This window comes from Carex rostrata, chromosome 1 (assembly GCF_964058835.1).
Source record: "Carex rostrata chromosome 1, lpCarRost1.2, whole genome shotgun sequence".
Lineage (NCBI taxonomy): Eukaryota > Viridiplantae > Streptophyta > Magnoliopsida > Poales > Cyperaceae > Carex > Carex rostrata.
In genome coordinates, this window is record NC_135918.1 from 5,455,907 (window position 1) to 5,519,306 (window position 63,400).

At 34.4% G+C, this 63,400-nt stretch overlaps 5 protein-coding genes and 1 pseudogene across 7 annotated transcripts; 3 read left to right on the top strand and 3 right to left on the bottom strand.

Annotated features, from left to right (window-relative positions):
• Positions 1-7,165: 7,165 nt before the first annotated feature.
• LOC144553896 (leucine-rich repeat receptor-like serine/threonine/tyrosine-protein kinase SOBIR1 pseudogene) lies at positions 7,166-8,976 on the bottom strand (annotated as a pseudogene). Its single transcript, XR_013511464.1, has one exon. The product of XR_013511464.1 is annotated as a leucine-rich repeat receptor-like serine/threonine/tyrosine-protein kinase SOBIR1 pseudogene (transcript).
• A 16,085-nt stretch (positions 8,977-25,061) lies between these two features.
• On the top strand, positions 25,062-30,123 carry LOC144553905 (uncharacterized). 2 transcript variants are annotated; one of them, XM_078302088.1, is made up of 5 exons: positions 25,062-25,676; positions 27,878-27,914; positions 28,002-28,238; positions 28,333-28,380; positions 29,417-30,123. In XM_078302088.1, exons 1-5 carry the CDS (start codon positions 25,375-25,377, stop codon positions 29,891-29,893), a joined length of 1,101 nt encoding a protein of 366 aa, XP_078158214.1. In that variant the 5' UTR covers positions 25,062-25,374; the 3' UTR covers positions 29,894-30,123. The 2 variants fall into 2 exon arrangements, with proteins under 2 accessions (XP_078158214.1, XP_078158218.1); XM_078302092.1 differs by having other exon boundaries at positions 25,100-25,676; positions 29,424-30,123.
• Positions 30,124-38,784: 8,661 nt separating this feature from the next.
• LOC144553927 (Transducin/WD40 repeat-like superfamily protein) lies at positions 38,785-42,481 on the top strand. Its single transcript, XM_078302104.1, has 6 exons — positions 38,785-38,925; positions 39,026-39,158; positions 39,262-39,443; positions 39,526-39,721; positions 40,773-41,453; positions 41,992-42,481. Coding segments are annotated over exons 1-6 (1,539 nt in total). The 5' UTR covers positions 38,785-38,923; the 3' UTR covers positions 42,337-42,481.
• A 1,313-nt stretch (positions 42,482-43,794) lies between these two features.
• CEP1 (Cysteine proteinases superfamily protein) lies at positions 43,795-45,649 on the top strand. Its single transcript, XM_078302121.1, has 4 exons — positions 43,795-44,285; positions 44,528-44,760; positions 44,936-45,076; positions 45,277-45,649. The coding sequence occupies exons 1-4, from the start codon at positions 43,841-43,843 to the stop codon at positions 45,538-45,540; spliced, it is 1,083 nt and encodes a 360-aa protein (XP_078158247.1). The 5' UTR covers positions 43,795-43,840; the 3' UTR covers positions 45,541-45,649.
• Positions 45,650-48,033: 2,384 nt separating this feature from the next.
• ORP1D (OSBP(oxysterol binding protein)-related protein 1D) lies at positions 48,034-53,449 on the bottom strand. Its single transcript, XM_078302098.1, has 8 exons — positions 52,691-53,449; positions 51,705-52,061; positions 51,487-51,574; positions 50,965-51,395; positions 50,571-50,726; positions 49,850-50,158; positions 48,922-49,266; positions 48,034-48,392 (listed from the first exon to the last, which is right to left on the bottom strand). Exons 1-8 carry the CDS (start codon positions 53,174-53,176, stop codon positions 48,225-48,227), a joined length of 2,340 nt encoding a protein of 779 aa, XP_078158224.1. The 5' UTR covers positions 53,177-53,449; the 3' UTR covers positions 48,034-48,224.
• A 509-nt stretch (positions 53,450-53,958) lies between these two features.
• LOC144553936 (isocitrate dehydrogenase [NAD] regulatory subunit 1, mitochondrial-like) lies at positions 53,959-57,328 on the bottom strand. Its single transcript, XM_078302115.1, has 5 exons — positions 56,937-57,328; positions 56,256-56,513; positions 55,522-55,761; positions 54,718-54,796; positions 53,959-54,583 (listed from the first exon to the last, which is right to left on the bottom strand). Exons 1-5 carry the CDS (start codon positions 57,204-57,206, stop codon positions 54,309-54,311), a joined length of 1,122 nt encoding a protein of 373 aa, XP_078158241.1. The 5' UTR covers positions 57,207-57,328; the 3' UTR covers positions 53,959-54,308.
• Positions 57,329-63,400: the final 6,072 nt, after the last annotated feature.

The following is a 63,400-nucleotide window of genomic DNA, read 5'->3' on the forward strand; positions in this document are numbered from 1 at the left end:
TTTCCCTTAATAATTAAATGTAACGTTTTCCTCATTTGCACTAACTACTTTTGCATGAGCTAAATACTAATTAGGCAGCTCATGCAATTTAGATGACTCTAATTTATCATCATTGTGACGTGCCATAATTGATTTGGATGCTGAATTTGATTAATTTGCATTGGCACGCAAACTTCTTTCACATGATTAAAATTTAGACGTCCGGCCCATACAATTTAGATGGCTCCGATTTATCATTTATGATGTGTCATAACTGAATTCGTTGATGAAAATACACTTGAATGAACAGTTTGTTATCTATCTCTAACAAGATAATTATGGTGACCAACCATACTTGCTTAATTAGGTTAAAATGTAACGTTGTCCATGCATTTTTTTTTAAAATGTTTTCATCTTAAATGCATTAATTGTTGGAGTAAATTTTCAAAAATTCAGATAGTTAATAAATTAATCAAAATAAGTCAAATTGAAATTATATTATCTGGATCATGTGAGGCTTATTCTATTTAAGTGTATTTAGTATATATTGTGTACAACTTGAAACTGCCATCAAGATAATTTGGAATGTCACTTCTTGGAGCACGATCATAGAAGTGACTGATAGTGACTTCAAAATATCCAATTGAATTATTTATTTAATTAAATAAAAATAAATTGGAAAGATTATGTGAAGGGAATAAAGAAAAAAATATACATTTTTTTCTCGGTGGAATAAAAAAAAATATTTTTTAATTATCTTTAATCTTGTACTAGTTGTATTTTATATTGCACTAGTTGTCTTTTATTTTCTTTTAGTTTTTTTTATCGTCTTCTAGTTGTTTTTCATCTTATATTAATTTTTTCATGATCTATTAATTATCTTTCATCTACTACTGGTTGTATTTCATATTTCTCTAGTTGTTTTTCATCTTATAATAGTTGTTTTAATATTTTTTGTTGTTTTTCATCTTGTACTTGTTGTCTTTAATCTTGTACTGGTTGTTTTACATCTACTATTTGTTTTGTATCTTCTTCTAATTTTTTTTTATCTTGTATTGATTGTCTTTCATGTTCGAGTCAAGTTTCTAAGAGTGTATACTCTTTTTATTAATTTATCGGTTTGTTATTAGCCATTTAATCTCTTTTAAGGAATCTCCTATCAAATTTGCGTTAACACTGCAAGAAGACCCATTAGAGCGAAAGTCATTTCCTTGATGAAATTTATACAAGGAGTTTCTAAGTAATTTCTTGTAACTCATTTATTTGTTATTGATAATAATATTAAAAGTTTATCAATAAATTTTTGAATAATTAATCATAGTAATGCGCAACATCAAAATATTTGCAACTATTTTAATATTAATATATATTTCTCATGTTATGTGTAATATACTAATATGGGATTGATTTAATATTGCAATTAGTAATGATATCCCATATTTTTCTTATAAACATTAGATATTAAAGACAATCTTATACATCCAATTTCGTCTTTTATTAATCTATATTATAGACTCTCACATTTTTTTTTAACAACCCGTAGGCTTTACACTCTCTCACATTTTTCTACAATACATGGGATACAACGGTAGTTAGGGGTGTTCATTGGGTCCGGTTTAATCGGTTTTGAACTGAACCGAATTAATTTGGACCAAATGGTTCGGTTTTTTGGTTTAATGGTTCGGTTTGGTTTGAAAATTTTCAAAATCGAAATAACCGAACCGACTGGACATTTATATATTATGAATTTGGTCCAGACCGCCCCAATTTATTTCTCCATTAATTGTTTTAAATACTTCAGTTTATTTCTTAATATCTTTAATTATTTCTTAATACTCTGGTTTATTTCTTAATATACTTTGGTTTATTACAAATCAATTGCTTTAAATAAATAAAAAATTATTTCGGTTTGAACCAAATAAACCAAACAAACAAAAATAAAACTTTAGTTCGGTTCAGTTAGGTTGCAATACTAAATTAGTTCGGTTCGATTCTATTTTTGAAACCGAACTATAACTTTGGTTTGTCTAATTTGATTCGATATCAACCGAACCGAACCGATGAAATCGTGCATATTAATATCTCCAAATTAATACAAGTCATCATGACTAATTGGATATAATATAACAGAATCCAGTGAAAAAAAATTGAGCATAATTGTTTTCATTCAAATTTCTTTTAGTTATACCCCCACACATTTCTTGTTTTACAAATCTCATCATATGTGATGATGCACTACTTTTTGCTACGTTTTGCTATATTTTGCTGTTAATGAACCTCTTGATGATGGACTATATTAAATGTAGTATATCATCATTTCTTTTAATTGCACCACTCTTGTGGTTTATTCTGCTATATTTAGCAGATAATAAATTGATGAATTTCTTTTAATCCATCTGGTACAAAAGCTAGTGATTTTTTTTTTTTAAAATAGCATTAAATTTAAGTATCTCAATGAAACAAATACGCTGAATTTGATTTTGATGAAAAACAGGTCCACCGATCATGTGAATTGGTGGAGGCAGAGATACATTTGCTCTTTAAAAAACAGCTCCACAATGGAGGGTAAACTTCTCATTAAAGTGAAGGAAGGGAAGAGTTCGGAGAGGGAGGCAGCCTCCCGAACAGTAATTTTACAACTCAAATCGGAGGTGACAAAATACGTCAAAAATCAACACCACGCGAGACCGCTCTCCCCTCCAAACAGTACTTCTTCACCTCCGCTCCCTCTCGGTTCTTCTCTTCTAGAGCTGGGAAAATTAACCTTCGGACAGGACCGATCTGGGTGAGCATCTCCCTTCCCTTTCTTTCGCCTTCCTTCATCTGGAGCACGCCCTTACTATCTGCATAGTAAATTATCTTCGGTGGAATTATTTTTTATAAAATTAAATCCAACATGCTTGTTTTGTTAAAATATTTAAATTTATTTTTATTAAAAAAATTCCCGAATCTAGTGTACCAAAAATTAAAGAATCTAGTGTATAATAATGCTGCACGGGAAACCATAATTATACACTCTTCCAAACTAGAAATATACTTTTGTGGGCTTGATCCTAATAAGCCCGTATAAAATCCAATATCTCTTGTGGCTTACAACTTTATATACATGTAAGAATTGGTGACAAGCCCAATCCCAGCCTTACTAGAATAAGCCTCGCAGGAATATATCGGAACTCAACAAAATGCAAAATTGTAAGAAAATTTAAATAAAAGGTGTGTCAAGCTCAAGCAGATAGGCCTGACGCCTGAGCAAATAATCTTGGCGAGAGATCCTTCCAATTTTCTCTATCACAGGTGCATTAGCTGAGAACAACAGCTCTGATTTGAACATGGGAAATGATATAAAATTATCATACTTCCCAGTCTATCTGAGATTTGTATTATTTTACCAGTGTGCAGAGTTTGAATTATGTATGCAGCATCATATTTCATCAGCATTTACAGCAACAAGCGAAAGACGGACAAAAAAAATAAACCTCCAGCTATTCGTATTATGATATTACGTCTTTGTTTCTATTATTCAATGCAGAGGAAAGAACACATGAATTGATATGAAACTTAAATTTATGTTCTGCAAGATGATTCTCTTCTTCGACAGCATGATAAATGGTACCGATGATATATCATATATGCTATTCAGAATTTTACCGATTTTCTTGCTACATAACTGTAGATGTCTCAGTAAAGCATTAATTTTCCACAAGACATATCAGTGCATTTCTGCCATATAAACTAGATGCAAATGCTGTTATAATAGTTAATGATGTCTTTAGTTTAGAAGATGACTGAAAAAATAATTTAGGATATTAATTCCACATTTTGCTTTTATTTGAGTTTAATTTTTTCATTTATCAAGGACTCTAATCCCAGAGAACCAAGACAGTGAATATCTAAATTTAGGGAATAAAGGTAGGAAAAATATATGTTGTGCTTACTCTACAATGTGCATGTGGCACCAGTGTTGTAAATAACGGTATGCACTCGTCGAACGGACAGGGTACCGCTAAGCAATTAATCGGGAATAATTGAAAATAATCGATCAATTAGTCAGAAAAATCTGTAACAATTTGGTTGCCGCCAATGACTAATCGGCTGATTAATCGACGTAAACAGCCATTTTTTGCAACACTGTGTGGCACAGTTCAAAATTATAAGCCACCCAAGAGGCCACAAAATCATGCAACAAGCAGGAACTTTTCACCTCCTAGTCACTTGTACATTCCTATGACCTCAAAATATAGACCAGTATATGATCAGTCCAGCATTAATTGCCATTGTATTTCTGTTTTATTTTTGTTAGAGAAATCCAAAGCATGAGAAACATATATAATATTGTTGAAGATTAACAAACAATACACACAAATTGAAGATGTTATGTTGGGTACATCAAACAAAAGTCAAAAGTCAAATTTACAAAAATATCCTATTACTCTTTTTTTTCATCTTTCCGTTACTTTCTGTATTTGGCTATTTTGTCAACGGCTCTTTAGCAAATATTCTCTCTCTCTAATGGTTACAAGAAGTCAGACTTTCAAATTATGAGGTCAAAAACATATGATGGTCAATCATATACAATTTTTCTGCAGAGAATGAGAGTCAATTATACTCTAAATTATATATAAAAGTATATATAAATACAAAAAAAAAAATAAGGGTCAATTGACCCCATTAGACCTTGGCTACAAGTCATTGTGTCAATTAGAAATAAAACTTAGAATTTGCACAAATGACATGAATGTATGATGAACTTTCAATAAAATATTTTCTCTCCAAATTTCATCTGAGATTGTATCTCAAATTCTAATTCTAGCGAACTTTCAATGTCCACAGTAGAGGTGGCAACGAGCTGTTAAAGAACGAGTTAGGCCACACTTGTATTCGGCTTGTTAGTGTATTAAGCTAAGCGAGCGAGTTTAGATTTTAGGTCCCGAGCTAAAACTATTGCTCAAGACCGACTCGTGGCTTGTCCGAGCGAGCCGAGCTAGCTCGTTATTAGCTTGGCAGATTTATAAATTTGTATATTTTTTTTCCTGCTATATCTTAAATTTTCATAACACATCTTATCAATTATGGCTAAAATAAAATAATATTTATATGACTAATTACTGAGGAATGCTCTTAATTCAATTGTAATTAAGCAAATTAACTACTATAAATTAAGTTTACAGCTAAATTCATACATACAAATATATTCACAAAATAAATTCATGCATACCATATCAAACAAATTCATACAAATTAACTTAATTGCTTATAATTAATTCACACATATTCCATATGATATTACCAATCAACTTAAACACAGTCCAAAGTGCAATTGTCATAACACTGGCTATAACATCCATATACCATAATATCTCCAATCTGAAGTGAACGGATCCGATTAAACTATTAAACTATGTATATTAAATAGCTCGTTAATGACCGAGCTGGCTCGTGCCGAGCCAGGCCAAACTCAAACTCATTAATTATGGCTCGAGTATGTAGCGAGCGAGCTAATTTTAACTCAATCCACTAACAAACGAGCTGTTATCGATCGAGTCACGGACGGATACCAAGTGGGCCACGAGCCACGAGCTTTTTTGCCGGTCCTAGTCAACATAGGCACAGATATCCACCTAGTGAGATGCACTGTGACGTATCCACATTATTTGTGTGTGGAATTGAGATAAGCCAGGACAAGACGACCAGCAAGGGACAAAACAACACCTTTTTAGTGCGTTGATTATTCTACCAAATTATTTTTTATCTGTATCCTCCCAGGTACCTGACTCAACACAATTGAAATGGACGGTCCAGATTTGCTCTCAGCCTGTGTTTGTGCTTTGAGATTTGAGCCAAGTTAAGAAAAATAATTTTGGGTCATCTGATTCAATTGTACTCAGTCCGTTAAGATGAATTCATCGTTTTTAAGTTTTTCAATTTCACACCACATCAATCTTTGCCCTTTTTTTCAAACTTTGTAAAGTCCCAAAGACCAAGTCAATATTAGCATATTTGTTTTCCAGTTACAAGTCAAATTTAGTATGAATGAACGAATTACACGTAACCATGACAGCCTGTCGAGTGTGACGGATGTGGATGTTGGTCCACATGAAATACACGGTATTTAAGTGACCAAACAGGGATCTTAACAAAATCACGACTTGACCAGGTACGTCAAATTGCGTGTTAGTTACGTCCCATAATTTGTGTGTTTCATATTGTGATTATTCGTATAACATAATTATTTTTTAAAAATTTAACACAGTGCAGCACGTCACATAAAAGATCTGATAATGATATGTAGTCACGCAAGTTACTTGTAATTAGGTTCGTTAGATTTTGATTGAATAATGAATTTTGAATAAACTCATCCAAATTATAAACAAATGTACTATCTTTTTAAATTTGATCGTGACACAGTACAACATATAATCCAAATCACTGACTAGTTACACCACGGCAATCCCTAGCCATATGCATCGATTAATAAGTTATAGTAACTTCCCTGTGAAATTTTTTTTTTTTATATATTGTAAATGCTCTGATATATTTTTGTATTGCAAATTAAAAAAAAAAAAAAAAAAAAAAAACTAACTCGGTCATTAGATTAAAGACTTATTCTTAGTTATAAAAATATTATATAACAATTTGCCGCATAATTTCTTTTGTATTTTACAATGATCCATGTAAAACTTTGCTAAATTGAACTTATTAATTATGACTATTCTTTTTCCAAACGAGCAAGCCCACTGGATCATTCATTTCTGTTAACAAAAAAAAAAAGTTATACAGGATTATTTTCCTCCAAAGAAATCTGCAAGGCCCAAATTGAACCAGCTCCGAGTCTCAGGAGCAGAGAGCCCCAACATTTTCATTAATAAGAAAAAATTTAATAATTACAAGCTTTTACAATTCTAGCTTGTCAAGCCTTATGTACAACCTGCTAACATTGATATTCTATTTTTTTTTTTTATCATTGAAACGCCCGTAGGCATTGATATTCTATTTACAAAATATAAACATGTGCCTACACTGGCACAGTGCTCTGACAACCCCCATATTCGCTAAATTTGAGTTACCCAAAAATAGGCCAATTATGCGTGTCTATTGCCGACTCATTAATTAGTCTGCCTAACGTCTTGACTTTATTTGTGAAACAAGCACTGACTGTTCCTTGCCAGACAATTTTACTGAAACACCCTTGTTATAGCACAATGATAACTATAATCGATATATGTATGATACAATGGGAATCCCTTTATGTTGTTTTCCACAACCAGTCAACCCTACTATTCAAACTCTGTTCATCCTACTTCAATGGACAGAGTAAAATCTAAATCGACACCACTTATACCTTATATATGAGATTTACAATAATATAATCTAGACATGCACGAAATTCACATCCTAACCAATCTGTGATATCCAATTACATATTTCTAAGATCTTTTCGCACTTAGGCAGATTCTTCCCGTCCCAGCTTTTAAATTATTTATCTTACAAATAAAAATTTATTTAAATTACTCGTTCTTTCCATAATCACCTTCCAATCTGTGATATCATGCTCTTCACATCCTTGCTGCTCGGCCGCTCCTTGGGATCGTCAACCGTGCAGAAGCAAGCGATCCTCAGGACGAGCTTTATCTGCTCGTCGTAATCTCCCCCGGCCAACGCAGGGTCGATTGCGGCTGCCGCATTATCTGCATGCATTGTGTTACGCAACCACTTCACCAGACTCATCTCTTCTGTGCTTTGAAAGAACTCGTCTGTTGGCTGTTTCCCCATCGCCATCACCGCGAGGATTACTCCAAAGCTATAAATGTCACACTTTGCCGTGAATTTTAATGTTTGGTAGTACTCCGGTGCTATGTATCCGAGAGTACCGGCAACGTTAGATGAGGTCATGTGTGTGTGCGCATCAGGCATTTCTTTTGCTAGGCCGAAGTCGGCAATCCGTGCTTCCATGTCGTCGTCAAGCAATATGTTTGCGGGTTTCAAATCTCGATGGATTATTTGAGGCTTGTGGTGCATGTGTAAGTACTCTAGCCCGGCTGCGATACCGTCAGCTATTCTGAGCCTAGCAGGCCAGCTAAGCTCTTGCTGCCCCGTCTTTGCTTTCACCAAGACATCAAGCAGGCTACCGTTTTTCATGAACTCATAGATCAAGAAATGACTATCTGGACGCGAAACATGGGCAACCAATGGTAACAGGTTCTTGTGCCGGATGTAGCCAACTGTCTTGATCTCTGATTTAATCTGTCGCATCCACTTGTCGAGGCGGTTTGTCTCCTCTTCGGTAGGGTCACCACCACCACCTGCCCGTTTCATGATTTGCTTTATAGCAATTGTTTTCGAAGGGTTTCCTGGCAGCTGGGATTTATACACCTTGCCACTGCCGCCTTGGCCAATTACCTCAAGGGAAGCAAGCCCATCTTCTTTCTCCAAGAAAGCAAGGTCTCCGACGCGTATTACCTTTGGCATGAAAATGGATGGTCCCGATGAACTTCTATACCTGCCACGGATACAATTCAACAAAAATCTGAAAAACACAGAAACAAGCAAGCCTGAGAAAAGGCCACCCAAACAACCGCCTATGAAGCCGAGTATCCAGTTGCGGACCTTGTGTTTGTATCTACGGTGGTGGTTTGTGCTAGTGGAATTGGAATTCGACGTGGCATTAGAATTGGTTTGAGGAGAAGTGGAATTGGAGGTCGAATTGGCCGTGGTATTGTTCTTCTCAGTTAGGATGTACCGGTTAGGCAAGGAGGAAGTTTTCTTATGGGAGTAATATCGAGCTGAAGTGGGTCTTCGAACAACATGACGGGTCGAGCGCCGCAACGCAATTTGGTGTCTGCGGTATGGATCTGCCCGATCATTGCGGACCGGGTGGACGGCATCTGAGATAGATAATTGAGCAAACAGGAGAGAGAAAGCAAAGAGGAGGAGGATAGAAAAAGGAATTGAGAAAGAAGGAAGCGCCATGGATTGGTTAGGTGTGGGAATGTGTAGAAAAGGCTCACCGGTGTAGTATTTTAAACTACGAAGGTGCGTGGAGAAGTCGCTGTTTGGAGAAAATAGAAGTCGGGAGATGAACGGTTTGGATGTCTTGGGGAAATAATGGAGGGAGATTATTGGTCTACGGTGGAGCGAAGACTGACTAATCTTGGAAAGGAGACTTCTGTGACTTGGAATTTCTGCGGCAGATGAATAGTATACAGAATGCTAAATGTAATCAAATTATATCCCAATAATTCTTTTTTGGGGATACCGAACCGAACGTCGAATTATTCGGTTGATCGAATTAAATCTGAATAATTCGCAAATTTTACGAACTTTTTCCGAATTTTACGAATTATTCACGAATTTTTCTTGAATTTTTCCAAAAACAATTATTTTATTTCATTTTCTTTTGCTCTCTTGCAAGTCTGAGATTTCTGATCGGGATAATTTCGAATCATTTCCGAATTATACCTGAATTATTCCATAATCATGAATTTTTGATCTCACCGAACTGAATCCGAATAATTCATTTGTCACTATGATTTGTTGGGCAAACATATGTGTCAGTTGGTCTGGTACTAAGAAGTTCTCCTATTACAAACCACAGAAGATCCAGGGTTGTTATAGATCGGTCAAGAATGGGTTAATATTGTAATAATGGAGAGGGGGAGACTTTGAATGGGAAGCAAGTCAAGCACTGAACCTACGCATTCGGGCGAGTGGAGCGTGTAAGACTGGGGACGACCCAGCAGTACCGAAAATACCCTTGAAAATCAATCAGCAGGACAAAATAATTAAAAAGATTATAGGTGGACTTAATTGTAAATTTGTGATATGAATTCTAATAATGTATTGTTCTTGTCTTTTTTTTTTGAGTGAAAAGCGGCACCTGTTGTTGTCAAATCAGTCAGCGTCACTATTCTATGCCGAAAAGAATTAAAAAGATTATACCTCTGAAGTTGGACTTAATTGTAAATTTGTGATATGAATTCTAATAATGCACTGTGGTAGTCAAATCAGTCAGCGTCACTATACTTTGCCGATTGGTTTAAAACCAATAGATTACATCTTAGAATTTGGAAGAGGGGCGTTTTTGGAACCGTCCGATTTGTAATTGATGTGCACTGTTTCAATATATGTACAAATTAAATACGCACAAACTATGGAATGAATCATACAGTTCTGAGTAAATATCGGACCGATTTGAGTCCAATGCGCAATGGATGTGCCCCTTTCTTATTCAGGTTATGCAAAAAACAAGAACCGAATTATAATCAAAATTGAGATTATTGGGTCTCTTAGTGGGCCTTGGAATAAAGTGAGAGGCCTATTGTAATAAGCACGGGCCTTACTGGACTTAAATATTGATGACCAGAATATTAAGGCCCAAATCTCTAATAAAACTTTTGAAATTCCTAAGAAAGCCTGTACAGACAGAACACTGGTAGTGATCAGTGTCTTTAATTTTGTACAGGTTACCAGAACCGTACCGGTTCGGAACTCGAGATTGTCTACTATCTCTACCAACCTGATCTAATTTTGGTTGTCAATCACTGTTTAGATCACATCAACGTGCAGTGCTTTTCAAACGAATGTCTTATGCCTATGATCCGTCTGTCTCATAAATCATGATATACCACAACATACATACATCGGAAAACATATAACACTTTAACGGTTGCTATCAGTACCTGACATGTAACCTTTTATTAAGCAATGGTTGGAATCTCCGGCGCAAAATTTAATATTTAAATATAACGGAGAAAAACTGAATAATCAATCAAAAAAATTGGTCTGTCGAATAAAGATATTATAACTTGTTTATATACTTGTGCATTTTTATTTGGAACGAAGAATATTTTCATTGAAACACAAACTCAAAGTTCAAAATATATTAAATAAGCGAGTTGTTCGTCTTGTGTATACTTTAGTTTCTAATTTATAGCTCCGGATAGATCTCAAGAATAGTAAAAATATTTATGAATTAATCATTTTCAATATCTTAGTATTCGTGAATTATTTGTGAATTTACAAACTTTACAAACTATTCACTAATTAGTCACAAAAATTGTTTTCTTTATCAAAACATAAAAGAAATTATATGTATATATATATGCATTATATAAAATTAATTAATTTTTTTTAAGTATACGTGCATTATTTCTTAATCACTAAAATTGTGAATTATTTACGAATTTACAAATTTTACGATTATTTAAGGATATATACATGCAAAAATTATTTTCTTTCTCAAAACGTTAAAAAAAAATTGATGCATGTACATATATTATAATAAATTAAATATTTTTGAATAGACGGGTATCGTATCCTAATCGCAACAGCTTTTATTTTATGTAATTATTCATGTATTTGGAATTTGTCTCTACTCTCTATGCTTGCACATGAACAGATACAAAATCGGTGTCGCATAGTTTTTAGAATGGTGACACATGTGGCTAAGAATTAAGAAACTTCTCATGATTATCTCCTTCTTCAGGTTCAGTCGCGTGAGCATGAAGCCATGAAGCTTCTGAGACCCCACGACATATATATTTTAAATATTAATTTCTTCTTCATTTTTCAAATTCATATGAACTGATCCAACTGCAAATAGACAATGAACCCGGGTCCCGATGCGCGCGCAGTTCTTCACAGTTCCTCACAAACATTTTTTTTATTCAAAATTTTGATAAGGACAACAATTTACAAATGCAATGTTTTATTACACGAAAATTAACTTTCGACTATAAAATAACAAATCTTTTAAGAATAATTTTGCCGTCTATCTTACTTTAGATATAGCACATATAACTTGTATGTTATATACATAAAAAAAAAAAACATTTTTAAATTGAAAAAATATATTTATTTTTTAAATTACACATGTATCAAATTTGAATCGATTTAAAAGATATTTATCTTTTAATCAAGTGATTTAAATTTTAATGATTTTATAGTGAATGACCACTCAAATTTTAAATTAGCTCATATTTATTCAATAATTAAGAAACATCTATAATTAATCTTTTAATTTGAACAATATTTTCTAAAAATACTATAAAATTTTCATACACGCGAGATTTTTTTTATTTTATAATGTCTAAAAATTTGCTATACTTTAGCCTTTATTTGTAAAAATTCGTCCTCGAAGTTCAAAATGTACATAAATCCCATGTTTGGTTGTGGTCTAAAGCTAAGAAGGTCTAAATTGATTATTCCAACTTAGGCCGGTCTAAATTATTCATGTTTGGTTGAGGCCTAAAGTTAAATCATAGCTTAAACTATTTCTTGTTTGGTTAGAGTTGATGGAGGACCAAAGTTTTGAAAACCTAAATTGATTAATTATTTATAATAAGATACTAATTATATAATATTAATATATTAATAATAACTGTAATATATTATATATTATTATAAATTTTATTTAATGTATTAATAATATAAAATATTAATTATAAATTCATAATAATTATTAATAAAAAGATACTAATTACGTAATCTTATTAAAATAATTATCTAATATATTAACAATATAAAATATTAATTATATAATTATATATTAATAATAACTATTAATAATAAGATACTAATTATATAATATTAATATATCCAATAACAACTATAATATATTATAATATTATTATAATAATGATTTACTATATTAACAATATTAATTATTAATTATATAATTATAAATTAATAATAATTATTAATAATAAGATACTAATTTTATAATATTATTGTATTAATAACAACTATAATATATTGTAATATATTAACAATATAACATATTAATTATATAATTACATATTAATAATCATTATGAATAAGAAAATATTAATTATTTAATATATTAGCAATATAACATATTAATTATATAGTTATATATCATTAATAAGATACTAATTACACAATATTAATATATTAATAATAACTATAATATATTACAATATTACATAATAATTATTTAATATATTAACAATATAACATAATAATTATATAATTATTTATTAATAAGAGATATTAATTATATAATAGTATTATAATAATTATTTAATATATTAACTATATAAGATATTAATTATATAATTATATACCAACAATAATTATTAATAATAATATACTAATTATATACAAACAAAATATTATTTTAATCATTCAAGTTAGATCACGAGGTGACATAAAAATTAAACCACCATGTGACATAGTTTAATTTAGGCCGGCCTAAAGATTGGCTTATGTCATCTTAGTCCGGCTCAATTAAAGTATGTTTGGTGGAATAACGAGACCTAAACTCCTTATTCCACCCTTTAGGTCACAATCAAAAATGATAAAAGAAAACAATTTACAACATACAACCTGAAATAAATACAAGAGAAGGGAATTTTTTTTGAAATCGTAGCCAAATTCCGTGGGTTCTTACCGACTAAAAGGAGGTCGGATTTCTTTAACTCAAAACTTGAATTTAAATTCGGACAGTCAAATTAAAATTCACATAACTCATTTAACGATCATGTCAATAAATTCAAACTTTCAACTAGTTTATGATCCGAATTCGACTGGCGTGAGGTCGATCGAGGCTGACCAATATAAGTACCTAATTAGTTTATGTCTTAAAAAAGAAACAACCAACATAACTACATAAGTAAAGGCTAATGAGAGCAATTAAGCAAAACAGATTGGTACGATAATAAAAAATGAAAGATGGCACACCGATCACCACGCCACGTGCTGTGCCACTGCCCACTGGTTCAATTTACCATGCATGTATATATAAACCCGAATCGTCTGCCCCTCTGGGACAGGAAATTCCTGCTCCCAGAGTTACTGAAGAGTAGGCCTCTAGTAAATTAACTTTAACTCTTTAACAGTGACTGGACTCACCTTGCAGTGACTCTAGGGGCAGGAGATCTGATCTCATCTGATATATATATCCACCTGGTCTAACATTAAAGGCTTCGTTATTTAATGTGGCATCATGAAATTATTGGAAACCATAATAACAGAAAATATCCATTAATCATTAATCGCAGAAAACATGACGTAGCAAAAATTCTGAAAAGAATTATCAAGGACGATGTAATACATCTGATTTAGTATGGAAATAGTTTAATCAAATTTGATGGATAATTTTTCAAATTATGTTAATGCATCAAATTCAGTGTTTTAATAATCGGTTCTTATTCAGTATTCGGAAAACCACCGAATACCGCATATTCGGATTTATATATTCGGATTTTCAAATGAAAAATCATAAGCATTAACACTAATAAACATAGATAAACATTACAAAAAAACATAAATAAAACATAACATGAGTTAGAACAAGTTAACTCACAGTACAAATTACAAAACTACAAATAAGCATAAATAGAACATAAGTTCAAACTTAAAATAAATTAAATTATAACTTATTCGGTTCTTATTCAGTTTTTATTCTTATTCTTATTCTCTATTCAGAAAAATTTGGCCGAATAGATAATATGCGAAAAAAAATATGCGGCCGAATATTAGACCGAATACTCATTTTCTATTCGAATTCCAACTGAATACGAATATTCGGCCGACTAAACCGACTTTTAAAACACTGATCAAATTTGATATTCCACTATCTAAATCTATAGAATCCACATATAAGTTTTTACCGTTTAGATTTCGACAACTTTTAACTCGCTCAACATCTATAGTTAAATAATTTATTGTCGATATAACATATCTCTTAGGAAAATCATAAAATGTCACATAAATGTTTCGTCAAAACTACAATTTGTTTATCTAAATAATGAAAATGAATGATTATTCAATTTAATCAATCTGTAAAATAATATTCTTTGGTATTATACAAATTTCCGTAAATTATTCATCTAGTGGCACAAAAAAGAGAATATGTTTCTAACAAGAAAAATATAAATAAGAAATTTCAATTATATAATGACTGATAAAATGTTATTTTATTATAAAGGAAAAATTGTATAAGATAATTTTTGTAAATTATTTATCTAGTCTAGTTGAGAAAAACAGAAAATATGGTGGCACAAAAAAAGACATATATTTAACATGTAACTAACAAGGAGAATATAAAATAAGCAATTTTAAATATATAATGACTGATGAGAAGTTCTTTTATTATATATAAAAAAGGTCGTATAAGATAATTTTATAAGAGCTTAGTCAAAGACCGAAAATATTTGGTCCATGAACTCATACCATGGTCGGTCCAGTTGTAATTTCAAATGCCCTGCCTCGTACTTCTCCTCTTTCAACTCATAGCCAATGATTTTTCCTTAAAATATTTTGCTTTCAATTAAGATTATTTTTTTTTAATACTTGTTCCGTATAATTTGGAAAATGCATGCATGTTCCTAATTATATGAGACCAGTATATATATTGAGAAATCTGTCCATAGCTGCACGTGATTGCATATTTGTGGCGAGTGTATTTGATCAAAAATCTTAGGGTGTGTTTGGTTAAAGGCAAAAATAGTATTAATATAGTATTATTCAGAATTATATGTAAAAATAATAGAAATTTTTAATCTTAATAGCGCGAGTAAAGCATTAATTTTGTGATATCAGAATTTTTTTTTTTAAAAATTGATTGTTTAAAAATGAAATAGTACTATTTTGTTGTTTGATTTAAATATTGAGTTAGCAAAGTAATGTCAATTTAATATTATTTTGAAGAAAAAATATGTTTGTATTGCATTCAAAATAAAAAATAAAAGAAGTATTCTCAAATTAATACTATTATCATACATCCAAATATATATTTACAATAATTTTGTCAATAAACTTATTTATTCAAAGTTCTTGTTTTTCTGGAAATAAATCTGCTACAATCCTATAGAATAGAGTTAGGCTAATATGACACTAGTGTTATATCAAACTAAATAACACCACATCTTAAACCCTTAAATCTGCTTTAAGATTCGTACAAAATGAAGTGCTTGAACAGTAAAAGCAGATAGTACGAATCTTAAAGCAGATCTAAGGGTTTAAGATGTGGTGTTATTTAGTTTGATATAACACTAGTGTCATATTAGCCTAACTCTATAGAATAGCAGGTCCCTGCTATTCCAAATCAAATCGTTCATTAGTTTGGAGATTCGTGCAGAAAATTCATCTGCTTTTGAGATTCATACCTTCCAAAAGATTAACAGTTTAATTTGAAATAGCAGGACCTGCGATTCAAAATATTAACTATATTAAAATGTAATTTAACATAAGGCAGAGAAAGAGTTCTCTCTCCTGCATACAACTGTTTTTTCAAAATATTCACTATATTAAAATGTACTTAAAAAATAGTGCAAATTTATGCTGGAATAATTTAATCGTACGGACAACAACAGTATTCAACTTCTAAGTTCTAACAACTTGGATAACAAAACTTACTGACTGATGTGACTGCATGCTACTAAATTCATAGACCTACATGGCTACATGGCAAACTTTACCATGTTATGGCTTTAAGAACGGGGATAAAACAAAATAAAATATATTTGATATAAGTAGAATAAAACAAATAATTTTTTTTTTTTTTGTACAAATCATATGGCTGTCCTCTTACAAAGATATTCTGCTGCTCTACACATTAAAAGCCACATCATGTTGTGCAGAGAAATTGTACTCGTAGAACGACGACAAGAACAGCGCACGTGCCTGACAGAAAAGCAACAGAATCCGTTTCTTAGTTTCCTCTACCTGTCTAATATTACTGAATATTGATCGTTGATTTAAAGTATCAAACGGTTTGATGAAACCGTATGGATCTCAGTACAGATTAACGACGGAGATGCTTTGTTGCATGCTCCACTGCTTGAGAGGATCACATGTCGGAGCTGCGGTATGGACCCGTGCCACTAGGATTATAATATATTTTTTCTTTCTAAAGATTAGAAACAGTGACATTGGGAAACGGTGAAGGGTCCGTCTCCTCTGCAATGATACTGATACATTAATTCGACTAGAATAAAAGGGCCTGTTCGGCAAAGAAGTTGAGATTACTGTTCACGTGGAAAAACGAAAATTCACTCAGGGCCTGTTCGGCAAAGAAGTTGAGATTACTGTTCACGTGGGAAAACGAAAATTCACTCAGGGCCTGTTCGACAAAGAAGTTGAGATTACTGTTCACGTGGGAAAGCGAAAATTCACTCAGGGCCTGTTCGGCGGTATGAGAGGAAAGGGAATGAGCACATGATTTCAAAACTTTTGAACTGAAAATTACTGTTCATCGTAGTTCGAAAAAAATTTCCCCCATGTGAACAGTAATTCCGTTGCTACAGGCGAACAAGCCCTCAAACCGAGAATTATTTTTTCCCACGTGAACAGTAAAATTCAGTACAAAAGTTTTGATTTCTATTCCCTTTCCCTTTTCCAAAGCCTTCGCCAAATAGGCCCTTAATGGTGTTCTTAATCAGGGCAGAATAACAATTTCGAACTACGATGATCAAATATATATCAAATATATTTCAAGATCAATCATATAATTTTTTTTTAAGGAAACAATGGAGATCAATTTTCAATAGTATAATATTTTACACTAAATTAGGTAGAAAATCATACCAATATGTAATTTTTTTTAAGAAAAAAATAGAAGTTCATTGACTCTCATTATTTCTTCTTACATTCTCGCTTAATTTTAATCTCACCATCACTATATTCTCTGTAAGTTAAATTTTCTAATCTATTGAATTGACTTCAAATGAAGAATCCAAACTATTAAAGCCAATCAAATTCACAAGTGATGTATTTACCTATCATTTTTTTCATATTAATTTAGTATAAAATCAGACATTCAAAAAATGATGAAAAATAAATACATTAAAATTAACTTATAAATTTTCATTTTTGTACTGCTTGAATTCATACTAAATAAAGTAAAATTTTTAAAATTTGACATGTAAACACATCGCTCGTGAAGTAGATCAGTTTCAAAGGTTCGAATTCGTCGTTTAAAGTCATTTTGATAGATTTTGGAGTTAATCTCATCAAAGAGCTTATGAGCTTAAGAACATTCTAGTTCTACTTCATTAATTGAACAGATAAAGATATTGATGCATTAATATATATATATATATAGAGAGAGAGAGAGAGAGAAAGAGATGGGCTATGGTGCATTGTAATGCATGGAGGGGTTTGTGCATTGAACCATAAATCTAAAATTCAAAATCCAAATGGCCAATCCAAATCGTTCATCTTGTTCTCCATATTAATATGTGCTTGGAGACCAAATTTTACATTTTTCTGAATTTTTTTACTATTTATTAAGTATTTTACAAAATTATTGATCCAACGGTGGCTGTTGATTTTACTGTTTTGTTAAGCCACTGTTGGATTAACAATTTTGTAAAATACTTAATAAATAGTCAAACAATTCAGAAAAATGTAAAATTTGGTCTCCAAGCACATATTAATATGAAGAACAAGATGAACGGTTTGGATTGGTCATTTGGATTTTGAATTTTAGATTTATGGTCCAATGCACAAACCCCTCGATGCTTTGCAATGCACCATAGCCCATCTCTCTCTCTCTTTATATATATATATATATATATATATATATATATGGAGATGGGCTATGGTGCATTGCAATGCATAGGCCATGGTGTGCATTGGACCATAAATCATCGATTCAAAGTCCAAATGACCGATCCAAACCGTTCATCTTGTTCTCCATATTAATATGTGCTTGGAGACCAAATTTTATATTTTTTGGAATTTTTTTACTATTTATTAAGCCACTTTGAAAATCGCTGATCCAACGGTGGCTTCTGATTTTACTGTTCCAAACAGTCACCGTTGGATCAGCGATTTTCAGAGTGGCTTGATAAATAGTAAAAAAATTTCAAAAAATATAAAATTTGGTCTCCAAGCACATATTAATATGGAGAACAAGATGAACGGTTTGGATCGGTCATTTGGACTTTGAATCAGTGATTTATGATCCAATGCACACCATGGCCTATGCATTGCAATGCACCATAGCCCATCTCTATATATATGTATGTATATATATATATATATATATGTATGTATATATATATATCTATGTATGTATGTATGTATGTATGTATGTATGTATGTATGTATGTATATATGACATCGTCATTCTTTTTAGAAAATAAATATGACTCCACATCTATTCACCAACCACTTTATTTGTTGTTTGAGCTGTATTATGTCAAATACAAAATTAAACGTGAATCATAGATAAAGTATTCAACTAAACAATTATTTTAATCATGCGAATTTTCTATTGGCCAGAGAAGTCTGTTACGCAACAGCAAATGAGGTCAACCTGTTCTGAAAATTTATTTTCTAAATAATTTGAAATAAAGAAAAGACACTAATTAAATAAACTTGTAGCTAGCTCTGTCACGACAGGGAACGTCGTTATCAAGCTTACCCTCTCTCTTTATGAGAAAACAAAAGACCAAGATTTGAAATATTTGTAAGCCAATCAATTATATTCATTAAATAAAGGGATAATTTCATCCATACCCTTCAAAACCTCTAAATTACGTATTTATAGCTGGAAAATCGATAATATGATATTTATCCTTCTAAATGTCAAAAACTCACAAATATACGTAATTTATTGACTTTTCTATTGCAACTCATTTAAAATTTATAAAATTTCTCATTTTATCTTTTCTTAACAAATAAAAAAATATGTAGTATGTGTATGGAAAATATTCTGTCTTCCTAACTTGTTGGTGTTCAAGAAAAAGTGATCCACTTCTACTTGCGATGCATATACGGTAGCATTTAGATGTGTGCTTGTGGGTGTTAAATAATTAAATTAAAAAAAACAAATAATTTGCTTACAAAAATTAACCAATTTAGAAGACTAAAATTGGTACTTAATAAATATAAAATGATCATTAATATAACAGTAAAAAAATTAGATAAATTTCTGATGTTTTTAAACTTAAAAAGGTAAATATGATATTATAAATTTTAGAGAAGGAAATACTTAAATGAAGTTTTTTAGGAATATGCATAAAATTATTTTTAAATAAAAAAAAACAGCAAAAAAAAGATAAAAATTTTCCATGGAATCCACCAATTGGAGAGGTGTATAAGAGGCTGCACCAGGCTTTAGCAAGTGTGATGGGATTGGGATTTGAGAAAAGGCCACAGCAATTGAGTGCAAGTATTGTACCTCGCCTCTCAATCTTTAATCAGCTTGCCATCATTGGATTCTGACACCGTACCAGTACCTCCACCTCTCCTTTAAAATATATCCCCTAGAGTAGAGCCTAGTCTTCTGGTTCATTTTTTTTTTTCTCCTTTTTTTTAACCTAAACGATTTTCATCGCTGCTTATTCCCATTTTGGTGGAATAGGGAATTCGTATCCTCCGTATTAACTTTTGATTCTTTTGAGTTAATGAATCTTGATCATTCAATCTGATTTAAGATTCATGTAGACTAAATTTGTACTAATATTGAGAGCCCCTATATCATAAGCAGAGATCGGATTGACTCCGTTTAAAATCAGACGGTTGAGATTTATTAACTCAAAAGATTCATTTTTGAGTTAATGCAGAGGATACTCATTTATAGGATCGATACTCTTCAAATTCTTGCTCTCCCAATGCTATTCTCTCTATCTCTCTCCTCTCTCTCTCTCTCACACATGATTCTCTTTATTTCTCTTCTTCTTTGAAGAGAGATATATATAAAGAGAAAAAAAAATAGCAGGAGGCTGCTTTTCTAGCAAGAAAAACAACCAATACGGATCCTGTTTTGGTATTTGATATTTGTCATTCTAGCACAACCCAATCTCCTTGTGGTTCGTGGTTCGCAGTTGCTTAAATTAAGATAGAATTAGACAGCCTAGTACTGGAAAGAACATGTACTTCATCGTAGAGAATCATTTTTATTTTTTGTTTCTAACATTTCATAACACTTAGAAACATGGTAGTAAGTAATTAGGGAAATTTCATTGGAGATATTTTGGGGATCCTTGCGGGTATGGAGGATTGGGGCAATATTCATCGTCTAATGTATAGAGAGGAGGACCCACTTAGAAGGGAAGAGTTTGAATCTGATTGACTATTGATATTGTGTGTTAAGAACTGACTTGATTGACTCTTATCTCTTTTACTATTTGAGTTTTTTTTTATTTAGATATTAATAACCTTTTATAGCTATGTTTATTGTTAGTTTGCATATGTAGTACTAAATGTTATGTGCAGTTTTGTGGTAGCATTTTAGATAATTGTTTGCTGCTTGTAATATATTCTTAATTGTTATGTATAAATACTTGATATGTATTTCTTATTTTGCATATAGATCAGGTAATCTTATGCATTATAAAAAAGCTTTAATAAAAATCAGATGACTGATCCACTTTTTTTCAAAAAAAAAATTAGGAAAATTTTGAATATTAGAAACACCTCTACGACCTGATATTGAGATAAGTGTCGGTGATTGTTTCGGTCAATAATAAAAAAATATATAAATTAAATATACCACTATATAATTATTCTACTAAATAATAAAATAAAAAGCTTACGGTGAGATAAATGCTTTCTGTGAAAACAGATGTAGCCACGCTATTTAAGCTGTGGACCATCCGATCTGATCAAACGGCCTTGATTGATGACTAATGGATCGGTTGGACTGTTCTTGAATATTAGAAGAAAGAATGAACTATTTGACAATCAATTGTTTTATATAAAGATATGATTTTGTTCGCTCTTTGATATTGCAATCATCACAGGCAGTATTAATTGCCACAATATATTAATTATCAACTGATTCCATCATCATTATTTGTTATGATAACGGTGTTAATCAAATCAAACTGTCTCACTAAAATACAAATCGTTCACATCAAAGTGATCGATGCTGGTAGATATTACACCAAACATATATAATCTTATTCCCTGTTTGCATTATTCATCTCCTTTTTCAATATCAATCAATAAAATACATAGGATAAACTATCCAACGACAATAACTGCTCCTTAGTTATCTATTTGGATCATCAAATGTATGGGGCCGTGATTTGAGAGAAAATTTGATGTTTCCCAAATGTATAAATGGCATAAAAACGACCTCCCAAATTTATGCTACCAAAAAGATGTACAAGTATAAGTCGCATAAAAACGACCTGTTATAAATTGCAAGAGATGAGAAAATGACGCGATGTAAGGTTGCGTGGCACATGCGAACTGCCCAACTGAAATCTCCATCACTTCGCACATCACACTATTGCTCAGTCGGCGTTCGATATTTTTTGGGACCATAGGTGAATGAATTCGTATCCTCTGCATTTACTCAAAAGAGAATATTTTGAGTTAATGAATTATAATCATTCGATTTGTTTTAAGATTCGTACAGACTAGATCTACACTACTATTAAAGATTTCCTATATCATAAGTGGGTGTTGGATAGGTTCCGTTTAAAATCAGATGGTTAAAATTTATTTTTGAGTTAGTGCAGAGGATACGCATTCATAGGTGAATAGGTCCATAGCAGGAGAATAAAATTGTAATTAATAACATATAGTCAAGAAAATTACTGTTATATCAGGTCTGTCAATTATGTGACGCGACTTGACGCTCCAAAATAACTTGCTGTGTAAATTGATTTGATCATGTCACGTGATTAATTTTTCTAAAATTGTTTCTTTATTTTAAAATATTTTAGCAATTTTTTATTTTTTAGCATCTTTTTCTATGAAGTAATTTTAATCTTGAAACAAAATGATTAAAGGTGAATATATAATAATCAACTGTGTTTTTAGTGAATACATAATAAAAATAATTTGGAAGACAAATTTAGCAAACCCTGTATAGAAACATTGTTAGCCCACCTCCTCTAGAATTTCTCGTAATTAGAGAACTAAATTTTGAAAGTCTAACGCTTTTAGTTTCTATGTTTTTTTTTTTTTTCTTTCCTTCAAGTTTTAATGATAGAGATGTAATACTGCACCCATTGCATTCTATATTTCTATGTGTGTGATATTATTTTTTTTCGAAAAAATGTGCATACTTGTAGAGTTTTTTTTATTAAAAATAAAAATTTACAAGTTTTATTTTTAATTATTTAAAAAAATGTTTTATTTTTAATTATTCAAAAAGGTTTAGCACTTGAACTTACTTACAAAAATAACTTACAAGTTAAACATAAATACTTGCGTGTATAAATAAGATATCTTATTTAGGCATTATTTTTCAAAACTAGCGCTGAATCGTAGAAACTGAATTACTTTATTACAATTTGCGTTCATGTAAGATATATTAGAAACTGAATTAATTTGAATTACCTTGTTACAATTTGCGTCAAGCTAGATATATATTACAAACTTTCAGATTTTGCATCTCAAGTTTAACACGTGTTACGACAGTAATTAATTTGATGATTTTGATAATTGTCAAAAATAATTTTTCGATTTGACATCTAATATTTGAAATGTGATTTACACTATAATTTTATTGTTTTATATGAAAATTATAGAATTTGAAATCCCTTTAACCGATAATCAAACTATTATAATTTGTTGTGATTTATATTTAACGGCCTTTCATAAATACAAAACAACATCTAATTTGTAAGAAGATATATATATATATATATATATATATATATATATATATATATATACACACACTACCAATCTTTAAAGACCAACAATATGCTTACAAATACTTTTCTATTTTTTATTTTTTATTTGATTTGAAAATATTGTCAAGTGAATTCATTCCTAGTAGGTTCCATCCATTTTTTTTTTTCTATTTACTTTTTAAAATTGTCGCACGTTGATGAATTCAATCCTCGGTGGCACTAGAATGTATTTAGTGCTCTCCCCGTTAATAAAATTTTAAAAATAATAACACTGATGGCATAAACGTCAATAAAAATATGACTTTAATGCCAAGTCATCACTTAAATTTTTACTGAATCTTTTCCGGCGCCACTGTATAATGAATTCCACGCTGGACTTCTAAGTCCTAATCCATAAAGATAATGCCCTCAAAAAATAACATAAAAGGAAAAAAAGAAGAAAAAGAAAGAGAGCGAAAGCCGGAGGTAAAGAGAACTTTTTTGTTTTTTTAATTATAATATATGGAGGAATTTCATGTATATCCCTCAAACACATTAAAATTCCGTATTTCTCTCTCTTTCTTTTTTTTTTTGCAAATTTTTTTTAAAAAAAAATCCACAAACTTACTTAATAAATTTTCTATTTAAACTCATTTTAAATTTATAAAACATTCATTTTACTTTTTATTAAAAAAAAGTGTATATAGTCAACGTAAGAAAATTATTTTGTCTTCTAACTGATTGGTTTCCGAACATAAATAATTAATTTCTCTACTTCTGACACATACATAGTAGCATTCGGACATATGCTTATGTGTGCGCATTACAAATAAGAAAATAAATAAGTTTCTCTGAAACCCGATCAATTAGAAAACTAAATATTTCTCTTAAATACGTTACATATTTTCTTTTCCTTTTTATAAAGGTTAAAATTAGTACTTTACAAATTTAAAACAAGTTTTAATAGAAAATCAATATATAAAATGATTTGTGACTTGTGAGCTTTTAAAATTTAGAATGATAATTAGGCTGTGGCTAATTTGCTGCCGGCGGTGCTGCCGCCTTTTTTTATTTTGTGATGTCCAAACAACAAATTCAAACCGTTAGATGTTTAATCTATATTATAATCTACTTGGAGACCAAATTTTACATTTTTTGGAATTTTTTTACTATTTATTAAGCTAGTTTGAAAACCGCTGATTTCAGTAAATTTCTGTAACATTGAAATCAGTGGTTTTCAAACCAGCTTAATAAATAGTAAAAAAATTCCAAAAAATGTAAAATTTGGTCTCCAAGTAGATTATAATATATATTAAACATCTAACGGTTTGAATTTGTTGTTTGGACATCAAAAAAAAAAGGGGGGGCAGCACCTCCGGCTAAAATGCTGCCGGCAGCAAATTAGCCGGACCCATGATAAATATGATATCATGAATTTTAGAGGAGTAAACGTAATTTTAAGGTTATTGAAGGGTATACATGAAATTCCCCTTAACAAAATAGTACTGCACAAGATGATCGTCACAGAAAAACCCCACTCCAGTACCATCTATCTCTCCTCCGCTCTCTTTCTTACCCTTTCTCCCAGGAACGTGTCCCCGAATTCGAGCATTTCACAAAAAAATTCATAAAGCCCTCAAACTCCGATGAGAAGAAAGCGAAGAATGTATCCCGATCAAAAAAGCAAGAAATAAATAAAAGCAAAAGTGAAAGAAAAACGGATATATAGAAAAGGAAACCTTCACTGGTTGCCTCCTTTCCCTCACTAGAGACCTCGCTAGAGAAAAAGAACCAAAACCAATTTCAGAAAAAACTACCCAAAGAGAGATAGAGAGCAAAAAAGGTCGAAGCAATGGGGGGTGTGACGTCATCGATGGCGGCGAAACTGGCCTTCTTCCCGCCTCAACCTCCTACTTACGAGCTTGAAGAGGAGGCGGGGTCGGGCCTTATCACGATGAGTCGCTTTCCTCATCGAGAAAATGTCGAGATCATGCGACTCACCACTCGACGAAGCCAGAAAATCGTAGCGGTCTATGTGCGCCACCCGATGGCCGTTTCGACCGTGCTCTACTCGCATGGAAACGCCGCGGATTTGGGGCAGCTCTACGATCTGTTTCTCCAGCTTTCGTTTCATCTCAGAGTGAATCTCCTTGGGTATGTGTGAATTTTTTGTTTAATTTTCTGGTTTCTTGAATTTTTGATGCAATCTGGTTTACTCCCATTCAGATCAGAGAGACCTCATTTGGGCTTTCTCCAGCTTTTGCGTCTTTTACTTGCTTTTGGTTGGGTTTTATAGAAATAATTCAATTGATTGAAGGATTGCTGGTTGACTTTCCTTGGAAAAATTTTCGAATTGGATATGGGGTCTGATTAGGATTTGTTGGTTTGGTTCCTATTTTGGTCTTCCATCTGTTTGGAAGGTAAGATGCAGATCAAGCGGTATTAAAGTCCCGTGGATTTTATTGGTTTTTTTTTTCCTCCTTTGGGAAATTCTCAATTTCTGTACATAAAAACTACAGGATAACTAGGTGTCCTGATTTTTTAGCTCCAGTTTTAGCTAAAAATCACGCATTAGGCCGTTTTCAAATTGAGATTGGTATGCAAAATTTGTGCTAATGGGTTCCAACTCTGCAACCCTGCTTCATTGATTGTACTCCGTGCTGTCTATGCTGCTATTCTTTTAACTCTGTAATTGTGATTCTTCATGATTGGTTTGTGCAATTTCTGAATCTAAACAGCTTTGATGATTCAGTTTAACATCATAAGAATTTTCTGTGTAAACTTAGAAGTAGGTTAATACTGCTATTGTTGGAATTTACTGCTTAATGAATGAAAGATAGCAATCTGTGAGACCAAGTAGTAGGTCAAAACTGCTATTTGATTGAATTTAATCTTGGTGTGTGATTGAATTTAATTATGAAGCCTACTTCCTGTGCACAACTTAATAGTAGGTTTATCTTGCTTTATTTGAAAGAGTATTTCACTAATCTAACTATCTATTTTTTTAGCAATGCTTATCTTTTATGTTTTGTAAATATTTTGGAATTCCAAATATCCTTTAATTTTTGGATTTTGGAGAAATACGATAAGGATTGAAGGATAAAAATAATTATTGATTAATATAGATCATATATTTGCTTATCTATAGTCGAACAGGGGCAGTCCAAAAATCATTTGCAATAAATCTGGTAATATCGAGGTAAATTTTCCTTTTGCTACCTAATAGTATGATGATTACTTTAGATGCGTGTCTTTTTCTCAAGTGTCACACCATTAGAAAGACAGTTCTATCTCTAAATTAATCTTCTACTGCTTTTATCCCATATTAGCCAATGGCAGTTAACATAGGTGATTTTAATTGGGAACAAAAGGGGTTCATTGACCCCCATATTTTCATAAAAGCAACAATGTAAGTGCTCTTTATGAGTTTTACTGCAGAAACATTTTGAAGATGTCAATTGTTTACCCTGATATATGCATTGAACTTTGCTACTACTGACCCCCATAATCCCAAGACACAAAATTTAGTCCATCCCCTACGATAAATTTTTTTACTGCCACCAATTGTCAGCATCCCTTAAGATTGGGGGTCCTAAGTTTCTCATTTCTTAGGTTAGATTCATATTTTTCGGACTTCATTGGTTACAGAATTTATGATTTTACTGTTTCTGCCTCCTTGACGGGCTTGTTGGTTTTAACTCTTCTCTTGCAATAACCTATTCAATTACAATTGAGAAGTGACTCGAGCATGTTTCATCCCAGTATTCACCATCCAAAATGCATAACTAATGTCCACAGAAATAGAATTAATTTTCGATATGTAAGATCCTCACTATCGATACAATTTTTCTTCCGCAACAAAGGGATATCTTCAAGAGACCCAAAACCAGGAGTCATGTAGATCATTGAAAAATCAAAATCGATTTGCTTTATAAAAATAACACATTATTGACTTCTATGAAAAGCTCTCATGGGATTTAGCCAATTGTCTCAATTATAGGTTATTATAGAGTACCGCAAATATTTTTGGCGATAATTGTTCTAATTATTCTACTTCTTTCAAAAGCTCTCACGGGATTTATCCAATTGTCTCGATCATGGGGTATCATAGAGTACCGCAAATATTTTTGATGATAATTGTTCTGGTATTCTAAATATAAATAATTAACTTTTGCTTTCTAATTTTGGCTCTTCAGTACATTATGTTTTATTTTAATCTAATTATTTCATTATGGTGGATTCAATGGCCAGGAACAACTTCTGTAAATTTTGTTAATGATAATTTTTTTAAACAAATTTGTTTTCCTGTTCACCCTGTATGCTCAAAATCTAATGGCACCTTTCTATTACTTCAGGTATGACTATTCAGGATATGGCCAGTCGTCAGGCAAGGTAAACTTCCTTTTTCTGCCATTCAGACTTGCTCAATTCCACTTCTATACCTAGTTTAACTTAATTTAGCTTTTAATTTATTTATAGCCAAGCGAGAATAACACATATGCTGACATAGAGGCAGCATACAAGTGTCTCATAGAGAAGTTTGGTGCAAAAGAGGAAGAGATTATCCTCTATGGCCAGTCAGTTGGAAGTGGACCCACTGTTGATCTGGCTAGTCGCTTGCCTAACTTAAGAGCTGTTGTTTTACATAGCCCCATTTTGTCGGGCTTGCGTGTCATGTACCCTGTGAAACGCACCTATTGGTTCGACATTTACAAGGTTAGCAATGTCGATATCCTCTTTGTTTTATATTAATCAAATTTTTTTGGTCATGCTGTCATGATGCTGACTTTGATCTCTTTTATGATTGCAGAATATTGACAAGATCCCTAATGTAAACTGCCCTGTGCTCATAATTCATGTAGGTATTTTCAAATTTAAAATTTTATTTTGTTGTTTTGTGGTGGTCTTATCTTTCTTTAAGCCTGTCTTACTATTTAGGTATAGGGTCATGTTCTGTAAATTATGTTGGCAATTTGAATATTGTGATAAATGTGCATCATAGAAAAATACCAAGTTCCTAACAATTTATACCTAAAATGTTTTTGTTATGGCTATCATTGTTGACTATTTGTATAAAGCTATCTAGTCCTTTCCACCATGTGTTCTTAAATCAATTGTGTGGTTGGAGTATGTTTAAGTACGTTATTGGTAAATTTTGTTTACCTTTATAGAAAGGTATGTATGTAAGTGAGAATACGAGAACTTTCTTTTTACTGATCAACAGCAATTTTTGTTACAATCAAGATTTGCTTAGTTGGCTAGTTGCCTAGTAAAAGCTACATGTCTTGTACTTGCGATCCCAAATAGCTGTTTATAAATCATTCTAGCAGGCAATATTAAGTTTATCTCATTCTTTATTTCTTAAATAATTAACGTCTTTATAAGAGAAATGATAATGAAATGAAAAATGCCTACTGACAATGTTAATTATTTTCTTTATGTCATATAATTAATCTATCATAACCTAGAATTGAAGGGTATATTTGGTTTATTTATCGGAGGACTTATTTGATATAACTCTGTTATTCATTCTTTTGTCCGGTCAACTACTCTCATTAAGTAGTCTAGTAAAACATTATATGTGAAGCATTTTCATTTCTATCTTTTGTTTTGAATAGGGTATATGTGAGATTTAATAAAGCAATTTTTTTTTCTGGTTAATCTGATTAGAGCAAAAGAACATATTAACTTTGCTTGAAACATATCTCAATTGATCTGTGTACTATTATGAAATAATACTAGTATGTACCGGAAAACTAGTATTCTGATCTTTGATGTAGTAACCAGACCTATATAATAAAATGAAGGGATGCTGAAGCTTCCACATTATTTATATTGGAATTGTTCAAAATGTATATAGATTAATTCATTACTATGTTTATTTTTTACTCCAGGGAACAGCTGATGATGTGGTGGATTGTTCGCATGGCAAACAGCTATGGGAGCTGTGCAGAGAGAAATATGAACCCTTATGGATAAAGGGTGGCAAGCACTGTGACTTGGAGCTCTTCCCGGAGTACATCAAGCACCTAAAGAAATTTGTCACCACTGTTGAAAAGCCTCGATCTGAAAGGCCTATCTGGCGTATAAACACCACTGACAGGGTAGAACCCTCTAGAAGGAGCACTGACTGTCACGAGCCGCCTAGGAAGAGTACTGACCGCAAGCTCAAGCTGAGGAACAAGGAGCCCCCTAAAACTGAACATAGGTACAGTAGTGTGGATGGTTTTGACAAAATAAAGTTTTCGTTGGACCATTTCGAGAAGTCGCGGCGGAGTGTGGATTGCTTAGAGAGACCAAGAAAAAATATGGATCAGATTGAAAGGGGGAGGAAGAGTGTTGATAGGTTGGATAGGATCTGGGCTGGGTGAGTAGGAAAAGGGTAAACAAAATAGAAAATGTTTTATTTTAAAAAACCCCTTGTAAAATTTTACATAATTGGGTTTGCTGTTGGTTGTGTTGTGGAGATTTTTTCTGTTGTCTGTATTAATTTATGTTTGGATGGTAATGTACTTTGTGTGGATGTTAACATCAATATTGGGCTGCTGACATGGAGATTGGGAAAGGCATTATAACAAATGTTTAGGGGTTTTAAGTCCAATTGAATCGTTTGTGCATATCCGTTGTGATACTGTTATTTTCTCCTTTTCTGATCTGAAATTGAGCTGTCATGTGGGTCTGAAAATAGAAAGTTGAATCTTTTTAATGACGGTGACATCGTCTTGAATCCTGATACATGTTTCCGAAAAGGATGGGAACTTGATGTCCTGCCAGGTGCCAGTTTAATTTATGGCTTGATGATTAGATCATGCACTGAGCATTGTTGTGGAACTTATGATTAGCTATTGACAAGATAATTTGTGCTTATTTGGATCTCTATTCTCTCCTGATGCTTTTTTCTCTTGCACTTTTTCTCATATATTGTGGTCGAGAAGTTGGTAAAAATATAACTAATTAGACACATGAAATATGTAATGGGAATCAATCTTTGATCTAAGAAAATTCTAACTATCCGGAAGAGGGAAAGGTAAAAATTAATATATTTTTGACGCGCTATGCTTTATATAAAAATGACCAGCTTGCGCTGAAATCTTTGTTCCAGGGACCTTGGTCATCTCACCAGCAAATATTTTGAGATTGAATTCTCGGCATATATCTAAATTATTGGTGGATATTTATGTAAAATTTGTAAAACAAAGTATTTCCATCTCATTTGTTGATGAAGAGTGCTTTCAATTTCATGATACAAGTTTACATTCATAAAATTAACATAGATTGCAAAATTCAATATGGCACATCTTTGGCAGCCAATAGCTACTAGCCCATATATAAACCATTTATGGCTATGAGGTAGGCCGATCTGAGAGCTCTAAAATCTAAATTCTGCTGAGAATTTCTTGTAGCACTGTATGAATAAGTTGAGCCTGGACCTATGAGTGGGTCCGATGAATAATAAGAGCTTAGATTAGCCGTTAATGATTTGTAGTATAGGGCTCGGCAGTGTTACATATTTGCACCAAGTTATGAACTAAATCCTATCAAATTAATTAGATATTTGCAATCAAATTAAAAAAAGCTACCATTTTTAGATATTTACTTGCAGCAATCTCAACACGGATTAATAATAGGGGTGCAAACAGATCAGATATTATCCATCTGTATTGTATCCTGATCCGTATCTGAAAATTAAATACGAATATCTGATATCCGAATTTCCGTGCAAACATGGATATAATTTTAAATTCTAATTATCCGTATTCGAATAGTAAATATATATTATGAAAATAATTATGTAATTCACAATTATAAAAAATAGATATCCGTATCCGTATTCGAAAAATAAAAATAAATATGGATATGATTTTACCACTATCCGATCCGTATCTGATCCGTTTGCACACTAACTAATAATTTGGATATAAGAACTCGAGCCCTGGGTATTCGAAATGATTTGAACTAGGGATGAATCACCTATTTGAGAATTCTTTTAACTTACAAATACTCGAATTGATGTTTTTTTTGTACACCATTTTCAAGTCATTAACTAGTTGACCGCATTGCGGATTCGTAATGATCTGATTGTATAGCCCGGCTTTAGGAACTGGGAATAGACCCAAAGTAAGGAGAAGAAATCGAGTTCGTGTTCTCTGAGGTATCTCAAGTTTTGCTTGACCGACGTGTAGGGTGACAATTCGGGGATAGCCCAGGGCCAGTATTATTTCTGCTTCAAGATTCGTGTATAACGTATTTGAACGGTTGAGATTTTCCAAAAAAAACACTCAAAGTTTGAGATATGTCAGAGGATGCGAATTCGGAGATTTCTCGCTCCTGACTGGCCGACTCATGAGCCTAAAGATTTAAAAATATTGAAATCCCGCTTTAAAATAGCTTGGGAACATCCAAAAATAGAGCGCGAGCGACCACAAATAGCGCCTGAGGCTTTCCAGTTTAGAGATGATCAAGTCTATCTGCACCGAAGGAAAAGAGCAAGAAGAATCAAAGAAAGGTGAATTCTTTCTTTCCGAGCGGAAAGGAGTGCATTTTCCCTTTCTCCTTCTCTCTCTTGCTCTCTCTCGCGCGCTCTCTCTCTTCCTCTCCTCATAGAACTAGCAGAAGTACGTGTTTGTTTTGCTCTCTCCTTTCTTTTTGCTGATATTTCGCAATTATCGAAAATTTCTATCTGAATTGTCATAAATTGTCGTTTCTAATGATTTTTTTGGTGTGAAAGCTTTGTTCTTGAGGTCGTTTGTAACAGAATTGTTCTACCTTTGTTGAATATCCTGTTTACCAAGATGGAGGAATTTGTACAGGATGACCTATTATGAAAAATCAATGTGATTATTAATCATTTTCATTGGATCTATGGGGGGCACAATTTTTTCTTGTTATCGTTTGAGCCAGAATTTTCTATTTCCTCCGTTGAATTTTATTTCTTACAAAAAATTAAGGAAATTTTGGATTCTTGTTTTGATAATTATTTGCAGATACCCAAAGAAACCAATTTGAGGTGTACTAGATTTCTTCTCCTTCTGTTCCCATTTAATTTGACAAATCTATGATAGAGAACTCAATCAATGGAGAACCTATACAAGGATGATACAAACTCTTAGCTGAGATGTGTCGGATCATCTAAGACACTTTATCACCTGTCATTCTGTCAGACCCTTCACAGACACCCATTATTCCCTTAACCAAACTCAAAATTACACCCTCTAACCCGAACTCGAATCAGGCATCTATGACCATGTCTATCACTGGGGACCACACCTCCATGAAAGGTTTGGAGTCGAGTCATGAGATTGGTCTTACTGGTAAGGTGCAAACGGGCTCGGGTTCCATGACAAACAAAAGGGGCATGCGATCCAAGCATATGGCCATATCTGAAATGCTCAAAATAGTGAAGGAGGCTGTCAGGAAGCGGTTTGCGGCCCCACCTTCCAGAGGTAGAACGGTGGTCAAAACAGTGAAGTCGTCCTCGAGGCCGAACAAGAAGAGACACTGGCTGAAGTACTTCGACCGTGGGGTGAGGCAGGTGGGAGTACTGGATGATTCCTGTGAGGCTGACTGGTCGCCAGATATAATAGAACTGATCCGGTGGAAGAAGATGGCGAGCAGGGTTCGATGCCCGATACACAAAGCAATTAATGAATCCAGTAAGGTTGACATTTCGAAGCCGTTACTGTGATACTGTGAAGACCATTGGGGCCAGGAGTCTCACTGTGAAGCAATTAAAAGTTGTTTGCATGCATGACTGCTTTATTCCATGTTGTTTTTGAAGTGCTTAAATTGAACAGCTTTAATTTGCTGGACATCTCAAATTATTTAATTTTGAACATGCTTGAGTGTAGTTGAGACTTGAGAGTACTGATCTCAATATGTTCTTTGTTTTTTTTTTTCTTTTTCTTCAGTGAATAGATAGTCTGTGTGAATGAATATATGACTTATTCAAGATACTAAAAACAATTGAATGAGTATCTGACTTATTTAATAAATGTCCCACTAAGAAAAATACTAGACTTGATTGGCATGGACTCTGTTATACAATTCTAGAGCTATGTTATAAGAGCTATGTTATACTTTGTGTTATCTATACGACGTATACAAATAGTCTTTTGTATTTTCCAAATTTAGCCTACTATATCATTGAGAATATTAAGGTGGGTATTTTGAAGTTAATTATTCTTTTACTGAATCAGAGTAATGTTGGGCACTCTACCATGTCTTTAGACTACACGGCAGATCTGATATGTCTCATTTTTAGGGGTACAGATCATATTGTACAAGCAGAGTTAAAGTTCAAAGATTTCATTACCAATAGAACGATTATCAGCAATAAACTAAGTATCATGCAGAGAATAGGACACAAGGAAAATACAAGGCTTCTTGTTGCTCTTGCAAACAAATTTTCTGTCTAGCTAGCAAGTAACAGCTGTTTCTGAAGACAAGCCCATCCTCCTTTGACAAATGCAACTCCTCAGACAGGCGCCGGTCGAGGTTGAATCTCGGTGCACCACAGCATGGCTGACTTAGCACTCCTATTGCGAACCTTTGCAATTCAGGGCATGAGTACCCCCCATGCATTTTCCACCATGTTACTGCAATACCAAATAACCCATTTGAAGTTTTAATTCTTTTTATTTCTGAAGTTAACATCTCTTTATTTCTCAAGCGGGGGAAGGTAATTTACCAAGCAGGTTACAATTGTTAACTCTCTCATTAATTATCACAAGAGAATTGAATGCTGATAACCCATTCAAATCTCTCTGATCTGCTCAATTGGACTCACTCAAAATAGGATTAAGCAGCCATAAATAAAATAAAATCATGTAATTCCGAAAGAGGTAATGAACACTTAAGTAACAGGATTAAGCGCAGACAAATAATGGCAATTCAGATTTTTAATTGACGAAAATATATGATAATAGACTCTAGTTGTCCTGTATATGAACAAGTAAATACAACCCAACTATGAAAAATAAAAAGAAACTAAAGGGATAATGAGAAAACTGATCCGGTTGTGAAGCGAAATGAGAAATGAGATAATAGTATTTAAGAGTATAGATAAATATAAGGAAGCAGCTAACAGTTCTCCGAAAATTTCCGGACTTTTTATACTAATTCTATAAACAAGTTCATTAGATCCTGTAATATTATGAAAACAATCATATAAACAAGTTCAATGGATGTTTTGCAGATGAAACCGCGTGGTCCCAGATGAAAACGCGTGAAAGCTGTTAAAAACGCGTGACAGCTGTTGAAAACGCGTGACAACTGTTGAGGACCACCTTCTGTGAACATACACATAGTATCCTTTAAACATACATATATTATTCTGTGAACATACACATATTATCCTGTAAACATACACATATTATTCTGTGAACATACATATTGTACTTGAAATTATGACAGTTGAAAGCGCGTCGGAACTAAGCTAAAAAGGGAAGACTTTTATACGCGGGAATTTTCGGGGGACTGTAGCCCGGGGACGTTACCTTTTCTCTAAATATAATTAGTTTATTATACCACTTTAAATGATTTCATGAGAATATATGAGTTTAGATCTACAAAGGAGGATTATTTGACTCGTTGTAAATACATTTTTTATTAATAAAATCATTAGTAAAAATTTAAAACTACTAACTTCAAAAAAGAGATGGTAAAAAATGATCATCCTCAAGTTATTCCCTCTCTTTTTTTCTTTTTCTTTTTTTAAAAAAGGCTGATTAGCCCGTTTCATTACCATGAAACTTCCCAGTCTTTACAAACATGCAACAGAAGAAAAAAAACATATGTGTCACAAGCACCAAAAGTTGACACACAGCTAAGAGAGTGAACACATAAATACAAAGCAAATACAAAGCAAACACAGCAGGATAGCTAAGAGTGTGAACACGTAGCAAACAATGTAAAACACCCCCTAGATAGAGTCACTGGAGATCCATTCCACTAGCTGGTCGGCCGCAGGTGGAGACACTTGGAGAGGCACTACATCTAAGTCCGGCGGGAGCCACTCATTGACCTCGGCCTTCAAGTTTTCCTTTAATTGACCTGTCCAGTATACCACAATAGAAATAATAGTTAGTACAACATTTCGACATGATTGGACAATGGAATTCCTAAAACAGAGGTCATTCCTTTGCTTCCAAATACACCAAATAACAGCACTAACAACTAATAAAAAAGCAGTCCTAGACTTGGAAGGTAATGAACTGGCAAAAGAAAGCATATCGTCTATAGAGTGCCATTGGTGTTTGAAATTCTGGCACTTGCCCATATAAAACCAAATAGTCTGAGCAAAAAAGCATCGGAAAAAAAGATGGTCAGAGTCCTCTGACAAGTGACAGAAATGGCATGTGGGATCCCCCTGCCAGCCTCTTTCCTGCAACTTGAGTTTGGTTAGGATTTTATTTTTGCTCATTAACCACATAAATGCTCGAATTTTAGGTGGAACTGGTAATTTCCACCAAAGGAATGGTTGAAGTGGTTGCTCACCCTGAAAATTAAAAAACAGATACATTGATTTGACAGTGTATTGTCCATGAAGATCTCATTGCCAAGCTACCTGGTCTAAATCATGAGTAAATGCCGTAGAGCTAATAATCTGTAAAATTTGTTGCCATTCCTGAAAAATGATCCCATGAAGAGATCGTCTAAATCGCAAACACTGCCCTTGAGTGGCTATCACTTCCTGGACAGTAACCTGAGGAGTAGTGCAGATATCGTATAATTGAAAAAGTGAATTTTGAGAGGACAATCTGCATACCAAGTGTCCTCCCAAAACGACACTGCCCCTTGGGAACCCGGTTGGTAAGACATACCTAAATTGCATACCTGCGAGATAAATTTATAGAAATATTTTTTTCTAAAAAAATTATAGAAATAAAACGTACTTTTAGTCAGTACCTCATTATTTTACAGTTTTAGGCATTAAATCATCTTATCCAACTTGCAAGTAATTGCAAGTGTTGATTTAATACGCATTCAATTATATGGATGTGGTCCATGTGGAACAACTACTATTTATCAATCTTACTAAAACTGTCACGTGAGCTTGTAATTAGTTTACAATTAACAAAATTACAAAATTACTACAATTGAATTTTAAATTAATTACAGGGATGAAAATATCTGAAATTGATTGTGAGGTAAATTTTTAATTTTCTAACTAAAGTTATCTTTTACAGTTTTAGAGATGATGAGATGCTCGGATTTACAGTTTTAGAGTCATTATTTAGAAATAAAAAAATAGTAAAATTTTCTCCTACAAAATTATCATACGTAAATAATTGTACATTACTTTTCGAATTCGCAGAAATAAAATTGACATCATAATACGGATACCTTAATTGAATTACAGTATCAAAGTTCTCATTTCCGGCAAGCGGTCTATTTCGGTCTTAAACTATTGACGCAGACATATCCTTTATGTTTTCTCTCAATTCACAAAATGTTGTTACGGCAGTACTAAACATGATTTGAACGAATTATTTAGATTTGAGCGGTTTACGAATCAATCTGCAGATTATTTGACATACTCAAATTATCACAAAATTTTTTCTAGTATATATATATATTATTTTACTTTCTTGTAAAATTAAGATTTTCAGTCCGTACTTAATATATAATTATAAATTATTTTCTCATTACAAATTGTTTATTTAGCCGAATCTTTCATGAATTATTATATTATCATTATGATTACGGTAGGTAAAAATAATGACAGATGATTTGATTTGATTTCATACAGTATATTAACTATATGAGAAGGGTTCAAATGCCTCCATTTTTTGTGCCTCCGTCATGTCTCCATTTTTAAAAACTTAAATAACTCAAAATTTAAAATTTAAACATCAAAATTAAACCGTTAGATGTGATCTATGTTATTTTCTCTATGTGTCCATAAAAAATTATCACATTTTGATTTTGCTTTTATGTGAATCAATAAGTTAAAAAATCAACCTCTAGAAATTGTCCACATTAGTATACATTTTTACAAGCTCAAGATCACAAACAAAATAAAGTTGAAATGTCATAATTTTTTACACATGCATAGATAAAATAATGTAGTTCATATCCAACGGTTTTATTTTGAATTTTAAGATTTAATTTTAAGTTATTAAAGTTTTTAAAAATAAAGGCAGAATAGAGACACAAAAAATGAAGATATTTGAACCCTCCTCTAACTATATATATTTTATATTTTATATTTATACTGCGTGAAGTTAACATAACTCTGTTAATACTTTAACCTATTTCGGCCAGCAGTCTATTCACTCTTCTTTATTTCGTTTTCATTGATAAACTAACCCTGGTAATAGGGGTGTTCAAACGGTCGATTCGGTTTAAACCGAACTAAAATAATCAAACCGAACTTAAAACCGAAGTTTGAAAATCCAACCGAACCGACCGAACTAAAATAGCAAACCGAATTAAAACCGAACCATTTAAACCGATTTAAACTTCGGTTTGTTCGGTTGAACCGAACTTTCTCAAAAATCAAAACTCAATACATCTATAATACTCAATTTAAACTTTGGTTTTGATTAATGAACCAATTTAAACTTAGGTTTTGATTAATGAACCAAAATAATACTAGAAGTCTTGACCCTATCAATAAAATCGGTCGGTTCGGTTTAATCGGTTTTGAGAAATCAAAACCAAACCGAACCATTTAAACTGAACTAAGTCACAAAATCAACCGAACCGAACCAATTCAACCGAACAACCGAACCATTTAAACCGAATCTTACCGGTTCGGTTCAAAACCAAATAAACCGAACCATTTGAACACCCCTACCTGGTAATACAGAAGAGTTCGGATCTCCTAAAGCAAATAAAAATTTGAGTTTAGATCAGGACGGTCCGACCTATACAGACACCAATATTAAAGGAGGTTGTGTATTCCACCTTGGATCGGATTGAGCCGAATTCTAGTCGGACGGTCTGGATCCTAACTCAAAATTTGGGTTACTTTAAGATTTGAATTCGGTAATGCCCTGCAAGTCTCGGATCCGTATCCCCCAGGTACCTGATTCAACACAATTAAAATAAACGGCCTAGATTTACTCTCAACCGGTGCTTGCTCGGGATGACGCGGGGACAGTATTATTCTTGCTTTGAGATTAGTTAAAAATAACTTTTTTTAACCGTTCAATTCAATTGTACTCAGTCCGGTAACCTGAGGGATGTGAACTCGCAAGTCTCTCCCCGTCGTCTCTCTTCCATTTGTGTAATTTATTTCCATTCGTTAATTTCGTGAGAAGTTAATATTTTTTGTTTCCTTCCGAGAGTAGTGAAGTCGTCGTCTAGCTTCCCTCAACGATCTATCAGCAAAAGAAGTTAGAAGAATTCGAATTGGAAAACGGAAGGACAAAAGGAGAACTAAATTCAATCCCAAGATGTAAGAACTCCGGGCTGGAATTAAACAGTTCTCTTTCTTTTTCCGGTTAGTTCAATTTGTTTCTTTCCCAATTACGCTTTTGATCTTGGTATTACGTTAGGACTTCTGAGGAGACAGAGAAAGGCACGTTAGCGATTAAGCGCGCGCTTAGAGCTCTAAGGAGGCGACATTTGGTTGAAGAAGGCGCTCATGCCCCAGCAATTGATGCGCTTTCAAAGCCGTTCGCTACACAGGTAGGTTCTCTCTCGCGCATTTCAGCGAGCATGTTGTAGGAAGCATCTCCGCTTGAGGTTTTGATGAATTGTTAATTTAATTGATTAACTATATTTATTGTAGTCCTTCGAATGGAAAGAAAAGGCAGAGAAACTGGAGATGGAATTGCAACAGTGCTACAAGGCCCAATCACGGATGTCAGAGCAGCTGGTAGTAGAAGTGGCTGAGTGTAGAAATTTAAAATCTCTTGCTCAAGAAAAGGAAGCTTTGATTACAGAACTCCAAAATAACTTATACCAAACAAGGTTTTTTTTTGTTTTTTTTTTGATGAATAGTTTGCAATTATGTTGTAGGGTGTGTTTGATAACCCATGTATAAATGTCCCAGCGAAGAAAACACACAACTTAAAGAAGACCTACAGGAGAAAACAAGGGCAGTTGATCTTTTAATTGCTGAAAATCAGTCACTCAAATCACAATTAGAAGATGTACTGGCAAAATTGAGAGCTGCAGAAGCTGAGAACAAGAATTTGATCGATCGATGGATGCTGGAGAAGATGAAAGATGCTGAAAGGCTCAATGAGGTAGTTCTTTTTGGATAAATATGACTTTCTCTCTTGTTAAACGCATTGTTGTTAATATTTTTTTTAATTTAATTTTATTATTATTATTATTATTATTATTTTGGGTTGGGGGGGGGGGGAGTGGGGTTGGGATATCTCAAATCAAGCAAAAAGAATTTTTTGAAAATAGAAAAAAAAATATTATAGGCATGTTGTTCACCTTAAATTTCATACAAATTGAGTGGCATGTGATATTCCATTAGAGGTCGTTAGATATGGACCGTTGCAAAATTTCAGTTTTTTCATTCACTTGAAAACTTGCATTAAATGTAATCATTTTCACGTGTATGATATGCGCAAAGTATAGCACCTTCCAACTGTTGGACTTCAAAATATAAATTACTTTTGGCGGTTACTATTTGTCAAGATTGTCAAGTTACTTCGTGGTGAATGCATCCCATGTTTTTTTGGTAAGATAAATCATAAGATGGTAGTTCAGTAACATGGAGACTAGAAGTCGATAATTACAGTATTTATAGACCACAAACTACCATATCCCGAACTATATTTGGTTGTGCCAGTATTCTATCTGAACTGATTTTATAATTAGTAATAAGTTTTTGTTTTCCTCATGTGATGCTAACTCTTGGTTTCTAATCGGACAGCTCAGATGATATAATGGGACATGTATGCCATTTCAATATTAGTCTCACTTGTAAAGTTTATCTGTTCTTATCATCAAACCTTTTGTTGCCACAGAGCAGGTGCCACCAAGAAATCAATAGTGGTAACTAACTTCTATCAGTCCCATAGAAAAGCTTATTAATTCCTTTCTGATGGCAAGATTCCAAAGTGAAGCATATCAACATGCCTCAAGCAATATGCATCCCTACTCACTTGCACATTTACCAGTACACCCTATCTTTCACCGCTTAAACCTAATTGGTGCAATTCAATGTTTTTTTAAATACTGCAGTCCCCTCAATGATATAATAGATTTTCATGAAATCACATCATATCAACTTTATCAGGCTAATTTATTCTTATGATACTAAAAATAATACTTTAACAGGCTAATGCAATGTATGAAGAAATGCTTTTGAAACTACGTGCTGCTGGCATTGGTGACATCCAACAAAATGCACAAAAGCAAGCTGACGGCATGATTCGCCGTGCTGAAGCCGGTTACCTGGACTTCAATGACTCACCTCTCCCTTCCATATGCAAAGTCACCATCCAAGCCCACCAAGGTGGGTGTGGGTCCCTTGCCTTCCAACACAATTCAGACCGCCTGGTCAGTGGTGGCCAGGACCGCACTGTCAAGATCTGGGACCCACAAACTGGTGCTCTGATTTCCTCTCTCCAGGGATCAGTCGGGTCAGTACTTGATCTGGCTGTGACAAACGAGAATAGATCGGTGGTTGCTGCATGTAGTTCAAACAATTTATGTGTATGGGAAGTAAATGGGGGTAGGTTGAGGCATACTCTAACGGGTCATGTCAACAAGGTTTGTTCTGTGGATGCAAGTCGAGTGGCCGCATTCACTGTGGCAAGTGCTTCCCTGGACCATACAATTAAACTTTGGGATTTGAACACAGGTTATTGTGTTAATACTATTATGTCGTCAAGTAATTGCAACTCCCTAGCATTTGTGGACAGAGATACGGTGTGTTCTGGTCATGTGGATGGCAATCTCAGGCTCTGGGATATTCGCAGGGGCAAGTGTACAAGTCAGGTGGCGGCCCACCCGCAGGTACAGTCTCTGTATGGAATAATATCATTTACATCCCAATGAAACATTATAGCATCTTTTGTGGTCCTCGTAAGTATGGTGACTTTGATTTACCCTCTTCTATTATCTTCAAAAAGTACTGATGTTGTCCTTTATCTGTTCCTTGTTTAATTGATTGTGTACAAATTATGGTAGGAGGGATAGCATTGACAGTATCAGTGGATGTTGAAATTTTGTAGGTTCTTGCATGATATTTCCCAATTTACAGGCATATATATAAGAAGGGCACTTGGGGGATATTTTGAATAAGGAGGTGGCTCAAAGAATTTTGTCAGTTTCATAGGAGCACATGTAGTATATCTTAGGCTTTGTAGGGTTTTGAAGTTTCATGAAACTTCTCGGTTTCCAGGGTATACCATACATGTTATTCTGACATTTATAGAATACGCATCAAAATTGCACTTTTATATTTATTAATTTAACTTGTGATTGTTTGACACTGCACATCAAATGTGTACTATGCTGGTACTACAATCTGATAAGAAATTCCTTGATTTAGGTCACATTTGTCTGTGTGTCAAAAAGTGGCAACTTCATTCTGACAAGCGGGAAGGATAATGTTCACAACCTGTTTGACATAAGGACACTGGAGGTGTGTGGTACTTTCCGTGCCAGTGGGAATCAGGTTGTCACAGGGGGGAGCCGACCCTGCATAAGCCCTGATGGAAACTCCATTGCAGCTGGGTCGTCAGATGGAAATATTCATATCTGGTCGAGGATCAGAGATGGAGCAGTTACTGTTCTAGAAGGGCATTCTTCTGCTGTGCTGTCATGTACATGGAGTGAGCGTGGAACTGCAGTAGCATCTGCCGATAGAAATGGAAATATTTACATTTGGACTTGACAAAAGAACAGTTTTAAATCTTTTTTTTATTTTTTGTTTAAAGTTTTGTTGGTTCTTATAGGTGACAATGATTTGTTAGGAAATAGTATCCTTGTGCATGTACAGAGATCTGTTTTTTAGAATTTTTCTTTTTTCTCTTTGGTTATTCACTTTAAAGGTCGTCTTGAAATGTTTTTTTTTTTATCATTTCAGATTAGACTAAATTGGAGTTTGTGTGCTGTATTCGGCCCAATTTTGATTTACAACCACAAAATCAGAATTTTGTCGGAATCAAATTGAGATCTTTTTAGATTTTATCCATAAGCATGAACCAAAATATTTCTGTTTATTCCATTCAGTTCAGGACAATACTAGGCTGTACCTGTACGCATTATCTTAGAAAAGTACCTTTTTTTTTCTTTCATTTATTTTTTTTATCAATAAAGGCTGTTTTCAGCCATTGCAAGTTTCTCGTCCAGAGATTGGCCAGAAACTTTATTTTCTTCAAAATCTTGCATGGAGCCTTATTATTTGGAAAAGGAGATAGGCGGTTAGATAAAGATCATCCTGCTTGGGTCACCTATTTGTCTCAATAACATCAATTTAGTACCAAGTACTAACCACCTTATCTTGACTTGTGGGTCTTGTCATCTTAACCTGATCAAGTCATTTAATCTTGATAGTCAGTACAATTATTGTACCAGTTGGTTCATAATGGTCTCTTTGGGCACTCTATTCATCAAATTTTGTGAATACTGTTTTATTGATAAGATCTATAAATGAAGTGTAAGGCTATGATTACTTTGCAATGCACAAATTGGTCCGCCCTGTGGATTTATATTTTCGTTTCCAAGTATAGTTGATCCGAACTATTCAACACGATTCCATATCCGTATGAAAATGCATTTGGATACCAAATTTTACATGTTTTAGAATATTTATACAATTCTTTTAGATAGGTAAAGAATTAAATGATCTAAAAATTGTGGACCATCCGAAAGTAGTGATTTTTTATCTATCTAAAAAAATAGTAAAAGTGTAAAACATTTCTAAAGAAATATAAAATTTGGTCTTCAAATATATTTTCTTATGAAGGCCATGTTAAACGGTTCAGAACGACTGTTTAGATTTTAAAAACAAAGATATGAATCTATAGCGCAGATCGAATTGCCCATTGCATATCACCATAGCTTCACTCCAAATGAATATATATTAAATATAGTTATGCAGCAATACAGTACATAGTTAGGCGGTTTATTAGCCATCTGGTTCAACTATTACTGGATGCCCTCAGTGTGGAAGGGTCTCTCAAATCTTAAATACATGCATTGGCTTGGGGCAACCACTAGCTGATCCAACATTAATTAATGCACAACTATCTATCTTATATATCCAGTTCTCTAGTGTTTGTTCTCCACAAGGAACACCAATAATAGTAATCCTATAACAAAACCTTATATAATAAACACACACGCAATTGCTTCATCCACAAATTGAACCCTAAAAATACAGTAATACTTAACACATGCATAAGGTTGTCTTTCTTGTTCTATGTCTCTTTGCACTAGCAGCAGCTACTGCAAAGGCAATTTCATTCATTGAGAATGACATTGCTACAGAAGAGAGCCTGCGCAAGCTGTATGACAGGTGGCGTAGTCACCACGCTGTACCACGTGACCCAGTCGAGACAAAGAGACGGTTCATTGTGTTCAAGGAGAATGTCAGGTACATCCATGAGGCAAACAAGAGGGACAGACCTTATAAATTGGCACTAAATAAATTTGCTGACATGACAAGAGAGGAGTTCAGAAGGACATATGCTGGGGCCAAAGTGATGCATCATAGAATGAGTCAAGGACGATCAATGGGAAGCAATTGGTTTATGCAAGGGGATACCACGAATTTGCCAGCATCTGTTGATTGGAGGCAGAAGGGTGCAGTGACAGCAGTCAAGAACCAAGGCCAATGCGGTAAGATAACCTTTAGCCAAATTTGTCAACTGTGTTGTAAATTTGTGACTATTGTCAATCCATCATACTTTGTAATTAGAAGTACACTGAGGTACCAAACTAGCAATAAACCAAAGGAAACTACAAGAACATTTTAGCACTGTAATTTCCTCACACGTTTGTACCTAAATTTAAAAGCTCGAACATTGCACACACATTTGTTCAAGGGTGTCCTAATTTTTTTTCCTTTTCTATATTTGAAGGGAGTTGCTGGGCATTCTCTACGGTATGTGCAGTAGAGGGTATAAACCAGATCAGAACAGGGAACCTCGTCTCTTTGTCAGAGCAAGAGCTAATGGACTGTAACAGTGAAAACCATGGCTGTGATGGTGGTCTTATGGACTATGCCTTTGAATTCATCCAGAAAAATGGTGGCATCACAACCGAGTCAAACTACCCGTACACTGCAAAACAACATGAGTGCAATACAGTAAAGGTGTTTCATTTCTTACATTGTCTGTGTCATTTCACATAGAAATATAGAATTTAACTTCTTTGAAAGGAAAAAAAAAATAGATAGCATCTCTTACATTGGAAGGCATCATTGGACTAGTTGACCAAATAAAATTCCTTGGCTGGATTAATTACATCTCTTTTGCATGGTTGTGCAGGAAAGCTCTAGTGATGTCACTATTGATGGCTACGGGGATGTCCCTGTCAACGATGAGGAAGCTTTGCTCAAAGCAGCTGCAAATCAACCGATAGCTGTTGCCATTGAAGCAAGCGGTCTTGATTTTCAGTTCTACTCTGAGGTTTGTTTCTTCCAAACAAAAGTAAAAAAAAAATAAAGGGTGCAATAAAAAATTTTAATAAACATTTTGTTAACAGTGAAAAATGAATTGCCTTCAAGAATATTTTAGGAAAGTTTATAAAGTTATTATAGACATAATTTTTGTTACAAGCAGCTGTTGTAAATCTATAATAATGCTATTGCCAACTATATATATTCAAGGGTGTTTTCACTGGAGATTGCGGGACCAACCTGGACCATGGAGTTGCAATTGTAGGTTATGGCACGAGTGAAGACGGGACTAAATATTGGATCGTGAAAAACTCGTGGGGAGCTGAATGGGGAGAGAGGGGTTACATCAAGATGCAACGTGGTGTTTCGGCCAAGGAGGGACTTTGTGGGATTGCAATGCAGGCTTCCTATCCTATAAAAAGTTCTTCGAAATTTCCTAGGAAGAATTCTACCTCCCTGGATGAGCTTTATTGAACTTTTCCTATGTACTCTATAACCTAAGCTGTCCCTTGGAATAAGTGAATTAATGTCAGCCACAGTATATGTGAACTTTGATGCTTGTTTGCATTGATGCATTTCTTTTTCGTTTCTATTTGTTTCGAGCTATCACTTGAATCTCTTTGTTTTGAATAGCTTCCTTCTTGATGTTCACACGTTAGTTATTTATGCTGGAGTCTCTCCCAGTTGCCAAGTTGTATGAGAAACAGCTGTTGTCATGCAAAGAGTTCACCTAGAATTCTTTTTTTCCCTTCAATTTTCAGTAAAAATAAGTTCTCATATGTGTTGACACAATTTGGATTGGAACAGTTCAAACTTTTTGTACCGTTCAATTTTTTTTGTTTAGTTAGTTTTTGCCTTCTGATTGACTACAATCGAATTTAGGAAAATTTAGGGATACAGATTCCAAACTGCGGATGTATAACAGCAGAGAAAAGTATTATGATATCATTTGACTACAGGTACCAGTCGGCATGAGCGAGTTTTTGTCATCTGGTACTGCGTACCAGTTGTCACCAGACGGCACCAGTACCTTACAGTGTACTAGTACAAGCAGCACAACGACCATTGTTTCTAGCATTTCTGATAATTTTCTTTGATTTAACAGTAAGTACTAATTTTATGCAATTTTTATTTACTAACCGAATATAGCATTCTAAGCATTGTTCATTATTACTCCCGTTTTACCTTTTTTAATTGAGGATTTAAAACGCATCTAATAATTTAATTCAAAATTGAGTCTCACATTTATAGCATTGAACAAATACAAAATCTACACCAACAAAATACACAAGCAGGAAATAAAAAAGGAAAGAAAAATTAGATATTCTCCCAGAAAAATGCAGCAAAAATAAAATAAAATAAATCTCCATCTTCCGACCTTTTGCTGTTTAACCATTCCCCATTTCATTTTCAGTGGTAAAAATTGCAATATTCATGGATCAATTAACCTGTGATGGATAGGCTTTCTTTTTCTCACACGCGAATAATCCATGCTCCACCACCATGGCATCATCTCCTTATCTTCACTATTCCATCGTCTCAACGGTGCTGCTGGATTTTCAGGTAACCTTGCATGACCTAAAAATACTGTCAAAATTGGAACTGTTAAGCATTATTTTGACTGAAAGAAACAAACTTTTATCTCTACCTGCTCCGGTGTGAGTGAAAAAATATGAACCTAAAATCAACGCCATATAACACAAAAGAAGCTTCATGTTAGCATATCTGCTCTCTTCTTTTCTTAAACATTCTTTGTATAACTATTTTCTCCAATCTTTGTATATATAGATTCAAAGCCATGAAAGATTTTGAAAGTTTGTCCCTATAGGCTATAAGAATTATTGTTTGTAACTTACTAAAACTAGGTAAATAATTAAGGAGTCTAGAATCTAAGTAATTAGTGGGTTAATTATTTATACACCACCTCGATTTTGTAGTGTCTCATGTGAGCTCCACTTATAGCCGTACAGGCACATGCAATTAAGAAATATTTAAGGTCTATTAAGGCTTGCTTAGAATACATCTCATCTGTATATAGAACCAAGATCAAGCTAGGGGCAATAGACTTCATAATTAGCCAGCATCAAACTTTATTTAATTTTTAGGTAAACAGAAAATTTTAGGCTTTTAGCTCCTAATTTTTTTGTTAGATTTTATATGGGTCTGCGCTGAACTTGAAAAATAATTGATAGTAGGCCCAAGGAATGAAAATGGGCTGCACTTAAACGGTGAGGAATTATAAAAGGTTTATTGGGCGAACCCGACCAATAAAAATTTAGAAGTCTGATCTAGAGCCTAGAGGATTTGAAATTTCATCACGTTCCACTTTTTCAAAAATAAGAAAAATTGAATTTAGTAACAGAATTTGGAATCGATCGGTTCTAATAGACGGACAATCAATCGACGACTTTAATAAAAATTTAAGTTGTTTGTATCTAGAACATTTTTTTTTTATAAAATATTCTCCTTTCAAGAATCATAAAAAAAAAAAAAACATCTCTTTTAAAATTATTAACAAAATATTCTTTGTAAACTCAAACTCTTTTACCGCTACTCTAATTTGAACGGTACATGTTAAATTAAGATTTAAATCTAAATAGTTTGCGAATCAATTTCGAACGAACTATATCTGATTTGAGTTCAAGTAAGATTCGAACCGAACTGATTTAATTTGTTTCAAAACGAACTTCAATCGAACGAGTCAATTGCAAAAAAAATTTCAAATGGAAGTCAATCGAATCACGAACTACGAGCTATTTTGGCAGCCCTAGTTCAGCCCCTTGTATATAGAATTTCAATTTGTATTTGTGGAAACTTAGATTCAAGTTCCGACCAAGTATTATACATTTTAAATTTTAACCTCCTATCTAAATTTTCAGTTCCTTACCTGTTTCCTTTTCCATTTTTCTATCAGTTAAGCAAGGCCCGCTGATGTGTTAAGGAATGCAAAGCTTGAAAGTACCGAAAGCAGCCTGATATATACTTCGATTAAAAGAAGCCGCTCCAGTGTGCCCTTCCAAATACATTTTCTTGTTTTAATTCTGTAAAAGGACAAATTCCCAGATCTATGCAACTGTGCTATTTCAGCTGTAGACTAATTACACATAAACCTCTTAAGCAAGAAATTTAGCATTGAATAGGAGGTGAAAATGATTTGATTACTCTACAATTTGGCTGGCATCGTTCTGACCAAATATATTGGGAATACCATCCCAATTTCCCTTTTCCCTAGTTTCCCAATATCCACCTCCGTATCTATAGCAATCATCTTCTCCATCTTTTCTGAACCATCTTGGTTGCCATCCTTTCTCTTGTAGTTTTCTTGCCTGAAATTTAGGGGAAAGAATTAGTAAAAGACCAAGCACACATTTGTTTGCAAGGAGTGCTCATTCACTGCAGCCCATTCACCGCAGCCCATTCACCGGAAACTCTTAATTTTTTGGATCTGCAAAAGTTTTATCTACAACTCCTATTTTTCGGGATCTGTAAAAGCTACCCATCATCCATAAACTATAATCTCAGAGTGGAGGTGTGTGTGTGAGTGTCACCAATCTCTCTTAGTCTTTTTTTGGTTGGGTAATAATAAGGGTGATGATGGTTTTACTAGTTTCATAAGGTATTCCAGGATGTTTGGTTGCATTTCCAAATAAATATATAACACTTTCCATCCTTATCTCACAGTTGAATTCTTACAAAAATATTAATGGCCCTTTGGTTTCGTGTTTGGGTCCTCAAATATTAGACATAGACCAATTTCTTGAGTTCCTCAAAGAACCCAAGGAACTCCGGCTTTTGCAAATATTAGACATAAGGGCTTTCTGCAATTCTTTCATCTTTGACTAGGAAGAATGATACCTGTCTTTGCAGATGTTCCAGTCTAAGCTTCTCTGCATTAGCCATCTCATACTCCCCATTCTCCAAAAATCTCTGATCGGGCCTCAACCGGGAATCAGTTGGAGGTAGCTTCTCTAGCAAGCTATGCGAAAGCTCATTTAATGATATGGCAAAGGGGGTGAGATTATACCTTGTTTGGGTTACAGACTTATCCTTTTCCCACAAAAGCACTGCCTCTGACATGGGATCATAACCCTTAGGTTTCGTGCTTGGGTCACCAAGTACATAGTACATGGCCTCGTCCCACTTGCCGATCAGCATTGCCACCTTTTCCCCTGTTACGTTGTCTTGAACAAACCCATGTATCTATATTGTAGAGAAACAGTAACAAAGAAGTATTTTAGCTTTATGTAGTTATTATGAGATGAGTTACTTTCTTGGTGCTCCATATAACCTTGGAGATACTTCAAAAATAATAAAACAAAATGAAGTCTGATGGAAGGAATGGCTACAAAAGAGTAAACAGAGATGAGAGACAAGATAGATTATTAGGCGTGTTCCTACACAGGATGGGAAAGTTAAATTATTTCCAATCATAGTTGATGGATATTCAAATACTGCTATGTACAGTCCACCTAATATCAACTGATGGCATATCCTTGTTGAACCAAAGCCACAAGTCAAGGGCCTCACTAAATCAGAAAAGGTACTATCAGGAGCTTGGTTGAATGGCACAATACAATCCAGGGGCCATTTAAAACTTTTCTCACAAAAAGTAAACTGACAAATAATGAATAGTACCTGAACAAGCCCATGTTATCAAGTATCTTTCCTAATTTTATTATTTAGGAACAATACTTCTTATAAATATAATAATGGATTTATAAACCTCGAGTAAATATGTATGCACAAAAGTGAACAGGTAATATATCAAAAATAATGAACTTACCTGATGAGGATTTCGATCAATTATTGACTGTTCTTTGAACTTGAGCTTGCATGAGTACTGCCCACTTCCCTTGATGCGCATTGTGCCATAATGGTCACAGTAAATCTTGCCAATTATTATATTGTATATAGATGTCGTAACTTTGCTCCATTGGAACATTTCTCCATCGTCAAATTGGAGAGTGAGAATGCCAACTGGATCCAGCTGGATAGACCGACCCCAAAACTTACCTTTGAGATTGGAATCGCCCCAGAAATTCCACCCTTGTCCCTCGCAATGACATGCAACAATCATGGGATGATGACTAACCTGAAATTAAAGAAAGAAAAAAAGTTGCTGATACAAAAATGATTTTTAATGAAAAGTGCTTGCATATTAAAAAGAATAAATAGATAGTTAATTAAGTTTTCTATTCTAACTAGTATGGGTATATATAGTCAGGATAAAAGTAGGCTATTACTTTGAAATCTACGTTGCATGTGCAAAATAAGGATCCAGATCCTGTGGAATTGAGTCAAGGCAAACTTGCTGCATGGCACTGGATATATGGGTCTGCTCCAGATAGGGAGTTTGGTGCCTACAGTGTTGTGATATTCTTTTGTCTTCTTAAAATTGGATAGAACTAAATGTATAAGGCTAGGTAAGATTCAATAAGCTCCAGCAATGCAATTACACATTGAATACTATTAAAGGGAAGGCAGGAGAACGTAAAAACGCTAACCTTTTCAGAGAAAAATCTTAGCCCTTTATCAGGATAATCAGCTTCATAGGTCTCTCCAAGCAGAGGATTGAAGGGTTTGCACTGACGACCTTCTGTTGAAGCATAGCCAGATACTGCAAATGCTGCTATATGTAGAATTCTCATTAAGCTATTTCCCTGCATTTACAATAAAAGGTAATGTGGTTTATCAACTGAAATAGTCTAATCAATTAGCACATAAAGGGTATTAGGGAAGTAGACAAGGGTTACCAAATTGAGGCAAAAAATAGTGAAGTTACTTCAGACCCACAGCATGATGAAGCTTAATTTAACTTATCCAAAATTAGATTGTACTATACTTTTCTGGACCTGCAGTTATTTAGCAAAATTTTGAAACACTACAAGAAGTTCATACCTGCTTTCCCCATTGTAAAGCGTGATCAACCAAGTTAGAGTACTCAAGATCTTCAAAGCATTTCTGCAGAGAAGAAAGAGGCTCGTTGAAATAAACTGGAAGACAAACTCCTGATAAATCCTTCCCAATATTTTCCTTGATTATTGACCACAACCCAACAGGCCTCTCCTTCTCCTTCGGCTCAGGCAACCTATCCCTTCTCTTTACATATGGGTATTCAGAAGTCTTGATGCCAAATGGGAGATCATGTATGTAGCCACCTAGAGATTCTCTGCTTCGGTACGAGGCGCTTCTGAGGGACTCAGCTGACAAGAAATCTTTCGTGTCAAAGTACATCCCTTCTTCCTCGTCTGACTCTGCATTAGCACCTTGGCTCTCATTGTCTGGATCAGACTCAGTTGCACTGCCTTCTGACATGACTGAGTAAAAATCTGCACCAAAATTTAAGAGAACCAAAAGAAAAAGTTAAGATCTTACTACCACAAAAATTAGAATGTAGATATTGGGTTCAAAGTCACTAACCACTGTATCTTCCATTACACACACCGGCATGTGTTTCCCGCTCTTTTGTTGCGTCAATAACTGTAGTTTCCAGTTCAAATTTCTCAGTCTACAAAAAGAAAAAAGGGTCACAACTTATTTCTTAAACCCAATTAAAAATATATATATATATATTGCAACTTACTTCGCAATTCCAATTAAGTTTTTCCGAAAAAAAAAATCATGTAAAAATAACTAACCTCCAACTGCCTGAGTTTATCAAGCAAAATCACATGTTTTTGACGAAGTGACTGCAACTGGTTATGCAAATCTGACACTTCAGATAACATAATAGATTCACATTCCTTCACAACCGTCTCACTCAGGCCCTCTTGTAACAGCCGGGCTCGCAACTTCTCAGTTGATACAACAATATCAACTGTAGGCCCAAAATCAGTACTTGTCAGACCACGAGGGAATTGATCCTTAGCTGATGTCAAGGCTTCGACCCATGAATTTCGGTCTTCTCTCGACTCACATCTTAAATGAAGGGTTTTTGTGCCGCTGAATATGTAGAGCCTTTTGTCATCTGACTTGCTTGGACGGATGGAAGAGACCTGTCATAAGTTATACATACATGCTCCATTTCTGTTAATGGTTTTTGTATAGAAATGAATCAAGCTGGGAACTAAAACATTATAGGATAAGGCACTTGACTGATTTTGAATTTTTTAAATTTTAGTGGAAAATTTTCGAAAATTTTGAAACCCCCCCCCCCCCCTCCCTCCCCAAAATGGATTTGTCCTTCCCTGCTCACCCCCCCCCCCCCCCCCCCCCCCCCCACACACACACCCACACCCACCCGACAGAAATCCTGCGTCCGCCCCTGTGCTTTACTGCCTTTGGGAACATAAATTTCTATCAGCATTATGTTGCTTATTATTTATTTTCGCAACTTGTTTGCTCTTTTCAGAGGTTTTATATGGTAAAGGTTTCTGGCACACTCACTTCCGCCAGTGAAAGTAAGAACAAGCTGGTATAAAATCCACCAACAACTCAGCATAAGAAATTATTAAATTTAGCAAATGAACCCAAGTGAGGACAAATTAGTTTAGAAAATTTATCTTGCTACATTATTATCCAAACGCCTAAAAAATAAATACAACTTTACACGTCAAAAAAAAAGTACAATATAATACAACCAGTGGAAAGAGATTAAAAGTTTATTCATAAAACATATTCTGACCTTCAAATGCACCTCCCCAAATGGTTTCCACTTCCTTTCGCTTGCTGACCCGTAAGCACAGGCCTGATTTCTCCTAACTCTTCTCAGAGAATCCTCGCCAATCACTCTAACGCCACCATTGGCCCCACAAACGGGCCCCACTGAGATCCTATCGGGCCCATGCACCTTATAGTACGAAAAAACCCCATCTTCTAAGACAAACCACCTTGACCTCCACCCTTTCCCATAGTTCACCCATTTATATAGCAATCCTGCTACCACAACCGCCCCATTACCCGCCTCATTTGATCTGGTCTCTTCTATCACTTGAGAAGTGACCAGTTCAACTGGATTGGTTGGAGATTGTGCCAGAGCAAGGGGTTTAGTGGCATTGGGAAGGGGATGGGAAAAAGGTCTTGGTTTGGGGGAGATTAGAGGCCCCGCGCTGGTACCGGTACTGTCAATGGGGTCGAGCGAGACGGGAGCAATGCAGCAGAGAGGGTTCATTGTTTCAGATCGAGAGATTCAGATCGGATCTTCGCCTCTCGTGACAAAGGAAACGATGACATGAGAGAGAAACAGAGGTTTTGATGGGGATTAATAATGGAGACTGAGGCAGCAGCAGCAGCAGCAGCAGCAATTAAGGTCGGGAAAGGTAATAATTAAAAGAGGACAGAGCGAGAGAGATCCATTAAATTCGCTGATCGAGTAGCAGACAGTGCAGCAGTGCGCTCAGTGGGAAAAAAAGGAAGTGAATTAAAGTAAGAAAAGAAACGGAGTGAGAGAGACGTGAGATGGGATCTGTTACAACTTACAAGCCTACAAGGTCAGTGCATCAAAGTATGTACCGTGACACGATTAAGGATCCGATGAGACGGAGAATGGAAGGTTATTGTTTGGCTGATGTAGACATGTAGTGATGTGGGCGATTGGTGAGGCACGGTGACTTATATGTTAATAACGTTATATCCGTGCCACGCTCGGAGATAAGAGAGTTGAGGTGTCGCCGTGTCCGGCGCTGTTGGTATTGTTGTGTTCGCCAAACGGTGTTTAGTGCGTAAGCAGAGGTTAGGTGGGGTTGCGTTGGGTACCATCTGTGTCATGTTATATGAAATCGAAGTTAGAGATCCACATGAACTCAGTTATACCCACAGCCAATTCAGGACATCTACGATTTGGAAATTGTTTTATTTGATGCATCACAATGGCAGCACAAAGTGAAGATATAGCCCACAAATAGTCGTTAAAAAAAGTGGAGCATGGACCTGTGCTCGAGAGAGAACAAAAGGTTAATCCATGCAGCACTACACTGACAAAAAAGAATTTTTACAATTTGCAAGTTCTTGCTATTTATTTTGATTACATGATTGATCAAATGAAAATGCTGTGCCCACAAGTCCCATTGGGAAAGGCTAGAGTGGTAAAATACTATTGAAGATGAGAAAAAGAAATTACAGATGGAACACATAACCCCATCCAGCCTCTATAGTTAGGATATTATCAAAAAACATCACCGCATGAAATGATTTTTGAAATACCTGTGGAAACCTGGTAGAGTGGTAGGTCCTGAATAAATTACACTGAAGAAATAAAAAATAATGACAAAATCATTTGTAATTGCATCAAGCAGAAGAGAAAATCAGTCGAGATTAGCAATGACTGCATCAACAACCTCCTGGGTGGTGCTGGTGCCACCCAAATCTTTGGTCACGGACTTGCCTTCTGCAATTACGCGCTTGACAGCTGTCTCCAGCCGGTCAGCAAAGGAGGGGAATTGCAGATGTCTAAGCATCATGGCAGATGAAAGAAGCATGGCGATAGGGTTGGCTCTCTTCTCTTTGACTAGCTTGTCAGTCCCGACATTACCGGCTGATGCGCCCTGCTCGAACACGGCATAATCTTGGCCCACATTGCCTAAGACGAATTATGTTCAACATTTTTTAAAACATGATATATCAGGTTATTATTGACCAGATGCTATTTGCATGCTAGGAGGATTTCTTCCGAATTGAACTGAATAATTTAGAAGTGATAAAATTAAAAAGTACCTCCAGGCATGACACCAGTGCCTCCGGCAATACCAGCAGCTGTATTAGCTACCAAATTTCCATAAAGATTAGGTGTAACCTGTCACAATCACTGCACAATTAATATAGAACAAACATGCAAGTATAGCAACAAGGAACTACTGAGCAATCCAGATCTAGTAACAAAGCTCGTGTTTAAAACCACAGATGGACAAGAGATGAAAGAAAACCACAGAATAAGTTTGAAGCCAATATCTTCATAGGACATCATCCTATCCTTTCCTTTTAAGTAGGGGTTTTCATTGAATCCAGTTAATTTGGTTTTCAACTGAACCGACAAATTTTGGATTAAATGGTTAACATTTTCTGTTTAAATGGTTCGGTTTCAGTTGAATTTTAGAATTACTTCGGCTCTTTATATTTGGTTCACTTTGATCTCTCTTATTCAGTTGGGCTGATATATCTTGATATTTATTCTATGATTATTAAATGTATTTGTGTATGTATTGAGTTTTGACCTTTTGAAATTTGATCTCTTATTTTGGTTGCAACCAAACAAACCGAAATTTACTTCGGTTTTTTGGTTTGGTTGTTATTCGGTTGATTCTGTTAGATTTTTAAAAACCAAATAAAATTTTAATTTGGTTTTAACCGAACCGACTGTTTGAACACCCCTACTTGTAAGAACAAATCAAAGAGTACAATTGGGCGGCCTTACCAGAACTCTCTGTAAAAAACTTTCTTATCTACAATGCTGCACACAAAATCAACACAGAAACAACATTATTACTTAACAGAAAGCACAACTGAATGAAATGTTCATACCATGACATCAAATTGCTCAGGCTTTGAAACAAGCTGCATGCAACAGTTGTCCACGATGATTTCATTGTACTTAATTCCTGGATACTTGGTAGCAACCTCGCGACAGGACTCCAGAAACAGCCCATCAGCAAGCTTCATGATGTTTGCCTTGTGTACGGCTGTGACCGTCTTTCGATTGTTCAGGTACGCGTACTCAAAGGCGTACTTGGCAATGCGCTCTGAGCAGAACTTTGTTATTACCTAGCAGAATAATTAAGTCAGAGCGCAGACATATAATGAAATACAAAAGTAAATGACCCTGTAATGCTCTTAGGAATAACTTTGCTGCTCTGGCAGCTAATTTTTCTGTGTTAGAAGATTGAAGTGCTTAAAAATATGCTAGGAGCTCAAATATTGGTTTCAAAAAAAATCATTTTTTATTTCTTTTAATCTTATTTTTTTTATTTTATTGCTAGAAGTTGGTCTGTAAACCTTAAATCCCCGAGCAACGAAGCTCGCAACTATGAAAGAGCCAATGCTCTGCGAGTTCACTGCCATTCTGCTAATCAGTATTTATTAGCAGAAAAATGGGAATTTCAATCTCTTCAAAGTAACCAAACTCAGGATTAGGAATGTAGTGATAGTTAACGCAAGGTCTTCAATTTAGGTATAAACCAGACAAGTTAGCAATGAACCAAAGCTAGATATCACTGGACAAAGAGAGTTTTTAAAAAGAGGTGAGAAGTAATAGCTACCTTGAGACTCTCAACAACCCCTGGTACAACCTCATGCTCAAGCCCAGAATATTCTCCTTCTGTGTTCTCCCTGATCACCACAATATCAACATTCTCGTGCCTTGTTGGTAAACCCGGCAGATTGAAACAGTTTACAAGGGAAGCATAGAGATCAAGCTCTTTTCTCAATTGCACATTAAGTGAGCTGACACCTCCACCAACAGGCGTCTTCAAACCCCCCTTGAGACATACCTTGTTCCTCTTGATCGATTCCATCACCTGTTGTATAGAAAAAGTGAGTACTCATGTCTAGGTACTTCCATTCATCCGAGGTGTTCATTTAGCTAGGTTGAACCTTATGTTTATTTTTTTATTTTATTGAGAAAAATTGATACTGTACATGTCAGCTGGGATTTTGATCATGGATAGCATCAGCAAGAATTCTGGCAGTTATCCAAATTGGCCAGTTTTCTTTCCTTTTTTCTAAATTTTGGGAAGTCATATTGGATATTGGTCAAGGCCAGTTGCCTAACTCAGTACCAATCAGTTGCCTTTGTAGAACTAGAACTGTTTCATCTTGGTATTGAACCTTTGCTAGGGAGATGAGAACCAAAAGATCAGCTCCATTCTACAAACAAAACAAAACAAAAAAAAAAGCCCAAACTAATACAATCCTAGATCACTTAGTTGTTACTAAATCACCTCCTCTGGCACTTTAGGCATGTCGCCGTGGACATCATGCGTATCGAAATAGATCGGAGCGTGCATCGCCTCCATGACCTGACAAACAGCGCCTGTTACCAACGGCCCGATGCCATCGCCAGGTATCAACGTCACAGTCCGAGGGGTGCCGTCGCCGGGCCGGGGCATATATGTAACGGATCTCCTCGACTCATTCAGATACGGGAGAGATGCTGCAGCGTCGCGGCGGAGCACGCGGCCGAGTAGCGAGAGAGATTGTCGTCTCGCCATGATCCGTTGATGAATTTAGGGTTTCAAAGTTCGGACATGCAGAAAAAGGAAAAAAGATGATCGGAAGAAAAAGAAGGCGATGGAGGTCAAAATGGAAATTATATTCTGGACCTGTTCTTTCCATCTGTGGCATACCAAATGACGAAGGTGGGTCCCAGTTACCATAATCTAATTAATAACGGTGGGAATTCTCATCCACTGAGATATTTCAAACTTTGAGTGTTTTTATGGAAAATCTCAACCGTTCAAATACATTATGCACCAATCTCAAAGCAAAAGTAATACTTCCGCGCGCTTTCCCCGAATAGGCACCGTACACGTCGGTCACGCGAAAGTTGAGATATCTCTGAGGATAAGCACCCGTTTACATGTAGATCTGCTGATCGGGTTCATTTTCAAACCGTCGTGTAAATTTGTAATGCAATGTGGGTTCGATCTCAGAAGAAGTGCTTGGGCAGAATTATTAATGGGTACTGGTTTGCTAACGGGTAGGACGGGTAAAGGGGTAGGTCGGGTACGGGTAAAATCCGTAACGGGTAGACGGGTAATTTTCCCAAAACCTCTATCTGGTCCGTTTATTACCCGTACCCGTTGAAAGTTGACGGATACAGGTCCGGTCAGCCGGTTTTTTTTTTCTCTTCTATTTTTTTCTTTCTTTTTTTTTTTCTTTTTTTTATAATTTCTAAATAAATAAAATTTGTAATCTTATATATAAAAATTATTCGTGCGAAAATTTGTATATTTATTCGGCTAAGTACAAATCTATTTATTTATGTCTTTATACGGATGTAACGAATCATTTTATTTTATTTTCAAATTCTCATTGTAATTAGATAGTTTCATAATTTATTTATATCTCGAAATTTTTAGTTTACATTTTAAATTGATAATATATTGTGCAAACGTTCATTTTAAAACAATAATATATTTTCTAAACGTTCATTTATTTTAATTGATTAAATAAAATATAAATAAAAAATAGCTTAAATTAATTACTTCAAAGCAATAAAATATAAATGAAAAACTTCTTAAATCAATTACTTTAAAAATAATTATGAATTATTTTAAAGTAATAGATTAAAAAATAAAAGTTACCCTCCTCCTTTATTCCGGGCTTGGGACCGGCTATGTTAAATAACATAGGCGGAGTTCTAACTTTTTTTTTGTTAGTAATTTTTCTTTAGAATGAATAATTTAAAAACTAATTGAATTGTTTAGAAATTTATAATTTAAAAAATAACCATAAATATTAAAAGATGTTAAATAACATAGTTCGGATTCATGTACCATTCCTCGCTCTCTTCCACACCGTCTGAATCCGAATTATCACCGGGCAGCTCGGTACCGCTTTCTTCAGTCTCGACTCCGGATGATGATTCTTGTTGATCTCGATGTTGCTTGCGCTCCTCAGCATCAATCCAATCTTTCAAGCACACAAGTCTCTCAAAAACATGTGCACCCAACTTACTACGCTTATCAGAGAGGATCCTGTTCGCCGAACTGAAGCAACTTTTGAAAGGGACGGTTGACACGGGTACGGCAAATACGGCGCGGGCCATCATCGCCAGTGTTGGATAGCCCCTTGCATTTCTCTTCCACCACGTCATGATGTCAACATCTTCATTTTTGTTGAGCATCGACATATAGCTCAATAACTCATTTGTGGATGTGTGCGGTCGGCTCTCTGACTGGAAATCTGCTAACAAGCCACCATTGCTAATGCTTCTGGAAGTGGAACTATTAAAAATAAAAAAAATTAGTGGACAAATAATGTAGATGTTACAAATAATGTAGATATTCTTACCTAGGGGCACGAGACGAAGACGGATTTTGATTGTTACCCATTCTTGAGTTGTATAAGTTGAACATCTCATCGAACTTCGAATTCACGTGTGCCTCCACCCCGGTGTTGTCCAAATGTAGATTCTTTTTGTACGCTTGAACCATTATGATCGTGAAATACTTCTTGTATACCGGGTTGAGGCAGCTTGAGATAATGGCCAGGAGGGGTACATCTTCCCAATATTTTAGAAATTTTTGCTTCATGGCATCTACGATCGGCGTGAGAGATTTATCGTGGGTTTCAACTTGTTCAAATTCACGATACACCTTGGAGATGCTATAGAGATGTTTGAGCAACTCAAATGACGACGGTGAGTACGAGCAGGATAGTTTGACGGTTGCTGTAAAAAAGGTTCTTAGAAAATTTCTAAGCCTTTCTAGTTGCTCTCATTCCCCGGCGTCGGGTTCCAATGCCATTCTCTCGGGGGTGGAGCTTCTCAAAAACTCTCCTATGACAGCATTATAAGGAAGGCATCGGTTCAACATTCTATAGGTAGAGTTCCAACGGGTATCTATATCCCAAGGAACTTTCAACTTGCTCAATCCATAATTGACGCACATCAACGCAAATCGTTGTTTTCTTTGCTGGTTTGAAACAATGTGGCTGAGAGCATCCTTAAATTTAATTATCAATAATTTTATGGCTTCTGTTTTAAGGCCCACCTTCACGACGAGATTAAGTATGTGGCAAGCACACTTTTGGTGAAACATTTCACCATTCATAATTGGATTTAGTGACCGTTTAAAAATCTCAATGGAAGCTATATTGTTGCTAGCATTATCGAAAGATATAGAAAAAATCTTGTTATCCATATCCCTCTTAAGGTTATACTCTTGTAAAACCTCTATAATGGATTTGAAAATTACATTTGAAGTGTGCGGGGAATCCAACACTCGAAAACTTAATATCCTTTTTTGTAATACCCACTGATCATCGATCCAATGCCCGGTAACACAAGAGTACCCAATGCCATGTTTACCGGCAGTCCATATATCAGAGGTAATTGAGACCTTATTGTTTTGGTATGCAAATGTAGCTCGGAGCTCATTTTTTGTGCTGGTAAACTGTTTTTTTTATTTCACCAACCATGTTTCTATGATGGATCTTCTTGTACAATGGTTGAGCACACTCCCGAATTACCAACTGGGCAAAACTAGTGCAACCACTCATACTTATTGGTTGTTCTTTGTGGGTAACGTACTGGGCCAATTCACTAAGCATTCTTTTTTCATCGAATTTTGGGTTGGTTAAAGTACCATCCGGGGTGATTTGGGTTTGAATTTGCGCGGTATTATTCGGGTTATAGTTTTCATCCTTTCTAATGTGCACATCGACATGTATTTTAAAGCTACTCATACCACTAGCTTGTTTATAAACAAAATAAGGTTTTTTGCAATGGTCTACCTTACAATAAAGAGTTTTCAAGTAGCCGTCGTCGTCTTTGGTCACATCATACCATTCAAGCCAATACTGGTTGTATTCGGGAGGTCTTCTAGCCTTCTTTGCTGCTGGTTGTTGTGGGGCCCGGGGGACAATTGGCAGAGGAGGAGCGAGACTTTCTTCTTGAATTTCAGTGACACTTGTCGAAGGAGTACCTGAAATAGGGGGGTTGAGTTGACTCGACGATGCAACGGAAGAAGTGCCTCCATATGTATACGGTGGTGGTGGTTGATGTGATTCTCGTGGAATGAATACGTTTGGATCATTTGAAGTATAATACGGTGCACCCGTTTGGGGGTTTTGTTGATAATTTGTTTGTAGCATTTGGTCCATTCTTTGATAATTTTTTTGGGGGGGGGGGGGGGGGGGGTTGTGGATAATTAGGTGGCGGCATTTGAGATAAACTATCAAAATAATTTTGTGGATAATTTGCAGTTGGTATTTCGGGGCCAAAAAGATCGGCCGACATTCTCGCGATATCTTCTTGCACCGAATCGCGATGAGATGACATTTTTAAAAAATGTAAACCTATTCACAAAAATACAACTATTACTTAACATGTTCAACAAAAAAAATCTAACCTATTTAAAAATAAATCTAACATATTCAACAAATAAATCTAATCTATTTATATAATGAATTTAAAATACAACTATATTTAAAAAAAACAGAAAAAAATAAAATTAAAAAAACCCGGAAAAAACAGAAAAAATAGGAAAAAAAACAAAAACAAAATCTAACCTATTTAAAAATAAATCTAACATATTCAAAAATAAATACAATATCTTAACATATTCAACAAATAAATCTAACCTATTTATATAATGAATTTAAAATACAACTATATTTAAAAAAAACAGAAAAAAATAAAATTAAAAAAACCTGGAAAAAACAGAAAAAAAAAGAATTTGAAAAAACAAAAATAAAATCTAATCTATTTAAAAATAAATCTAACATAGTCAAAAATAAATACAATTACTTAACATATTCAAAAAATAAATCTTAATAATAAATCTATCATATTCGAAATAAATATAACTTATTCAAAATAAATCTATCATTTTCAAAAATAAATCTAACCTATTCAAAATATTTCACATATTCACAAAAATGAATGTAACATATTTTTTTAACCTATTAAAAATAAATCCGAATTTCAAAAATAAAATTTAACATATTCAAAACAAATCTAAACTTCACATCTAACAAATCTAACATAAATTAAATAAATCTAACATTCAATAAACCTAACAAATCTAACATAAATTAATTAAATCTAACATTCAATAAATCTAAGAAATCTAACATAAATTAAATAAATTATAAATCTAACATTCAATAAATCTAACAAATCTAACATAAATTAAATAAATCTAAAAAATCTAACATAAACTAAATCTAACATTCAATTTAAATTATACATTTATCTACAACAATAAATCTAATATCAAATTTTAAATTACTCTACAAAAATAAATTAATCTAACATAAAATAAATCTAACCTTTAAATCTCGCGGAAAAATCTTGCGGGAGGTGCCGAACTTTGTAATTTCGATACCTTCGTAATTCCGTTTGCATATTTGTAGAATGAATTAAATTACAACTATATTTTTTTTAAACAATAAATTTAAATTCCGTTTGCATATTTGTAATTTGAGAATAATGAAAATTGAGAATTTGATATTGAGTTTGAGAGATTAAGAATTTGAGTTAGAATGTGGAAAGGAAGAGGGTTAGAACTTAGAGGGGTGTATTTAAAGAAAAAATTGGAGAGGGAATAAAATTTGAAATTAAAAAAAAAAAAAAACCGGTTGAGGTGACCCGGGTGGGTCCGGCCGGGTTTGATTTGACCCGGACCGGGCCCCTCTTGAACCGGCGGAAAAATTCAAAATATTTTCAATTTTGGAAATGGGTCGGGTACGGGTAAAGGGTACGGGTACGGACAACCCAGGTAAAGGTTGGCGGGTACGGGTAGGCGGGTAGACGGGTACGGGTTGACGGGTAGACGGGTACGGGTACCACGGGTTGTTTTTTAAATTATGTTGTCCGGTGCGTTTATTACCCATACCCGTCTACCCGTTTGTACCCGGGCAACGAGTACAGGTACCACGGGTAACGGATACGGGCCGGGCAAAACGGGTTTAGCAAACCACTTGTCACACCCCGCGGCCACGGGTCGTAACAGTCCCCCCGCCGTAAGCATACAACGCCGTGTATGCTTACAAGGCAATTAACAATTCATACAAAAACAAGCAATATAAAATAAGTTTCTAGTATAAAATCAGAGTACACAGTCTGGTCAGAATATCATACAAACAAAATATCTCATCCGGATACCAACCACGAGGCCTACCCTAAATCTATACAACAAAACATATCTAGGGTCATATACTGGTAAGCTACTAAGGCCTACTACTCTCGTGCCTCTCCGGAATCAGTCGCACCAGTACCTGTAAAATAACCGGGAGGGTGGGGGTGAGAATAAATTCTCAGTGCGAAATTTGCCACAGTTTAGATTATTGGACTTGCAATCAAACTCTATATTCAACAATGAAACCCAAACAATAACAGTTCAAACAGATATATATAATCATAAATAACAGAATGCCAATGCTCGACAACAGTTTAATCAACCTGAAACACAGTTTACGGAATTTCCAAGATGAATTTCAAACACAACATATATTTTGGCTTAACTCAATTCAATAACTCAATTCAATAGGGCTTGTAGCAATTACAGATGTTCTTTCGAGCTGAACCATTATCAAACCCACATCTGTAGGGTTACAGACGCCTACAGATGGCCAACCAAGGTGGACCCTTTATCTGACACCCATCTGCAATCGCTTGGCTTAACAGTTTATTAAGGTCTAGTTTGAATCATATAAAGAAAATCCTCTCTGGAATCAT

What these genes read in the sequence shown, in the direction of transcription:
- LOC144553905 (XM_078302088.1), top strand. Translation starts at nt 25,375, where the DNA reads ATGGGGGGTGTGACGTCATCGATGGCGGCGAAACTGGCCTTCTTCCCG. An exon ending in CTCAGAGTGAATCTCCTTGG is followed by an intron (nt 25,677 to 27,877) that starts GTATGTGTGAAT and finishes CTATTACTTCAG; the next exon opens with GTATGACTATTCAGGATATG. An exon ending in ATGGCCAGTCGTCAGGCAAG is followed by an intron (nt 27,915 to 28,001) that starts GTAAACTTCCTT and finishes ATTTATTTATAG; the next exon opens with CCAAGCGAGAATAACACATA.
- LOC144553927 (XM_078302104.1), top strand. An exon ending in CAAAGCCGTTCGCTACACAG is followed by an intron (nt 39,159 to 39,261) that starts GTAGGTTCTCTC and finishes TATTTATTGTAG; the next exon opens with TCCTTCGAATGGAAAGAAAA. An exon ending in AGGTGGCGGCCCACCCGCAG is followed by an intron (nt 41,454 to 41,991) that starts GTACAGTCTCTG and finishes TCCTTGATTTAG; the next exon opens with GTCACATTTGTCTGTGTGTC.
- CEP1 (XM_078302121.1), top strand. Translation starts at nt 43,841, where the DNA reads ATGCATAAGGTTGTCTTTCTTGTTCTATGTCTCTTTGCACTAGCAGCA. An exon ending in CAAGAACCAAGGCCAATGCG is followed by an intron (nt 44,286 to 44,527) that starts GTAAGATAACCT and finishes CTATATTTGAAG; the next exon opens with GGAGTTGCTGGGCATTCTCT. An exon ending in ATTTTCAGTTCTACTCTGAG is followed by an intron (nt 45,077 to 45,276) that starts GTTTGTTTCTTC and finishes TATATATTCAAG; the next exon opens with GGTGTTTTCACTGGAGATTG.
- ORP1D (XM_078302098.1), bottom strand. Translation starts at nt 53,176, where the DNA reads ATGAACCCTCTCTGCTGCATTGCTCCCGTCTCGCTCGACCCCATTGAC. An exon ending in CTTTACAATGGGGAAAGCAG is followed by an intron (nt 50,727 to 50,964) that starts GTATGAACTTCT and finishes TTGTAAATGCAG; the next exon opens with GGAAATAGCTTAATGAGAAT. An exon ending in TGGAACATCTGCAAAGACAG is followed by an intron (nt 48,393 to 48,921) that starts GTATCATTCTTC and finishes CCTAAATTTCAG; the next exon opens with GCAAGAAAACTACAAGAGAA.
- LOC144553936 (XM_078302115.1), bottom strand. Translation starts at nt 57,206, where the DNA reads ATGGCGAGACGACAATCTCTCTCGCTACTCGGCCGCGTGCTCCGCCGC. An exon ending in CTGAGCAATTTGATGTCATG is followed by an intron (nt 54,797 to 55,521) that starts GTATGAACATTT and finishes TGATTGTGACAG; the next exon opens with GTTACACCTAATCTTTATGG. An exon ending in CACTGGTGTCATGCCTGGAG is followed by an intron (nt 54,584 to 54,717) that starts GTACTTTTTAAT and finishes AATTCGTCTTAG; the next exon opens with GCAATGTGGGCCAAGATTAT.